The sequence below is a fragment of the Pantherophis guttatus genome, chromosome 4 (genome assembly GCF_059756535.1).
Source record: "Pantherophis guttatus breed Tessera chromosome 4, ASM5975653v1, whole genome shotgun sequence".
Lineage (NCBI taxonomy): Eukaryota > Metazoa > Chordata > Lepidosauria > Squamata > Colubridae > Pantherophis > Pantherophis guttatus.
In genome coordinates, this window is record NC_142066.1 from 39,785,231 (window position 1) to 39,857,319 (window position 72,089).

The 72,089-nt window shown below is 42.7% G+C and overlaps 1 protein-coding gene and 1 pseudogene across 1 annotated transcript; both read right to left on the minus strand.

Moving 5' to 3' along the window:
• Positions 1-15,714: 15,714 nt before the first annotated feature.
• LOC117669033 (epididymal sperm-binding protein 1-like) lies at positions 15,715-31,220 on the minus strand. The gene is made up of 8 exons (XM_034423125.3): positions 30,996-31,220; positions 30,635-30,778; positions 27,741-27,905; positions 26,297-26,458; positions 24,377-24,523; positions 21,326-21,490; positions 20,261-20,307; positions 15,715-16,722 (listed from the first exon to the last, which is right to left on the minus strand). The coding sequence occupies exons 1-7, from the start codon at positions 31,054-31,056 to the stop codon at positions 20,300-20,302; spliced, it is 852 nt and encodes a 283-aa protein (XP_034279016.1). The 5' UTR covers positions 31,057-31,220; the 3' UTR covers positions 15,715-16,722; positions 20,261-20,299.
• LOC148114051 (uncharacterized) lies at positions 28,293-29,502 on the minus strand (annotated as a pseudogene).
• Positions 31,221-72,089: the final 40,869 nt, after the last annotated feature.

The window sequence follows — 72,089 nt, forward strand, 5'->3', positions numbered from 1 at the left end:
CCTTCCCTTGTCCTTGACTTGCGACGCCTCGCCATATGGCTTAGGCGTGGTTTTAAGCCATATTCTCCCATCGGGTGTCGAAGCCCCGGTCGCTTTCTATTCTAGAACATTGTCTGCCCCAGAGAGAAATTATAGTCAATTGGACCACGAGGCCCTGGCGATGGTCGCCGGGGTCAAGCGGTTTCACGACTATCTCTATGGCCAGCCCTTCACCCTGGTCACCGACCATAAACCCCTGTTAGGTCTTCTCTCTGGGGACAGACAAACACCTATCATCCTCTCGCCCCGCATGTCACGCTGGGCTGAGTTCCTGGCTGCTTACACTTACCACCTTGTACACCGGACTGGCTCGGCCATCGGACATGCCGATGGCCTCAGCCGTTGCCCAATACCAGTCTCCGACACTGACCCAGCTCCCACAATGTCAGTCCTCCTCATTGAGGACTTCGACTTTCCGATTACTGCTTCAGACATTAGTGCAGGGTCAGCTAAGGACCCTACCATTTCCCTGGTATTAGATTGGGTCTGTCGGGGGTGGCCTAAGGGACCTGTACCGGCCGAACTTATTCCCTACCTTCGCAGACAACACGAACTCTCCACCCTTAAGGGCTGTCTCCTGTGGGGCAACAGGGTCGTTATTCCTCCGGATTTACGCCGCACCGTTCTAGCCCACCTCCATAACTCACACACGGGCATTGTCCGAATGAAGGGCCTGGGCCGCAGCTATGTGTGGTGGCCCGGCCTGGACGGCGAGCTCGAACAGTGGGTAGCCACTTGCCCCCAATGCCAACTATCCAGGCCAGCTCCTCCGGCGGCCCCAGTTCGGGAATGGGAGGCTCCCCGGGCCCCTTGGGCACACATCCACATGGATTTTGCTGGTCCATTCCAGGGACACACATTCCTAGTGGTCGTAGATGCCCACTCTAAGTGGGTGGAGTTGGCCAGCATGACAACAACAACAATTGAGGCAGTCATCAGGGTTTTAGAGGGCTTGTTCGCAACGCACGGCCTGCCCGATACCATAGTCACCGATAACGGGCCCCAATTCACATTGGCACCTTTCAAGCAGTTTGTGGCCAAGCTGGGCATTCGCCACACCACCACGGCCCCGTTCCACCCGGCCGCGAATGGACAGGCGGAACGGGCCGTGAGATCTGCCAAGGAGGCCTTGAGCCACCTGGGTCCTATCAATTGACACCAAAAAATCAATCAATATCTCCTGGCTCAACATACTACTCCCTGCCCAGTTACCAAGGCCAGTCCGGCGGAAATGCTCATGGGACAGCGGCTCAGGACAGTGTTGGACCGATTGCACCCTGCGTACGCACCAGATGTCCCAAAAGAGCCTTCCTCCCACTGTTGGTCTTTTGCTGTAGGGGACCCAGTCTACGCTCAAAACTTTGGAACTAGTATTAAGTGGGTTCCGGGCCATATCAGCCAACTAACCAGGCCCTACTCTTATAGGGTCCAGCTCACCGATGGACGAGTGTGGCGGCGGCATGTGAACCAACTCCGGAGGAGGGTCCTCCCAGGGATCAGTTTTCCCTGTGAACAGGCAATACCAGCCAACGAGTACATTCAGCCGCACGAACCGAAATCCAACCCATCAACACACACTCCGCCTATCGCCACTACTCAACCCGAGGCATTCTCGTCGGCAAACTCACCTGTCCGTTCGAGTTCTCCCGCGACGACAGTTGTTCCGCCTACGTCGCAGCCTCGGCCTACCAGCTTGGTGGAGGACAGCAGGTCGTCTCCGCCTCCATCGGAGACCGGCCCTGAACTGAGAAGGTCTGGGCGGAGCCGACATAGGCCGACGTACTTGGAGGACTACGCATGCGCCATCCAGGTGGGGAGGAGTGTTAAGTCCTCACCGCTATGACGCAGGCAGAGTCTGCCTTGTTACTGCCCTGCCGTGATTGGTTAAAGCGCACTGGGCTAGAAGCGGGAAAAGCGGAGCTGCGTGATTGGCTGTTCTCTAGACTGGTTGTTATTTAAGGAGCTGTCAAATCTTTTTGCTCTGGTTCTGAGGCACCAGTTGTGCCGTTCTTGTAATTAATAAAGAGTTTGTTGCCTAGCCTTTTGACTCCACGCCTAGTTCTTCAAATAGAACAATTTATATCCAGTTTATTGTAATTACAGTACTGGACAAGGGCCCTCAAGGCTCTTTTAAGGCCTACTGTTGTCCTGGAGAAAATCAGAGCATCATCTGCTTAGAGCAGCAGGGCAATGCTTCAATCACCTATTTTGGGGGGATGGTAATTTGATTTGTGTAGCCATTTTACCATATCATTTATATAGAAGTTGAAAAGGAGGTGGGCCAAATGCACCCCTCTTTAACTCCCTTTTGAGTTTTAACTGACTTCAAGAGGGACCCTTGCATATTACACCTCACCTTGAGAGATATTTTAGTATGTAGGGCACGTAATAGATGAAGAAGCCTGTGGTCTATTGTTTCCAACTTCTCCCATAGCTTAGTCCTGGTAACCTTATCAAAGGCTGTCTTGAGATCTATAAAACTGGCATATAATGATACAGGTCTATTTGATATGTATTTTTCAGATGATGAAGAACTAACTGTGGTGCTTCTCCTCTCTCTAAACCTGGCTTGCTCTTCAGCGATCAACTTCAAGATTCAGCCACTCCTTTAATTTATCTTGGAGGTGTTTGGTCTGTAATTGGCAGGGTCATCTCTCTTTCCCTTTTAAAAAATTGGGACAATTGCCAAGTCCCAATCTTCTGGGACATAGCCGGCAGAGTCGATATAAGTGAATAGCACCGCCAAAACTGGTATCCACCACTCCAAATTATTCTTTAATAATTCAGCAGAAATGAAGATGCCAGAACAGAGAAGAGTTCTTTTGCTTTGCTGCCGCAATCAGCTGTTCCCAGGAGGACCTTGTGTCGTGTCTTTTCTTAAGAGCAATCAGTTGCTTAGATTGTTTTTTTGAGAGTAATAAGATGTTTAAGACTTGTTTTATTACCATTCCCAGTCTTGCTTTTGTACATCTTATAAGGCAAGGTGAGAGCTTTCTTGGCTTCTACACAATCCTTGTAAAACCCTGGTTTGGAGGTGATACAGGGCCTCTTAGCTGAAAAGTTCCGGTCATCTACTAGTATTGGTTATAGCTTATGAACTATGTTTTAATATAGGTCTAGTAAATCTTGGGAAGGGTTGGCTATAATAAAGGCTGACCAGAGTTTTTGAAGATTGTCCTTTGATAGGGCTCTCTTCACCTTCTGGTCAAGTTCTTGGGATCATTTGACTCTACACCTTGCTAGGGCTGCTGTAGAAATTGCAGGAATAAATTGGTACCCAAAGGGTATCTGCCAGATGAAGGGCATCATGTATTTACACAAAGGTAGATTATCGCATTCCAGGTAAGGTAGGATTTCAAAAATTTCTACATAATGTAGTAAGTCCATAGAAGTTAGGATATAGTCATTGGTGCTGGTTTTGGACCCTGCCATAAATGTGATCTCACCAGGATAGTTGCCAGCTCAAGAGCCATTGGATATAAAAAGATTGAGTTTATTTGCCATCTTTAAAAGACATCGCTTCTCAGCCTTTTGGTTAAGATCAAGGGTAATGTAGTATAAACTAATAATTGAAATGAGCACTAAGTAACATTGCTCTTTGCCAAACCTTGAAGCAATGACTCAGCTTCAGAAATCTATCTATGGCAATTTGGTGGGCAGGAATTTTATCTTTGTTAATAAAGTGCTTTGATCCATTTTCTGCCACTGCCAATAGTGAAATATTTAAAGTTTCCAAACATGGGACCCTGGTTCAGAATTCTAATAGATTGGAAGGGTATTCATATGGCAGAAAACCAAAATTAATGACCATAAAAAACAGACAGAAACTAACGCAGACAGAAGCAGACATAGGGATACAGGCAGACATTTCAGCAGAAATTCATGTAAGGCAGGAAAATATATAGGTAACCTTATTTTAGACGAATTTAAGAGTCAGATTCAGTTATTTCAGTGCTAGATGACAGGCTATTCTTGCAATCAAGAGAGCAAATTAGAACAGGAAGTGAGGCTATACATAGCTCAGTCATTATGGGGAGCAGAGATTATACCAACTGTCTATACATTTACTTTTTAATTTTTCAATATTAATTACAATGCTTTTTTCAACATTAAGTGCTGCATACTTTTAAGGATTATACTTGGTGAAAAGAATTGAATCTCCACATGGCAATTATGGCCTTAATAGTTGCAGCCTTATTTTAACTCATATTTCTGCAATGATAGTGAAAGAAAATATAAGTAACAATCTGAGAAAAAACAGGAACTGAAGAAGGCTCCACTTCATAGAAAGATGTCTCCAAGATTAAGTAGAATTTAATCAGGACAGAAGTAAGGAGGGGAGAAAACTTCCTTAATCTGATACAGGTTGGGCAAGGCGCTTGGATCGGTACCAATACCAACTGCAAATTTCTGTGTATAAATTTATTCAACATTAAATACTGCATATTTTTAATCTATGAAATGAACTAAATGTAATCTGTAAAAGCAAAATGGTTTTTGCCCAACGTAAGCCCTGTATATAATTGAATCATCATTAATAAAATATATACAAATTTCTATGAAATTTAGGATTCTGATTGAACTGAAAATCATTTACGAAACATTTGTGTTACACTAATCAACAAGTGAAGGTTTTATTTGCACTAACTACAAAGCTGCAAGGAAAAACTTTGTTTATACTAATCACAAAGCAAAACTATGAAATTCTACTTCAGACTAGCTAACAAGGAAACCAAAAGACTTAATATTTAAAAATTGGATGTTTTAAAATTTCTGGATTTTTAAAAATTTTTTTGAAGGTTTTTAATTTTATTTTTAATTTTTTTAATAAGTACAAGACACTGTATTTATTAAAAAGAAAGTTCTCAATATTTATTTTTCTGTTTCCCTATTAGACTACATACTGTATCCTGTAACCCAAAGGCTACATCTTTGGATTGCAAACTATATCTACAGTAGAGGGCAACTTCATTTGAATTTAAGTTCCACTTCAACTCTAGCCACAAGGAGGACCAAAGGACTACATTTCAGAATTGAATTTTTTATAATATTTTTTAAAATATTTTTTAAGCTTTGGAAATTTTTGAAATTTGTATATGTGAAATGAACTTTTGGATTTTTAAATTTCTTTTAGCAATTGCTAGAAGAAAAACATAGTCTTAAAGATATAGCAATGGTAAAAGAGACTGAAACGTCTGTGGCTTGCAAAATTTGTTCCATACATACATTCATCCAAATGAATATAAACTAACATAAACTAAATGAATTCCTTGAAGAAGAAGAAAATAAAGGCTACAGAGATACATTTAGCCACTCTGACACTCAACCAAGCAAATGAGAAATTCCCACCAAAGGAAGAAGATGTATCCAAACCAAACACAGTAAGGAATAAAGAACAAAAGAAAAAGCAAGCAGTTTAGAGACAAGTCTAGCCAGTCTGGAACTCAAAAAACAAAATGAGAAACCCCAGTCAGGAAGAAGACTGAACTGAATACAGTAAGGAATGATAAACTAACATAGAAAATGAACCTTTAGAGATAGACCAATGGCAACATGTCACTCCTGGAAGGAGGAAAAATCAAACCCAGTCCAGTCTAGTCTAATCCCACTGGAGCTAAACTATCAATTTCATAATCTTCCTTTGGAAGAAAGCAAGCAAACACCTGGAGAAGATATCTCATCAAATATATCAATTACGGGGGGCGGGGAGTAGACCAGACTTCCTTAACAGAAAGAAAGAAATTGATTTGCTGATAGGAATCTCACTGCCCAGAGGAAATGAACCAGCAATTTGTAGACCACACAAGCATATCCAGGGAGGTTTACTGTAACAAAGACCAGAGATGTGGCTGAGATTCAAATAATTAAGTCTACAGATTATTATTTCTTTGTCCTCTTTCATATGGGGATGAATGATGCAACAAAGAACTGAAAACAATATCAAGAGACTAGCAGATAGGCATGAAAGCCAAAAAGATTGGGGCACAGGTGGTGTTTTTTTCTATGCCCCCCCCCAAAGGAAGGTGAATATCCAATGGGGGAATTCAGAACTTTTATAATAAACCACTGGCTTAAGAAATAGTGCCATCTAGAGAACTTTGGATTGGGGAGGTTAAAGCCCTAAATCAGACCAGTTGATTTCGAAAAGCATGATCCTGATTCTTGTGAGATGTAGCCCATTCCTTGCCAGAAGCTGCGTGGGGAGCTTCTAGTAAGGAATGGGCTACACCTCACAAGAATCAGAAATAATGTTTTTCGAAATCAATTGGTTTGCCTTAGGGCTTTAAACTAAAACTGAAGGAAGAAGGAAATGAACTTTCAGAACTAATTCTAAGCATAAATGTCAGGGCAACCAATTAACCAAGTGATAAGAAAGAAGGGGAGCTCAGATACAGAACAGAAGTTGTAGGAAGCAAATACAGGGTCAGTGAGAAAGACTCGCTGCCTATTACTAACCATCAAAGTATGAGGAACAAACAGGATGAACTTGAAATCCTAGTACATGAGTGCAAATAGAACATTGTTGCCGTTACCGAAACTCGATGAGATGAAACACATGTTTGGAATGTACACCCAGAGGGATTTAAATTGTTCAAAAGAAATATCAGAATATCAGAAATAGTCTCAACTCTACAGAAATGCGAAACAAATTATGATGAAATTCTTCTTGAATGCATTTGGATTATTATAGAAAAAGGGAATGAAATGCCATATATGTATACTACATATACATATGTAGTTTCCTCAAACAGAGGAAATAGATGAACTTTTTGCTAAGCAATTAGCTAAGATGCCCAAGAAGCACATCACAATAGTAATGGAGGACATTAACTATCCTGACATCAACTGAGAGACATACTTTGCATCTAGTGGGAGATAAAGACATTCCTGATGAATCTAGCAGACAATGTCATCTCCTAAAATACAGAGAAGGGAACTAAAGGATAAACTATACTGGAATAAATTCTTATTAACAGAGATGAAATAATAAAAGAAGTTGTAGTTATGGGAAATTTGGGGAAAAGTCACTATTGTCATGCCTGGAAGTCATATTACCTGTGTGCATTGAGGATCCAGGCCTGCCACAATCATACTGTGGGGAGGGGGGATTGCATGAGTGAAGTAGAGCTAGCCATAGCAAACTTCTCTATGAGAGGTTCAAGGCCATGGTATCCTGCAGCTGTGCAAAGAAAAAATTGAAGAATGTCTGAAAAGTCAAGGAAATAATCAATTGAGTAATAGAAGAAGATGGAAAGGAGGAGATGGACAGTAGGAAGAAAGTAGAACTGCTTAATTAATTCTTTGTATCGGGAAAGGAAAAAATAGTCCAACCTACCAAAAACAGTATCATAAAAGACAAATAAGGAATACAAGTCAAAACAGGCAATAAAATGGAAATATAACATCTATTCATTCTAGATTACTTCAAATCACCAGAACCAGATGAATTACAACACAGTTTTGAAGGACCTGGTAGACATGATCTCAGAACCACAGATGTATGTCTTTCAAAGATCCTGGAGTACTAGGGAACTACCAGAGGCCTGGAAGAGAGATGATGTGGTTCTCATCTTCAAAAAGGGGGTAATCGATCAGGAAACCAGAGACCAATCAGCCTGACATCAATATCTGGAAAGATCCTTGAAATCAAGCAATATATCTGTGAACACTTGGAAGTGTGTAAAGCTATTACAGGAAGTCAACATGAGTTTGTCAAAAACAGAAGATGCCAGACAAACTTTACTGCATTCTTTGATAAAGTTAGCAGACCAGTGAAATGCTGTGGACAGAGTATACTTGGATGTCAGTAAGGCATTTGACAAAGTAGAACAATATGAAACAAGCAGTACCAAATATCAGGGTTCCAAGTAACACCCCCAATGAAAGAAAATTTCCTCAAAGTTAGTTTTTATTAGAGATGTCATATTGGCACACATGGGAAAACCCGAATCTGAAAGTTTCCAGGTTTTCCCCACCCAAGTGAAAGTGCAAGTCCCTGCCCAGCACCGTCATGTCCATCACATGGTCCAATCATCCACCATCCAATAGCACTTAGCAATAGCACTTAGACTTATATACCACTTCATACTGCTTTATAGACCTCTCTAAGCAGTTTACAGAGTCAGCATATTGCCCCCAACAATCTGGGTCCTCATTTTACCAACCTCGGAAGGATGGAAGGCTGAGTCAACCTTGAGCCTGGTGAGATTTGATCTGCCAAACTGCTGGCAGCTGATGATCAGTAGCCTGCAGTACTGCACTCTAACCACTGTGCCATCATGGCTCATCATTTTCACTCCAAACTGAAGACACCTCCCAGTCATCTGATTCCAGATGCCAGGGCAATGCATCCTTGACTCTCTGAGAAAGGAATGTTGTCATCTACACTCTATGCAGTCCCCCCTCCCAATTTCCCACAGAAGAAGATGTGGCAGGCTTGAAGGCCCAAATGTAAAAGATGGCTTCCAGGTCTGACGCCACCACCAGATGGTGTAACTGGCTGATTAACTGCATTCAGCAGGTAGTCCTCAATGGAATTACATCTACATTGAGGGAATCATTCAGTGGGGTACATCAAGTTTCTGTCTTAACCCAGTACTCTTCAATATCTTCATAAATGATCTATATGAGGGAGAACACATCAAATTGATCAGTGGAATGGCTTGACTGTGGGTGCTCCATCAATAGAGGTTGTTAAAATGAGATTGGACAGCCATTTGTCCAGTGCTATATGGTCTCCTGCCTAAGCAGTGGGTTGGACTAGAAGAACTCCCTGGTCCCTTACAGCTCTATTCTCCCTTGAGGGTGGAGACAGCAGCCAGACATGGGTTGTGCTCATTGGTCAGAGGTTGGACTGAGCCTGAAATGTTCTTAAATCTGCCCCTGTTGCTAGGGCACTCCGCTTTTTTGCTCAGTCGTCAGACTGGACAGTTGTGTGGAAAGTGTGCTCTAATTGCTACTGCTTTAGAGTGATATTCCCCTTCTAAGACTTCGGCTTTGACTTTGGTTCTTGTTACTGACTACTCTCTTGCCTTCTGGATTGGAATTGGGTAATATTTCTCCTCAGCTGTTCCCTAGAACTGCTGGGACTGTTTTTTTGTTTTCTTTCCTCTTTCTACCCCTGTCAACCTTGTGTGATCTGTTTGAAATTCACACACTTGTGGAGCCTTTCGCTCCCTTTGGTGGGTGGGAGGTTACCGTATTTTAAGTTTATTCAGTTTAAAATTTCCTGGGTTAATTACGGTGGAGTCTTGCACTCCTGCTTGTTCTGTTCAACCATTTTGTGGATTCAAACTCCCTGGGCTCAAAGAGAGACTTTTCGTCTCCCTGCGCTGGCCGCTTGTCGGCTCTTTGCAATTAAGGGGTTGTGAGACTGCATTTCGACCCCTCTTGCCATTGTTCGCCGTCTCAGCTGACTAGCGCTGATTGACGGCTCGCCCTCCTTCCGCGGCTCGGCGCCTTGCCTTTAGAGCGGAGCTGCGGCGATTTCTTATCTCCTGGCCTCAGCTGCTCGGCGCAAGGATTTGAAGCGGAGCGGAACGCTCCCTGCCCTTGCCGCTTGTCGGCTTTTAGCTTAGAGGTCGGGTGGTTCCTATCCTGGTGTTGTTGGACTCTGGGAGCGTAGTTTCTAACTCCTATGCTCTGCGTTTGGCGCCAAAGCTCTGGGCCCTGATTAAAGTTTCGCGCTCGCTTGGCAGTGACCCGGGCGCCATTTTGAAGCAGTCTCTGTGCCGCCTGACTATCACTCGAGCCTCCAGCCCTTTAGGCTGGGCTTGCATACAGGTGCTGTTCCTCCTCCCTTCCCAGTAGTTGGGAACACTGAGTATAAGGCCAGGTTAGCTGGTAAACATTTTGCCACACATTGCTGACTAGATCTGGGCAATTTTCCTTGGCATTGTCTTACTCCATCCTTGAGTGGATTTACGCATATATTGCCAGTCTTGTTCTTATACATTTGGCCTTCCTGGTCTGGGGGCTATTCTCCCCGCCATGCCTAAAGCTCAGACCAAGACTAAATATGGCCGGAAGGCCACTGTCCGGGCCCAATCAAGGGCTTCCATCCAGGAAACACAAACCCAGGCAGCAGGCAAAGAGGTGCTTCCTCCTGTCATTTCCTCTAAGCGCCACTCACCCGGTACCTCTGTATCTAAAGTTCAGGCAAATTCTGCAAACGTGGGCTCTAATAAACTAATTGGCACTGTGCGAGAGATTTCGCTAATTCCTGATCAAAGGTCCTTACAGGATTGTCCTATAGCAATCACTTCATCTGAAATTTGGGGTTCTAATCCCTTAGTGGGAGCTCGTTCGACTGGGGAGTCTAGCGCTCCCGGACTCGGGGTGGACCTTCCACCCACTTCTTCTGTTCCGGGCCAAGCCTCTACGGAAGCCGTCCCGGCTCCAGGTCTATCGCAGGTTAATTGGCAACCAGAGCACATTCAACGAATGATTGCCGTAGCGGTACATCAATCGTTGTCTAATCATTTCCATCCTGCCCAGGGGCCAGCCCCCTCTCGGTCAGTCATTTCCGAACCGGCTGAATCTCTGACCAGGTTCGAGATGGATGATGCCATTTCCCTGGCAGGTTCGGATTCCCCATCCGTCTCTGGGGTCAGTGTTCACTCCAAGGAAGTGGACATGGAACCCCAGGAACCAGACCTTTCAGAGGATGAGGGGTTGCCCCCAGACCAGCCGCCCTTCACGGGTCTGTTTCCCCAAGCCCTCTTTAAATCACTTCTTTTTAAAGCGGTTAACACTGCTCAACTAGGGCCTGCTACTCTGCCGGAGCCGTTACCTACTGCTGGCTCCTTGAATCCTTTATTTGCTGAACAGCCTAAGGCAATAACGACCATTCCTACTCCCCCACTTTTCCTAGAGGTCATTCAGAAACAGTGGTCGGCTCCTTCTTCTGTTCCAGTACCATCTTCCACTGATAAAAGAAACTTCATTGTCTTCTCGGACCTGGAGTCCCTGCTTCAGGTGCCCTCTATTGACTCCCCTGTGGCGGCATTGCTCTCTTCGTCTTCCATTCCGGGAGAACCTGAGGAAGGTCTTCATCCTCAGGAGCGCAGGTCGGAACAAGTCCTTCAGAGAGCTCACATAGCGGCGGCATGGGCCATTAAAGCAGCAACCACCGCTTCCTTTTTTAATCGGACAACGCTCCTGTGGCTCAAACAATTGCAGGAAAAGATGTCCTCAGAGAACTCTAGGCTGAGACAGGACTTGAATAAGATTGTGGCAGCAGTTCAGTTTTCTGCAGACGCCACTCTACATGCCACGCTGTTTGCTGCTAAGTCCTTGGCCTCTTCCATCATGGCCCGCCGCCTGATGTGGCTCCGACATTGGCAAGCCGATGCCAGGCATAAGTGGCGTCTGGCGTCTGTGCCCTTTTCTGGCTCTAAGCTGTTTGGCGATCCTTTGGATAAGTTCCTTGTCAAGACCAAGGATAAACAGAAGGTCCTGCCGGCTATGTTCCGCAGAGGGGAACCTCGGGTTTTCCCTTATCCACCTCGCCCTCATCTTCATCCAACGGAAGGGGGGATGGGCCCTTCCCGCTATACGGGTAATTTCTACCCAGGGGTTTTCAATCCTAGGCAGAGGAATTTTCAGGAACGACCAGCCAGGGGTAGGGGTTTTGGTCCCCGGCGGCCCTTTCGAGGGGGAGGGGGTCATTCCATCCGTCGCCGTCGTTAGTGGTACCAGAGTATCTCCCATTGGCGGAAGATTGGGCCTCTTCGCCAAGACTTGGGAGGGTACTACTTCAGATTGCTGGGTCCTGGCCTCCATTTCAGCTGGGCTGGCCATTGAATTTGTTTCCACCCCCCCTTTGTCTTTTATCCGTTGTCCCCTGTCCCCAATAGCAGAACGTCGGTTCCTCATGGAGTCGGCTGTCAACCATCTGCTAGCCATTAAGGCTATTCAACGGGTACCTCGTGATGAGGTAGGACAGGGCTTCTATTCTAGGGTCTTCTTAGTCCCTAAGTCATCGGGTGGGTGGAGACCTATTCTGGACCTTAAAAGATTGAACCAATTTGTTATCTATAGAAGGTTCAAAATGCAATCCTTACGTTCGATCTTAGACGGCATACGGAGGGGCGATCTCCTCTGCTCAATAGATCTCACGGAGGCTTACCTCCACATCCCCATTCGCCCTTCTCATAGGAAGTTCCTTCGTTTTTGTTTTGCTGGGGTCCACTACCAATATAGGGCCTTACCCTTTGGCCTTTCCTCTGCTCCCCGTAGTTTCACCAAGATTTTGGCTACCTTAGCAGCTTACCTCCGGCTTCAAGCCGTTCGTCTCCAGTGCTATCTGGATGACATCCTTATTATGTCATCTTCTCATCAACAGGCCATGTCTGATCTCCGCCTTACGATTCAGACATTAGCGGCGCACGGCTTCTCTGTTAATGTGGAGAAAAGCCATCTAGTACCCTCGACTAGGATCCTGCATTTGGGGGCTATCATTGATTCAGTACAAGGAAAGGTCTTCCTCTCCCCGGAGCGTCAGGCCGGGTTGAGGTCCATGGTAGCTAAAGTCATGCGGGACAAGAGAGTTTCCCCCTTATTTCTCTCAAAATTGTTAGGCAAGATGGTTTCTGCCATCTCTATTGTTCCTTGGGCCAGGTTACACCTTAGAGACCTCCAATGGTTTCTCTTGCCGTTACAGAGGACGGGCAAGGGATCCTCTCAGAGCAAGGTAGCAGTCCCACGGGAGGTGCTCACGTCCCTTCGCTGGTGGCGATCTCCTGCAATCTCCAAGGGCTGTCTGTTTCTGGAACCCCGGTGGGTGACTGTGACCACCGACGCCAGCAAGTTCGGCTGGGGAGCTCACTGCGGGGCTCGGGTCACTCAGGGCACTTGGTCGTCCATGGAATCCACCCGCAGCATCAATTGGCTGGAGCTGCAGGCCATTCATCTGGCGCTTCGGGCCTTTCAGCGGCAGGTGGACGGCGAACATGTGTTGGTGCTCACCGACAACACTTCTGCCAAAGCCCATGTCAACCGTCAGGGCGGTACCAGGTCCACATCGTTGATGCGGGAGGCAAAGAGATTAGGCCTTTGGGCAGAGAGGCATCTGGCCTCCTTGAAGGCAGACCATATATCGGGGGTCTCGAACGTGATGGCGGACTGGCTGAGCCACCAACATTTAGACCACGGAGAATGGAGTCTTCACCCGCTCTTATTCCAGAGGATAGCAGCTCATTTCGGAAGTCCGAAAGTAGACCTGTTTGCTTCTACTCAGAACAACACGTTGCCTCGCTTCTTCTCCCGCTTCCCTTCCCATCAGGCGGAAGCTGCGGATGCTCTGCGCTCCCCTTGGCCACAAGACCTGCTGTATGCCTTTCCTCCGATTCCCCTCCTTCTGAGGGTGATTCGGAAATTATTACAGGAACAGGCGGAAATAATTCTAGTGGCACTACATTGGCCGAGGAGATCATGGTTCACGGACCTCATGCATCTGTCAGTGTCTCCTCCTTGGCGGATCCCGTGCACCCCGGGTTGCCTCAGCCAAGGGACAATGGTACATCCGGAGCCTCAGTGGCTTCAGCTGACCGCTTGGCGGTTGAGTGGGAAGCCCTGCAGCAGGACCACGTCCCTTCTGATGTGATCCATACCATCCTAGCCTCCCGGCGAGCATCAACGGAACGTATCTATTCAGCTACTTGGCGGTCATTTTCCTCGTGGTGTGCGTCACAAGGAGTCTCTCCACTTCGAGCTTCAATCTTGCAAGTCCTTCGGTTCCTACAGTCCGGTCTGGACAAAGGGCTGTCTCCTAACACCCTCAGGAGACAAGTCGCAGCAATTTCTTCCATACTGATGTATAACTCTATACATTCTTTGTCTCAGCAACCTCTGATTCGGCGGTTTCTCCGAGGTGCAACTAATATCTGCCCGCCTGTTCTGCATCGGTATCCCTCTTGGGACCTTCCCCTCATGCTGGACTCTCTTATGGGGTCACCGTACGAGCCGCTTGATTCGGTCAGCTTGCGTCTGCTGTCTGGCAAGGTGGCCTTCCTGGTTGTGACCACATCAGCGCGTCGAATTTCTGAGTTAGCAGCATTATCCATTAGGGATGATTTATGTGTGTTTCATGGAGACCGGGTGGTCCTCAGATTGGACCCTACATTCGTGACCAAAATTAACTCTCCATTTCATCGTTTACAGGAACTGGTGCTACCAGATTTCTACCCCTGTCCTTCCAATCCTTTGGAGAGCCGTTTACACACGCTGGATGTCCGCCGGGCGCTTAAACTCTACATTCAGAGAACTGCTGCTATTCGGCGTACGGAATCACTGTTTGTCTCCTTTTTGCCATCTTCCTTAGGACAAAAGGTGACCTCTTCCACGGTGGGGCGTTGGATCCGATCAACGATTACAACTGCATACGAACTTCGGTCGTTACCTCCGCCCTCTACAGTCATGGCTCATTCTACCAGGAGCGCTGCTACCACGGCTGCTTGGGCTTCGAAAGCTTCCTTGGTCGACATCTGCAGGGCAGCGACTTGGACATCTCCTTCCCCCTTTATTAGACACTATAAGTTAGATAAATTCGCCTCTGCGGAGGCTGACTTTGGGAGGAGAGTGTTACAGGGTGTTGTTACCCGGGAGGGGTCTTCTGCCCAGACTGTTCCCGCCCGTGATATGGGACAGTGATTTTTGGTATGTCCCACGTCTGGCTGCTGTCTCCACCCTCAAGGGAGAAGGGGCATTGGTCCTACCTGATACGCCCCTTCTCGTTGAGTGGAGACAGCAGCCAGCCCCACCCTGCTCGTCAGTCTGGGCTTTACTGTTTTTGGGTATCTAATTGTTGTTTTCTGCTTTTTTCTTTCCACACACCGAGTCTGTTCCTCCTTCGACAAAGCGGAGTGCCCTAGCAACAGGGGCAGATTTAAGAACATTTCAGGCTCAGTCCAACCTCTGACCAATGAGCACAACCCACGTCTGGCTGCTGTCTCCACTCAACGAGAAGGGGCGTATCAGGTAGGACCAATGCCCCTTTTCTGTATTTTGTTCTGTGTTCTTAGTACTTCCAAATAAGAGGAAGCAAAGATCAGGAGGGCAAGCAGCATATCAGACTTGTTTGTATGTGCTATGGATGACTAACGCAAACTGATCATCAAAGCAAATCTGCATCTAGCTTGCTGACTTTTAAGATTTTACCCATTTGTTTAATAAGAAGCTACTTAACTATAATCGCTCTGCCATTAGTTACTCTTGCATACATATTATGCATTGGACCATGCAAATCAACCATTCCATGAGAAAGTTAACCTCTTTAGTGTGCTATTAGCAGTTCAGCCTACCTAGTTGGTTTGCAATAACATGAGCTCATGTTGTGTTTCAAGCAGATGAGAACTCAGTACTTTCTGTTTTGCACTGATAAGTTCCTACATTTAACATTATGGTGTAAAACTGCAGGAGCTGAAATTTGGAGGTCAGTTTCACAAGCAATTTGATCAAATCCCCCAACTGAATTGACTTTACAAATCAGAATGATGGTTCAGATTGAATAGCTAAATAGAAACATGTACTTCCAAATCTTCCAGATTAATTCAAAATGTAAAAGGACAGTGATCAACTAGCAGTATCAGACATGAATCAAGTAATCCATTTGTGGAAGTTCATCTGCTGAGGATATGTAAACCAATCTAGGCAATGCAAAATAATACACTCCAATTTGCTGCTAAATATATTTATTACAAAGAATCAGACATTTAGAAATTATCAGGAGCCATCCAGCAAATCAAAAAGAAGATATCACAATCGTTTATATTTCTATAAAAGTGGGCAAAAGCCAGTGTATATTCCTAGGGCCAGTATGCTTTTTTTTCTGCTATATCTTACAGTATTGAATACCATAATGAACAAAGCAATGTAAGAAATATATTTTATCAGGTTTTTAAACATTAAACATTACAAGGAAACTCAATTAAAATTATTTTTTAAGCCTACAATATTCTAAAGATAAGAATTTTAAAGTAGACTTAAAATGATGGGAAATTACTGTATTTTTCGCTGACCATAAGATGCACTTAGGTTTAGAGGAGGAAAACAAGAAAAAAAATCTGCTTCTGCCTCCCAGCATCCATCTGGCTAAAGTCCTTGCAGCAAACAGCAAACAGCCTGGTTAGCTGCCTCTTCCATGTCTGTTGCCTCCGCCAGGGAACACTGGAGCTTCGCAGCCAAGCAGCTGATCGGTGGTTGGATTGGCCTCCTGGAATACCGCCAATCAACTGTTCCACTGGGGATAGCTGCCACCTTTTGCCACTGCTGCCTGTCACCCATATTCATTCCATAAGATGCAGAGACGTTACCACCCACTTTTGGGGGGGGAATGCATCTTATGTAGTGAAAAATACAGTAACCGGTTCCTTACAAATTCTGGTGGCACAAATGAAGGTGCCCTGGAAACTACTAAAAAATGGGACAGCAAGCAACTGGAAACTGACCATATCTAGCATTAAAATAATTTCTTAGGTGATTCTTTTATACACAATTATGAATAAAGATGGGTCACAGTAAAGTAATGCAGAGTGTGATAGCTTCTAGCAAGCCTAGATATCTCTTTTCTGCAGTGATAAGTTTGCAAAGGTAAAGTGATAGATGGCATATAGTCATAACTTCCATTCAAAAATTATTATCCCTGGAATCACAAACATCCAATATTTTCTTGATTTTGGTAATCTGGAGAGAAAGGGAAAACAATGCAGTTATAATGTTCAAGAGAGTTCAATATTTCCACCTACAAAGGTCAGGAAGTTATTGCAACTTAAAATAAATTTAAAATCTATTTGTGTTCTATTTTTTTTATAGACACCAAAATTATAATTGTAATATATTGATGAGTGAATATGAAATGCTTGCATTTACCTCTATTCGTCTTTTGGCTGTATTGTTTAAACCAAAATTATAGATAATTCACTCAGAAATGGTGAATATGCTATATAGGTTGCATTTAGAAAAAAAGGAATAAACTATGAGCATCAAGTATTATTCAAATAAATCTTCAACATCACATATAATTTAGGGAGAAAAACATCTTTATCTATTCTGATCTTGGCAGAAAGAAATAACAAAGAGCACTGAAACTTAAGAAACCAAAATATGTTCTTTGAATATTATTCAAAGATTAAAAGATTGAAAATAAAGATTTCAGAGTGTTTTAGATTAAAGCATAAATCTATGCTTTTTTCTCTCTCTGTCCTCTCCTACTTTGGCATTTTTCTGATTTAATTTTTTTAATGTATTAGTTTATCAAAATATAAAATACAAAGAAAATTAAAATAATGGGAAACTAGGAGAGGAGAAAAGAGAAAAGGAGAAAGCATGAGGTAGAAGGGCAAAAAAAAAAAAAAATCCTATGAAGATGGCAATCTTATCAGAAGGCCAAGGAGACTTATCTCTTTTTCAGCTTACTAACAGAAGGAATAGAAATTCCTTTAGTTTGTATTATTCCTCTGGGATATGGAGCAGTGGTGGGTTGCCCCCAGTTCGCACTGGTTCTACAGAACCAGTAGTAAAACTGGCAGGAGGCTCTGCCCACTGACCCCGATGTCATCAAAATGCTTCTGCACATGTGCAGAAGCTTCTGTGCTTGTGCAGAAGAGAGCGCGAGTGAAGCGAGCGCACACATGTAGCCCCGCTGCGAACCGGTAGTAAAAGTAAGTAGAACCCACCCCTAATATGGAGAATCCTAGAATCACTCCACAAGATTCTCCATGCAGCAGCGATCTTCAGGAATCCTCAGGAGCTGTGCTTTGGATAAGCTGACAAGCCAGTCAGCTAGGGCAGGGGTGTCAAACTCAAGACCCAGGGGCCAGATCCAGCCCATGGGGTGCTTAGATCTGGCTCACTGGACTGCCCTGAAAACAGCAAAGGACCAGCCTGCAGTGCCTCTGCCAGTGAAAACAGAGTTTAGGAGGGCTGCCCGTGTTTTTGCTAGCAGAGGGTTGCACCAGGCCGTCACAGCCAAAAAAATGTAATTCAGAAGGGACACGGGTGGCCCTCCCAAGTGTCATTTTCATTGGCAGAGGGTTGCAGGGTGCCGTTGCAGCTGAAAACAGAGCTCACTGGCCCGTTTTCACTATCAGAGTGCTCGGGCCGCCACAAATGCCCCGACATGGGTGATGTCGAGCTAGCTGCGCCTATCCTATCCACACCCATCCTGGCCCCCCAAGGTCAAATACAATCCTGATGCGGCCCTCAATGAAATCAAGTTTGACACCCCTGAGCTACGGGGTGTGGCTGCAATCATTTCATTGTTGAAAAAGCCACCATTTTGGAATTTATTTTTCAAAGGGACAATCAATCATGACTTTCACTTCTTAATCATTTATCTTCATTAGCTAAAAGAGGCTCTTTTAGTCACAGCTAGTTACTCATTTTTGAAGATTTGTGCCATTTTTTAGACTTTTTTATTGTTAAATGACAAGGAAGATAATTGCTGGAGGCAAGCTAAAATTAAAAAAGCCTGGAGCACATTTTTTTTTTAACTTTGATGCAGTAATGTGGTTTTATTTTACTATTTTAAGTAATCTGTAGTTCTGGATTGCTTTGTTAAGGGTGGCTGAAACAATTTTTATGAATTCTGATTGGACAGGAACTATTACTTGATTTATTTAAAAATCTATTCTTTGACCACAAGAGGCAGCTAAGAAGATGGCAAAACATAAATTTGAGCATATTTTTAGATCGGTATTAGAAAAATATTTACAGAAAACCATTCACTTTTAGATCAATTATGTTTTAAAGATGGAAGAAAGATGAGCAGTTTAGAGATGAAGTAATGTGTAGAAAGTTATCAAACAACTGAGGCAATTTCAGAAATATCTGACAAAGGACTTAACTGTAATTTTGGAGTATAAATCTGACATCAATGTCGATGATGATGGTTTAAATACAACCTTCCCAGTGCAACTGAAAGAAGAGCTCCAAGCAAATCTACAATTCTCAAAGGGACAAGTTTGGGATTTTTAATTCATAAATACTAAGAGGGTTGAGAATTATTTGAGAAAAAGAGACTTCAGAGATATTCCAGAGAAGATTTATTCTGTCAAAATAAACTGGAGGGAGTGGCTTACATTTAATCAGTTAATTGAAGTTAGAGATGATTTCTACATATCTGATATATGTATTTGAAACAAAGCTTGGATGTAATTTTCTGTTTATAAAAGTGAGTTTGAATTTTTTTTCATATACAATGATTATTTCTAAAGCTTGTAAAATATTATTGAAAATGAATCTGAATATATTAATTTTAAAAGAAAATAAAAAAGATATATTAGAATTTAGAATTCACTGATTTTAGAAATATTTTCAAAGAAAGGTTTAGAGTTTTAAAATGAATTTTTAAAAAATGTTTTTCCCCTTTAAGATTAAAGAATCTAAGAGAGTTTAGTAAATTATCTTAACATCAATGATGATAGTCTATAACTATGATGGCGAACCTATGGCATGCATGACACAGGTGGCACGCAGATCCATATCTGTGGGCACGTGAGCAATGCCCTAATTCAGCTTCAGCATACATGTGTGCACTGGCCACGTGATTTTTGGGCCTTCTGGGAAAAAGGCTGTTTCTGACCTCTGGAGAGCCTCCTCGGGGGTGGGAGAGAACATTTTCGCCCTTCCCAGGCTCCAAGAAAGTCTCTGGAACCTGGGGAGAGCGAGAAACAGGCCTACCCGGCCCACTATGCCATCATGTGCTAAAAGTGGGAGGAGTGTGGGGGGAGCCGTGCACGCATGTGTGGTGGGGGCGGGGCACATTGAATTATGGGTGTGGGCACACGTGCACGCAACCCCCCCTCACGTGACCCCCACTTTTGCCACACAACAGCAAAAAGGTTAGCCATCACTGGTCTATAATGATTAATAAGTGTAAACAGAAATATATATTATTTTCCACAGCAATAAAAAAGTGGAGTGATTAAATTGATTCTGTTATTCACATATAGAACATATTTAATTGTGCTCCCATTTGGAAACTGCTTCTGGATTTTGTGCTTGTGATGGGAAAAAAATGAAACTTTGGTTTGGTTTTGCTGATTAGATATGTATGTTATTATGGAAATGGCTAGGATGTGTTATTGTGCAAAAGTAAAAAGCTGAGGTTGTAATGTTATTTTCTACTGTGCTAAAATGACTTCCATAGCCATTGGATCCTTTCCCCACCTAACCTTAACATCTCAAGCATTTTCTCATCCCTTTTCCATTTTTGTCCTACCTGAGGAATCACACATATTGTCCAACAGGCCTTCCTGATCTATAGTCCTAGAAGGAATGGTAGAAGGTCAGTTCTGTAATATATATACATACAGTTCAGCTGTTTTCAAAATAAAACAGAAAGAAAATTTCTTCTTTTTAAAAGGGTTTTCAAATGGCTTATAGCCTGAATACCTACAGGATCACATCCTTCTCCTGCAACTTCTGTCCAGCCATTAAAATTTGATAAAGTTGGCAAACTCCAATTCCCAGATGTAGAACAGTGTCATCTTGCAGGACCTAGGAGATGGCCCTCTCCTGTAGCTGCACCCACACTGCGAAATACCATTCTTCCTGAATTCTATACATCATTGACTCTGCTGCTTGTTCATATATCTTTAAGGACCTGGCTCTTCCAATAGGACTTAGGTGAGATTCAGCTGATTCTATCTGGATTGTGCGATCCGGTAAGCCCAGCAGAGGGAGGCTCCGCCCACCCACCCGGACATCATCACGTCCCATTTTTGACCTTCTGTGAATGTGCAGAAAGCTCTGTACATGCATGGAGGAGGCATGCACAAGCACATTTGCAAACCAGTAGCAAAGGTAAGTGAATATCACCCCTGACTTAGAACAGAGTGTTTCATAATCTGCTCTGTAGTATTGGATTTCTATTACATGATGAGTAACCAGATTCTTCATTTTTGTTTTTCTTTGATGTGCCATTGGTATCATTAATTATTCTTTATATTATTAAATTGTTGATTTTAAATCTAATATGTAAGATGCCTAAAGTTGCCTAGAGGTGGCATACAAGTTGACTAAGCAAATAAAGAGCTACCCTAGATTTCTAACCAAATAGGATAATGATATCAATAAATTAAATATTGACTTCCATCCAATTCAGAGATACCTTTTTTTTCTCTTTTAGTTTGCAATAATCACTTTGGCACCTTTATTTTCCTACGTTATATAGACATTATTCCTAACTTTGGTATGTCAATTAAAAATTTGTACCCAGGTATTTTAAGGGACTTCCACATTCTGATTTCTGATTCTTAATATAGCAACTTCTGATTTATCTTACTTGTATCAGCACAGTAGCTCCATAGCCGTTCTTGGTCATAATTCCTTGTGACAGAACACCAAAATCTTCCATCCTCTGAATTTTCATTGGTGCAAAAATTGAATGTTTTCCCACGGTAGATGAATGGAAAAACACAGCGCTTGCCTTTAGAATTACCTTCGTATTCTGTAGATATTGGAAACACAAAATAAAGAAAGGGGAAGTCTTTGTATTGAAATGAACTTTAATCTTATCCAGTAAACATTCCAAACATTTCAATTCCCTGGAAATCCTACTCTTTGTCCTATCAAGTACTGAAGGCCTAGGACCCTAAACTCCATTTTCCAAACTATATCTTTAACCTCTTTTCTTACAAAATAGGGTTTTTCATTCTCCCTCTCTCCCCCGTCCCTCTCTCTCTCTCTCTCTTGCTCTCTCTCTCTCTCTCTCTCTCTCTCTCTCTCTCTCTCTCTCCCTCCCTCCCTCTCTCTCTCTCCTTCAATACATTTCATACCCACCAGCATTGGAAAAGGAAATTGCCAAGATGCTTTGCTAAGAACAAAGCAAGATCTGGATGCTTGATTAGGCTAAAAGTAGACATTACCAAGAAAACATAGTTGTGAAAGATGCAGTTAGAGAAGAGCCTAGAAGCTTGTTGCAAGAAGACCTGTTACTGGAAAAGTAAGACAACATGATATTTAGCTTGCGCTGTGGGGCAAACAGGGTTTTAAGGGTATAGATCATGCTAAGAACACTTGAACAGCACTATCTGTACACATGCTATTCCAAGTTGAATAGCATTACTTATATATGTGGCATATGGATGATAAAAAATTTGTAACCAATAATTGTACTGTTGTTTATAATTTCCTGTATCCTGAGGTATAAAAATAGAATGTTAGTTTTACTAATGGCTCCTCTCAGCTCCACTACAACCAGTGTAGCTCCTGCAACAGATTTGTTTCACGGGCTACCCTAAAGGCTCCTAAATTTCTGTCGCACTTTCTGCCAGTTCTAGCTTCCAAATGATTTTCAAAAGTAGTCTCATGTAAAGCACTGTGAAATAGTCCAAGTACGAGATGAACAAGGCATGAGTGACTGAGACAAGGCCTTACAATCCAGGAAAGGTCATAATTAGTATACAATATAAAATTTTTCAAAGGGCCTTCTGTTATCTAATCTTTGAGCAAGATTCTAGAAGAATTCTTTAGTTGCATACCAGATCTGTCTAGGGAAGTGCAACCCCATGCAGAAGTAAAGATCTTAAACTGGGGCTCCACATACTTACAGCCACTCAGTCTTGCTGTGGGAGTTCAGCTGAATCCTGTTGTACCCCTATATGCCCTCACATTGAGAAAGGGCATTGTCAGCAATATTTATGTCACTTGGGATGTATAAAGTGGGTATCATCAGTGTACTGATGATACCTCATCCCGTACTGTGGAATGATCACCATGAATGAAGTATTACCATCAAGCCAGTATCACCTGTCTTTTCCTATTATGCAGAACCTTATATTTTTCACCAGTGAACAGTATTTTGCTTTATAGAGCCCAGTGTTCAAAAGTTTCTTTAAAATTTTGAGTTTGATATCCCTGCCAAATTGAGTACATAACTCCTTTGTGGCAATAGCCACTGCAGACTTAAGCTATGTTTTTTTTTTAAACCAGAGTTTGAAAAGACTAGGTCTCTATGAATTAACAAATGATAATTGAAGGTGTTCGTAACATACTTGTGTGCATCAGCCCATTCTCTGGGGAGATGGGGGGAGTCAGCATTTATCTTTAATCACTGAGGAATACTGTAAAGGCTAAAGCTGGTAAAGAGCCGTAGACCATAAGATAAGCATGGTATATGTCCCCTCCCCATTCCAGTTCTCCATTAAACTCTTACCTAACTATGGTGAGTCCTTGAAGGTTCTACAAATAGTCCTCAATTTACAACTATTCATGTAATAACTGTTTGAAATCACAATGGCACTGAAAAATAATGATTTACAACCAGTCCATGTATTTATAAATATCACATCATCCCTAAGGTAACATGATCAAAATGTGGCCACTTTGCAACCAGCATATAATTATGATAGCAGCATCCTGGATTGTGTGATCAGCATTTACAAATTTCTGACAAGGAAAATCAGTAAATCAAAACTCACAATCACATAATTTCATGCTTAACAATCATGAGTGATTGATAGCCAACTAGGAAGATCACAAACCCACAAACCCACAAACCCATTTGATCCTGATTCAGGCACTTCACAACCAGTATGCATTTATAATTATTACAGCATCCCACAGATATATGATTGCCAATTGTGGTTCCCAGCTGGCTTCCAACAAGCAGAATCAATAAAGAAACTGGCAGTAAGTAGGAAATCACAGCCTCATGAGGTCATGTATAACAATCACAAGTAATTCATTTAACAACCAAACTGACATAAGTCCAGGATGATCATGTGATCTTTCAATAACCATGTCATTTAGCAACAGAATTGTTGGAGGAATTCCTGTGGTAGAAATAGTTGAAGGCAAGTTGGGAATATGCCTGGCTGCTTTATCCTTCATCATGTGACCCAGTTTGGATCACACATAGCCACCTTCTGTTTCCTAAATTCATACAGGCACAGAAATGTGTGGCTACTGCAGTAAAAGAATTGGAAAGAATTCCACAAGCCATTCTCTGCATCCTCTCTATCCTGCTTTACCATTCACAATACTTGTTGTCTACTCCACTTCAGCTAATCTTATTGTTGTCCCTCACCTAGAATCCATTCTTCCACTCCAGTTCATTCATTTTTCCTATTATTCTTCTTTTCATTTCTACTTTCACATCCATCCACTTTGAATATTTCATTGGACTCACACTGACTTGCTTTCCCATTCTTAATCTGGACTTCATTTTTATCTGTAATTGAATATCTTAATATGCACATCCCATGTTGCATGGAAACTACCCTCTGACAGGACATTTGTTCCATTGAAATATCATTGCAGCCATTCAGAGTCACTGAATTTTGAGGGGGGGGAGAAAAAAGAGGTGTCTATACCACAGTATAGTTTCTCCTACCTTCAGTGGCACATGCCCTCCATTTACTGTTCTTGTCATAGTTTGCAGTTGTGGCACACCACAATTGGTTATCATATGCACCATCTCTTGTACAACGAAAGTAGAATTTGTTGTTGAATTGGAAGGGAAACTTGCAAGGACGTAATTCTGGAAAGGAAAAATAATGGGGGGAAGAAATTAAGCACCAAAAGAAGAAATCTTAAAAACAGATAGAATTGGATGAACCATGGGATGATTAAGATTCCAGGTGGAATAGAGTTTATTAAGATATTGTGTACGTCATGCATAACTGTTGAAAAATGGATTTATCCAATTAAAAAATAGACATGCTTAAATGGTTACATACATACATACATACTGTATCTTCCTGCTGAAATTGATTGATTTCTGTGAGGGTAATCTGGTACTCCAATCAGGAAGCATGACCAAATGGATTAATTCTACTTTATGCAAGGTTACATTAGCAGAATTTTGCAAGTCTGAAAGTTCATTTCTCTTATCACCTTTACATTCCAAGAAATTGAGGAGGATCTCTTCTGAGACTTGCCACAATCCTGTTCTGTGGACCAAGCTGATTTTTATTCAATTGTTTCCATACACCTCACCCCCACCCTATCTTCCAAGGTTCTTATACTTCTTCCTAATTCCTCTACCAAAGGAATAGCTTGATACCTGATGATTAATTCCTACAGTCCTAAAAGGTTACCAGATAGCCACCAGGGCATTTTGAGGAAAACACTTTGTTTTCCTTGATGAACTTGTGGCCAAGATGGCTCCACAGTTTCTGAGTATCTGCTCACTCACTATCCATATAGTGATGGATAGGGCTTAGATCAAAAGCCAAAAAGATGTTTTAGAGCAGGCCTAGGTATGCAAACTGCATATGGCTGTACCTCTTTAACCTTAGACATGCATTTCCTAGAATCCCAGGGAAATCTGCAGCTTCTTACTACTTCCAAAGTACACTATCAACTCTGGATCCATAGCACTACACTTCCTTATGTCCTGATACCTTTGTGAGTTTCACATTACTAAATACACAATCAGATTGTCACAATTTGATTTTAATTTTAAATATTTAAAACTATTTTTTTCCTCAATTCAGTTGGTTATTTGCCCAGTGACTCCTACTGATCCTGCTCTATGTAAAGGTCAACTGAGAAATGTATAAACATGTAATAAAAATGCAAACTAAGATACTATCTAATCACAATATTTTCTGTACAGTAACACCTCTTTTAATTTTTCCTTCCATAGGAATTAATGGATCAACATTCTGTTATCCCACCTTCAGTTGTCCTTTTGCTTTCACTCTCAACTACAACTCTCAACTATTGGGGTTCTTCTTTCTGCTTGAAAGAGCCCAAAGAAATTGTTTACTTAGTGGCTTTTTTCAATGCACTTCTACCACCACTTATTATTAGATGAGTATTAATCAGAACAGATAGCAGTACTTGACCAACCATGAGAAACTAAGCAGGTCACTTCTGGCTATCAGTAGTGATGGAGGATACTAAGAAATATCATTGTTATAGAGAAAACATATCAACATATCAACAACAAAACATATAGAGAAAACAATGGCAAATCAGTTCTTGTGTGTTGCCAAAAAACAACATGGATATGTTCTTATAGTCCTCAAGAATCAATTTCTAAGGCAAAAATGACTTATTTACTCCTGTATTATCTTACTTCTGATATATGATATCTTTCTATGCTCTGTTCTTCAATGTTATCCCCAGGACATTCTTCAGAGGTAAATTGGATTGACAAATAGTAACTGGTGGAAAGTGATCCAAAGAGTTTTTGCAACTTAGCGTGGATTTGTGTCTGATTCTCCCCGTCCCAGTTTAATAATTAGCAGAGCTAGTTAGCAGGATTGTCCAAATGTTTCCTTCTATCATCTAAGTTATTCCATACCTGAGGGTGTACAGTAAGTCCATTTTGGTTCTCTATCATAGTTGCTGCTCAAAGAGCACCAGAGCTTTCCATCAGAAGACCCAGCTTTTGTGCAAGCTGAGTAGGATTGTCCCTTGTAGATAAAAGGAAACACACAAGGCCCCTGTGAATTTGCAGCTAGTCCTGAACAGTGATGAAAAAATGAATAAGAAAGTTAGTAATAACTGATTATTGGGTTCAGCATTTGAGTTAAAGTATTGTTGGCATAATTGCAGTATATCAGAAATTATACTAAAAACACATCTTTATTCCTGAAAAGGTGAACCATAGTACTTAATCTCATATGACTATTCAAGTTGGAGATACTAATATAATAAACTAGAATTAGGCATTTTATGGCCTCCAACCATATTCAGCTCTTTGGCTGTCCCTTTGGGCATATGTGAGGTCAATTAAAAATTAGAAATCAAATCTAAATGCAGGTAATGTAATTGATTTATGACCAATATTGAGCCCAAAATTTTGTTAAGTGAAACATTTGTTAAGTGAGTTTTGCCCCATCTTACGACCTTTTTTGCCACAGTTATTAAATGAATCACTGCAGTTAATAAGTTAGTAACATGGTTGTTGAGTGAATCTGGTTTCAGCATTGACTTGGTCAGAAGGTTGCAAAAGATGATCACGTGAACTTGAGCCACAGCAGTGGTCATAAGTACAGTACGAACCAATTGCCAAGCATCTGAATTTTGATCACATCATAGGGATGCTACACAGCTTGTTACTATGAAAAATGGTCATAAGTCACTTTTTTCAGTGCCATTGTAACTTTGAACAGTCACTAAATGAACTGTTGTAAATTGAGGATACCTGTAAGTGTTCTCCAGGGGATGGGGAAAGAAGCCCAGGTTAGGCTCTGCGCAATCACCATTTACGGCCATAGGAATGCAAGGAGAGAAAGCATTTTTCTGCATAGTGGTCACTCCTCGCCTGGAGCAGCCTGAAGAGGAGCCATGGTCATCATATGAGCCAGCCTGAACTCAGCCACCCACTGCCATATCCTCAAAGCACTGCCTTACAGGCAAATGGGTGGTGTACAGTCAGAAGTTATTGGTTTGGCCTTCTACAACAGCCCCAGTTCCTCATGTGGCCTTTTGGGAAAATTAATTGCCCACCCCTAATTAAACAATTATTTGTGTTTTATATTGAACATTATCAGTTCTCATGACTTTTTAATCTATTTCTCAAGATGTAAGGAACTGGCTTTAGAGACCTTGGTTAAATGCCCTGCCTCTAAACTACACAGTATCATTCCTCCCTTCTTCCAAAATGTATTCATTTCTGCATCACTCTCAACTTTATTTATCCATTTTTTATCAATTAAAAAGTCTCTTTACTTTCCTTTGTGTACATGTAATTTAGCTATGCTTATTACACCAAATAAGCTAACATCACACAGTTATCTTACTGGTATCAGCACAGTAGCTCCATTGTTCCTCTTTATCATAACTCCCAGTTGTTGCACACCAGAATCTTCCTATTTCTGCATCTTCATTCGTGCAACTATAATATGTTCGTTTCTTGTATGTAAAAGGGAATGCACATGGTTTTCCACCAGAATTACCACCATATTCTAAGGAAAAGCAAAGCAATAAAAGATAGATAAATATTATTTTAGCAATGTTCCATACTATATTATTTCAGATTTTACGTTCATATTATTATTTTTATTTATTTATTTATTTATTTATTTATTTATTTATTTATTTATTTATTTATTTATTATTACATTTCTATACCGCCCTTCTCCCGAAGGACTCAGGGTGGTATACAGCCATGATAAAAATAATACCAACACAAAAATTAAAAACAATTTAAAATAATTTAAAGCATTGGCCATATTTAAAACCCCTAACTAAAACCCCTTTAAAACCATTAAAACCCACTTAAATTAATATATTTGGTCAGGCCGGCTTGCTGAAACAATAAAGTCTTCAGCGCACGATGGAAGATGCGGAGGTCAGGAATCCTCCTTATGTCCAGGGGCAGCTCATTCCATAGGGCAGGAGCCCCCACAGAGGCTCTCCCCCTGGAGGTTGCTACCCGACATTGTTTGGCCGACGGCACCCTGAGGAGGCCCTCTCTGTGGGAGCGAATCGGGCAGTGGGAGGCATGCAGTGTCAGAAGGCAGTCCTGTAAGTATCCCTAAGCCATGGAGTGCTTTGAAGATGGTGACTAGCACCTTGAAATACACCTGGAAGACCACTGGGAGCCAGTGCAGCTTGCGCAAGAGAGGTGTTACATGGGAGCGACAGGTCGCCCCCATAACCACTCACATGGTCGCGTTCCGGACCAGTTGGAGCTTCCGGGTACTCCTCAAGGGGAGCCCCATGTAGAGACTGTTACAGTAGTCCAGACGGGAAGTGACAAGGGCGTGAGTGACCGTGCGTAAGGCCTCCCAATCCAGAAAGGGACGCAACTGGGAAATCAGGCGAACCTGATAAAAATCCCCCCTGGCCAAGGCCGTCATATGATCATCTAAAGACAGCCTTGTATCCAGGAGGACGCCCAAGTTGTAAGCCCTCTCTGAGGGGGATAAGATCTCATCCCCAATAGCCAGCGATGGTATCAGCTGGCTATATCGGGGCACTGGAAACCACAGCCACTCAGTCTTGGAGGGGTTGAGCCTGAGCCTGTTCCTCCCCATCCAGATCCGCACGGCCTCCAGGCATCGGGACATCACGTCAAGGGCATCATTGGGGTGATCCAGGATAGAAATGTACAACTGTGTGTCACCAGCATACAGTTGACATTTCACCCCAAAACCACAGATGATCTCACCCAGCGGCTTCACATAAATGTTGAACAGGAGGGGCGAGAGGACCAACCCTTGTGGCACCCCACAAGTAAGGTGCCTCGAGGTCGACCTCTGCCCCCCCGTCAACACAGACTGTGTACATTCGGAGAGAAAGGAGGAGAACCACCGCAATACGGTGCCTCCCACTTCCAGTCCCCCCAATCAACGCAGCATGATACTATGATTGATGGTATCAAAGGCCACTGAGAGATCTAGGAGAACCAGGACTGAGGAGCATCCCCTGTCCCAAGCCCTCCAGAGATCATCAACCAATGCGATCAATGCCGTTTCTGTGCTGTAACCTGTACTGAAGCCCGACTGGATCTAGATAGACAGCTTCATCCAGGTATTAAAGAAGCTGTCGCACCACCATACTCTTAACAACCTTCACCGCAAAGCGGAGGTTGGAGACCGGACTGTAGTTAGCTAATATAGCCGGGTCCAGGGAGGACTTCTTGAGGAGGGGCCTCACCACTGCTTCTTTCAAAGCAGTGGTATTGAGCCCCTTTATTATCTGTTTTTGAAGAGTCACACCAGAGGTGGGTTTCAGCAGGTTCTGACCAGTTCTGGAGAACCAGTAGCAGAAATTTTGAGAGAACAGGTAGTAAAAATTCAGAGAATAGGTAGTAAAAATTCTGACTGGCCCTGTCCCCATCTATTCTCTGTCTGCCAAGACCCAGCTGATCAGGAGGAAATGGGGATTTTGCAATAACCTTCCCCTGGATTAGGGAGGGAATGGAGATTTTACAGTATCCTTCCCCTGCCACACCCACCAAGCCACCCTCACCAAGCCATGCCAACCAAGCCATGCCCCCGGACCGGTAGTAAAAATATTTGAAATCCACCACTGAGTCATACATCATCTGACTAGGTGGCTCAGTGGCTAAGACACTGAGCTTGTTGATCAGAAAAATCAGCAGTCCCTAGTACAGATCTCCTGCATGAGCAGGGGGTTGGACTAGATGACCTCCAAAGTCCCTTCCAATTCTGTTACTGTTATTGTTATCTAATGAGCCTTAGTGGCACAGTGGTTACAATGCAGTATTGCAGGCTACTTCTGCTGACTACTAACTACCAGTAGTTCTGCAGTCCATTCTCACCAGTTCAAGGAGAAATTTCTCTGCCCACCCAACAAACCAATTTCCTTGGTTTCTACAAAGGATAAAAGAGACCATCATAAAACAGGATTTATAAAAGAATGGCATTGTTTAAATAAGAGATTCCCAAGGAGTGGGTTCACATATCATGTAAGTGGCTTGTCATCTAAATTACATCTTTTTAGTTTTGTATAATTAAACTGCACATTTATGGGCAGTTACATTGTTGTAATGGAGCTAGGTTAATCTTACTAAAGTGCAGACAAACACCCTACAATGCCTGTTTTAATTCTACACCAGATTAGGTCTAGAAATATTTTAAAAGGAATCAGTTGACTGTTTCAGGATAATTGTTATATTTTCTAATCCTACTGAGTAATATAGCCCAGAAATGTAAATATGTCAAACCTTTAGTTGCACAATACTTCCATTTTTTAGATTGATCATAGTTTGGGGTTGTGGCACACCATGGGCGGTTCTGGCTTGCATCTTCAGTGCAAGAATTGTAGGATTTTCCATTGTAAATAAATGGGAAGACACAAGGAGGAGGCACTAATATGGAAAAAAGACAATACCAGAATTCAAGAAACTCCCTGGTAAGTATTCATTCATTCCCTTGATTTAGACGTAGGAAACAAGTCATGCAACAAATCCAAACATTATATAAATTATCTAAATAAATACTCTCTTAAAATCAGTATCCTAAAGCAAAGATCTGTGATAAACTATCCAAGGAACATGAATCAACACATTGGTGTATTTTCCTTACCTGATGCAATAAGTGATTGAAGAAGAGTACTGAATAAAAAAAATGCTATGATTGTGGCCATTTTCTTTCTAAATGCACCTGGCACCCCTGGAGAGGGATGTCCCAGCCCTCACTGGTTCCTTCAAGACTGTGTGCTGAAACTAAACTGAACACACTAAAGATTGAAGCAATATTTCTTTATTCTGCATAGAAAGACACAGGGAGATTGCCCTCAAAGCCTGTGTAATATTGTTGAATACAGCCAACTCTTTTATACTCCCAAACCACAAAACTCACAATCCTGAATCTGTCATGTGTCATTCCCTTTGCCTTATATGGCTAAAAACTCCTGCAGCAATTACAAATATTGGTACATATGTACATAGGTTGACCAACAGCTTTCACAATGAAATTGTCCTTTCACAAGCCCTATAGTCTATATGTTTAGTTTAGAAATAATTCAGTAATATTTGCAATACTTGAAAACGAAGTGGTTTTCACTTCCTCCTGCACACCTTGTCTTAAAGTATATTTGGGAGTTACAAAAAAAAAACTTCAAGCCTCTGTAAAACCGTTATTTCAGCAAAGTTGGTCAATAATATGTTTTTATCTAGATGTTGATTTTTTTTTTCTAATTTATCCTATCATGAGTACCTGGTTTTATGTATTCCATAAGGCATCTCAGTGGTCATCAATTTCTGATACTTGCATGATCATCAAGAACAGAATAAATGCTTTAGCAACTATTCATTTCTTCCAACAACATCAGTTCCTCCCAAATGTATTCAAGGTGGTATGAGGCGCCCTTGGTGCTCTCTAAGCTTGGTTATTTTCTTGCAGACATTTCATTACCCAAACTAGGTAACATTATCAGTGCTAATCCTGATGATGTCTAGGATTGATGCTGTTACCTAGTTTGAAATAAATATCTGCAAAAAAACCAACCAAACTCAGAGAGCACAAAGGACTCCTCATTTGAACCCTGAGCTGCAAATATTCTCCTCTATTGGTATCATAGTGGTATGCTGTGCAGAAACCACTAAACTGGTACCTCTCCAGGTATGTTAGAGTATATTTCTACAGTTTAGCCTAAAATCTGTAAATTAAGTGTAATCCAGAAAGTTGCAGTATAATTCAGAAATTATTAAATCCCCTATAATCAATCAATCAGAATAGAGCTGGAAGGGACCTTGGATGTCTTCTAATCTAACTCTCTGGTCAAGCAGGAGACTCTATACCATTTCAGACAAATGGCTGTCCAATCTCTTCTTAAAAATAAATGTCCTATTACCAACACTCCCTTTTTTTTCTTGAGAAAGTCTGGATTACTTTTCTTCCTGTCATAGAAACACTTGATGATGTCCCTTCTCCAGGTATCTGCATGCCTTCTTCCAGGAGCAGGATATGAAATCAATTGTTCAGCTCTAGTGAGGCTGCCCTGGACTGAGCCACACTAGACACCAGGGACAATACTCTTAGTTGTTGTTTTCTTCTATGAGTGACATAGGTCTATGCCTAAAGGTTCACATATATGAAAGTTTCTGGTAGTTGTTTGTTCACTTATGTTCAGTTTGGATACAGTCTTCTTCCTTTGGTTGGCATTTCTGATTTATTTTTTATTTAGCTTACATTTGGTACATGTGTAATTTGGGTCCTCTAGGGGCTTGAATACATAGAGGGACTATATTTGGTAAATGACTACTGTGTCAGACTCTTTTTCCATGACTGTTTCTTTTCACAACTACTTCATTTAAAAATTAAAAATGTCAAAAGTTTTCAAAATGCTAAAAAATATAAAAGATTTTTCCAAAAATGAATAAATTCTAAATAAAAAAATTTTAAATTCTAAAAGATCATTTAAACATTTAAAAATTTTCAATTTTATAAAAAAAAATATTTATTAATTTAAAGGGATTGTTTCAAAAAAATTAAAAATTTAAGAAGTTCATATAAAAATTAAAATTTCTAAACATTTTCAAATTCTCCAAAAATTTAGAAGAAATTTTAAAAATATATACCAAAAATGTTAGTCTTTTGGTCCCTCCTGCAGCTAATTGAAGAGAAGCCTGCAACTGCGCATGCCCAAGATGGCGGCTCCTCTCTGAGTTTGCGATCTTGGGGGGTGATGTTTTGGCCCTGGGAGGGCTTCGGGGGGGGCGGACTGAATACCTATGGCCCCTGCCCGGATAAAAGGAGTTCCTGCCAGCCATTTGGAGAGTTTTTCGCTCTCTGGGACATCTTGGCTGGGAAGAGGTCGGTGCTTGTTGGGGACGATGCAGATGGCAGGATTGGCCTGAAAGCCGGCTGTGATGGACCCTGCATCTGCCAGCGGCTGCTGGAACGGCGGCGGCGGTGTGCGGTGGCGGCGGTGCTGCAGCACCCTCATCTGGACTCTCGTTGTGATCCTGGAGGCCTCAGGAACTGTTGGTAGGGGCTAGGGGAGGATGAGGTTGAGGACGATGACGAGGCTGGTGGCAACAGCGGTGGCAGCAGCAGTGGTTGCAATGGCGGCCACTGGGACGGAGGCTGGAGGCTGGGGCAGCAGCCTGAAGGCCCAGAGCGAGATGGCGGGGGATACGCTCGGCAGTGTGTTTGCCATCTGGAATGGTCTGGATGATCAAAGGGTGTCTGGCCCACCTTGGAGGGCTGGCCCCCAGATGGACCCAGAGTCCTCCGTAACAAACTAGAAGAGGCAGAATTGGTGACATTATGGACTCTTAGAAGATCTGAGGGTAGGCTGGGGGTCGGGGGGGCGGAAAATGACTATGAGGTTCTTTTGCCCCTAACACTTTGTTGCTAGCCCCCCCCCCCATCCCCCCATTCCCTTTTTTGGCCTGGTTCAGGCCTTATTATGCTCATTGTCACCCCTGCCTATTCCCGGCCTGCTGAACAGTACCTCCCTTTGTTTGGTGTCATCGTGGCCTCTCTGGACAATGCCGCTACACAGTTCTCATAGACTGACCCCTTGTTTTCCGAGCATGAGGTCTGGTTAATTCTATCTTTCTCCTTAATCTGCATGGAGAGTTGTGACCTGGGATACAAGCTCTGAGGGAGTCGGTGTATGGCTGTCTTTTCACTACCGGATTCACCAACATTTTGGACTATTCCTGTTGGCCAGCCATCGTGAGAGGGTGATTTGGTCAACCATTCCTGGGTGTTGAAAGGCGCATATCTCCTCCCACTGCTGTAAGAGGGCAGTGGAGTCTGGTTTACTTGTACCTAAAACTAGCATTGTCTCTCCTTTGGACTTTAAATCACCGAAGTGGTCCCCCTGACCATAGACTATTTTTCACCCCCCCCCCCAGCGACCGGATGTATTCGGCGACTGAGCTCCTGGTACTGTGAGACTCCCCCCTCTCACAGGTCTGGCCCTTTACTCTATCAAGGGCCTACCTTGATGACAGATTTTGGAACCCTGAGAGGTGGCATGTGGCAAAGAGGAGGCTGCGGGGTTTTTTGGCTAAATCATTAGTGAATATTTTAAGGGGTCCTGGGAGGGGGTGGTTGGTTATATGGATGGATCTGGGGGGGGTCCATAAAGCTACAGAGCAGCATAGTCTGTCTGAGGGCCATGGCGGGATGGACGGGGATGGGAGCCTGGATAGGATGCAGGAGGATGAGGGTGAGGGCTGTTTAATTAGTACTGTGGGTGGAAGGGGCAGATATGGCGGTAGCAGGGGGCAATATTATGTTTTGGGAGTGCACACTCGCTGTTTGCAAGCGATTGCGTACTCTGGTCCCCAATGCATTTCTCATTCCCCGGGTTGCATAGATCCTCAGGGCCTGGGCGTCGACTGATGTTGTGCCATGATAAATAAAGCCCCCCTCATTTACAATCTTGTTCAGGAGGGGGATGCTGACCTGGCAGGTATTACGGAGACCTGGCTGGGCTTGGAGGGGGGGTTCCCATTGTTGAAATGTGCCCACTAGGCTTCTGCACATTCCATCATCCGAGGGCTCAGGGTAGGGGCAGGGGATTGTGGCTATTATAAAGGAAAGTCTTTGTCCGAGGGAGGCCACTGTACCTCAGATAGCCGGATGTGAGTCCCTCCTTGTGAAGTGGGGTCATGGGGTGTAGATGGGCTTGCTGATTGTGTACTTGGCTCCCTGCCACGTAGCAGCAGCCCTGCCCGAGCTGCTCAACGTAATAGCCGGGGTGGTGGTGGATACCCCTAGACTTATGGTCATGGGGGATTTCAACCTGCCATCTGTCAGTGAAATGTCAGAGGCAGCCCAGGAATTCATGGCTTCCATGGCAGCCATGGACCTGACCCAGTTAGTTCAAGGCCCTACTCACACGGGGGGCACACTCTGGATCTAATTTTTGTCTCTGGTCAGTGGTCGAATGATCTAGAAATAGGGGATATAATCATCAAGCCCTTGTCATGGTCAGATCATTCACTCCTTTGACTAGATTTTTAAGCTGCTACTCTCCGCCGCAGGGAGACGGAACTGAATAGGTGGTTCCATCCCAGGTACCTGATGGATCCGGATAGGTTCCAGACGGAGCTTGGGCCATTCCCTGAGGCTTTGGCTCACGACTCAACAGAAGAACTGGTGGCCGCCTGGGATAGGGCGGCCAGTGGAGCTTTTGACCATGTCGTGCCTTTGCAGCTCTGATCCGGTGCCGATCTCAATTGGCTCCCTGGTTCTCTGAGGAGCTGAGGGAGATGAAGCGCTGGAAAAGATGCCTGGAGAGCGATTGGAGGGCCAGCCACTCCAAATCTGACCGAACACTGGTGAGGTATCATATTAAGATCTACCTAGTGGCGATAAGAGTGGAGAAATTTAATTATTTTTCTGCCCTTATGGCTTCTGCAGAGAACCGCCCAGCTGCCCTGTTTAGAGGGACCCGCTCCCTTCTTCATTTGGGAGCGAGGGAAGGGTAGGGCTGAGGATTTTGTGTAATACCTGCATGACAAAATCGCTCAGATTTGGAAAGGCCTGGACTCCGACTGGGTAGGTTCAGATGGGATGATGGAGGTGGGTCTTGTATGTGTTACCTGGGAGGAGTTTGACCTTGTGACTCCTGAGGACATGAACAGGATACTGGGTAGGCTTAGCGCTGCCACATGTTTATTGGACCCATGTCCCTCCTGGTTGGTGCTGGCCTCTCGGGAGGTCACACATGGCTGGCTCCAGGTGATTACTAATGCTTCTTTGAGTGAGGATTTCTTCCCTCCCACCTTGAAAGAGGCAGTGGTGAGGCCCCTCCTCAAAAAGCCTTCCCTGGACCGGCTGTATTAGCGAACTATCGTCCAGTCTCCAACCTCCGCTTTGTGGCAAAGGTTATTGAGAGTGTGGTGGCGCGACAACTTCCCCAGTACCTGGATGAAGCTGTCTATCTAGATCCATACCAGTCGAGCTTCAGGCCAGGGTACAGCATGGAAACGGCATTGGTCGCATTGGTTGATGATCTCTGGAGGGCTCAGGACAGGAGTTACTCCTCTGTCCTGGTCCTATTAGACCTCTCAGTGGCTTTTGATACCATCAACCATGGTATCATGCTGCGTTGGTTGGAGGGGTTAGGAGTGCGGGGCACTGTGTTGCGGTGGTTCTCCTCCTTCCTCTTTGACCGTATGCAGTCTGTGTTGGCAGGGGGACAGAGGTCGACCTTGAGGTACCTTGCTTGTAGGGTGCCACAAGGGTCGGTCCTCTCGCCCCTCCTGTTCAACATTTATGTGAAGCCGCTGGGTGAGATCTTCTGTGGTTTCGGGGTGAAGTTCCATCAGTATGCTGATGATACTCAGCTGTACATCTCCACCCCAGACCACCCCAATGATATCCTTGATGTGATGTCCTGGTGCCTGGAGGCCATGCGGATCTGGATGGGGAGAAACAAGCTCAGACTCAACCCCTCCAAGACCGAGTGGCTGTGGCTTCTGGCGTCCCGATATAGCCAGCTGGCTCCATCGCTGACTATTGGGGGTGAGATCTTGGCCCCCTCAGAGAGGGCTCGCAACTTGGGCGTTCTCCTAGATACGCAGCTGTCTTTAGATGATCATATGACGGCCATGGCCAGAGGGGCTTTTTATCAGGTTCGCCTGATTTCCCAGTTGCGTCCCTTTCTGGATCGGGATGCCTTACGCACGGTCACTCATGCCCTCGTCACTTCCCATCTGGACTACTGTAATGCTCTCTACATGGGGCTCTCCTTGAAGAGCACTCGGAGGCTCCAACTGGTCCAGAATGTGGCCGCGCGGGTGATTATGGGAGCGAATGTGGCCATGCAGGTGATTATGGGAGCGACTCGGTGCACCCATGTAACACCTCTCCTGCGCGAGCTGTACTGAGGAGGGTTAAAATATATAATTCCTGTGGAAATTACCCTCAATCCTGTAAATATTAAACAATATTCTATATTCCAAGAAGGGCTGAAACCAATAATTAACCATTTCTTAGAATATAATCTTATCAAGAAGGAAAAATCACCTTCAGCATCCAATTTTTGCCAGTTAGAAAACATGATGGATCTTTTCATTTAGTCTTACATCTTCCCATCATAAATTCTCTTACAATAACCATTCATCTCACTGTGCCTAACCTCTATATTTTGATGTCTTTGTTTTCATCTACTTTTGCGTGATTTACTGTGTTGGATTTTTTAAAAAAGTTTTTTTTTTCTGTATTCCCCTTCAATGCTATAGTCACAAGTTATTTGGTTTTCAATAGGCAGAATGGCTTGCTAAAGATCTACAAAAAGAAAAGAGACTGACTTTGACAGCAAAATATATCTTTTAATCACAGGTGTGGATATTGGTCATGTATCTAAAACAGAACTAATTTCAGCAAAACCTGTCTGTACCCTCTAATTATACAAGAACTTCCAGTTCTTGGAAGTCTGGCATAGCATAGTTCTCACTTATTATGCTAGGCCAACTCACTGCATGGTAATTGACTGAATCATTTTTTTCCTTCTTCTGTCAGATGTGGATAATATATGGCTGAAACCCAGTCTCTAGAAATGCAGGGTGACTTATCAAAGTAAGGGGAAGTTGAAACCATCACTAGATTTTAACACTTAGAGTCTGTTTGTATCAATTCAGACCTGGGGCAATTCCAGCATTTAATTGCCCAATTTGTTTGTGTATTTCAACAATTGAAACTAGAATCTGTTTCAACAGTTGCTTTTCCCCAAACTTTCATTATCTTTAGTCTATATAAAGCTTGAAAATTTCCAAGATTGTTGGTGAGATATCACACTCCAGGGCAAAGGGGAGAATTCTCAGTCTCCTGGAATTAAATACAAAAATGTAGTAGCCTTTTCTGCCCATGTTTCATATACCAACACAACACCCTTTTTTTCTGTAACAACTAAGATCCTTCTTAAGGAAAATATTTGAATATAGAAGATATAATGAACTTGGCTATAATCCTTCAAAAATGTCACTGGTTCTTTGTTATTTTCTGGCCCTCTTTATCAAAGTAATGTTTTAACAAATGTTGATTACTTTGTGCTTCTTTAGTTTGAGGACTGGATCAAGAACTTGTCATGTTTAAGTGTACTTTCATTGTGTGGATATGAATATCTCAGGTTATGTCTGTTTTACAGGACCAGAGTTCAAAAGCTCTTCAAAGGCCAAGCTCACCCTGGCTATGTGGCTTGAGTGTAGAGCTGCCTCTGGTTCCATTATGCAAGACACATCTACTAGCTCTATCTTTTAAACCAAAGAAGGGATAGATGAGTTCTGTCTGGAGCACCAACTGCCACAAAGTATTTCAGATATTTAAAAGTCTCGAGAGAGCAATAAGAAGACTTTACTCCTCACCCCATACCTGACTCCAGTTTTGATCTTGACTGGGATCACCATAGGAACAAAGAAAAGACTTCCCATTGACATGCCCCCAGCTTGCCATGGTAGAAGTGTGTCAAGGGGTGTCATTCAATCCAGAATTGGATCACAGTCAGTAATGAAAAGCTATCCCATCCTAGAATCTTAATTTGGATTAAAGATACTATGCCTAGAATTTCTTTTGGTGGGGGGCATCAAATGTAGCAAATTTATCTTTTTGAACAGTTGATCCCTCCAGCCATTGCTATTTCTCTTGTTCAAATTCCTAATCCCTTATTTCCTACAATGTCTCCCTTTTTGCATGCATTACTTTTCTTCTTTATCCACCTAGATACAGCTTCAAGTCTTGCAACACATCCATAGCAGCTTTTCTGTTGGCTTCTAGTCTATTTATGGAGTTCATTTAAGTCAGTGGTTCTCAACCTTCCTAATGCCACGACCCTTTAATACAGTTCCTCATGTTGTGGTGACCCCCAACCAGGGGTGGGTTCTAATTTTTTTTACTACCGGTTCTGTGGGCGTGGCTTATTTTGTGGGCGTGGCTTAGAGGTCATGTGACTGGGTGGGTGTGGCTAGCTGGTCATGTGACCGGGTGGCCATGGCTATGTGTATAGGGACTACTCAGAGGGCTGAAAAAAAGTCATTTCTGACAAGTCCTCGCACTTTTGACTGGTCCTCACACTTATGACCATCCTCACATTTATGCCCGTGCACCATTCTTAACAACCATGTCACTCATTTCACAATTGCTTCTCTTCACCATGGTGACAAGATAGGGCAAAAACATAAAATGTGAGGACAGTCGTAAGTTCGAGGACTGGTCAAAAGTGCGAGGACCAGTCAAAAATAACTTTTTCAGCCCTCTGAGTAGTCCATATGCACAAAAGGACTACCCAGAGGGCTAAAAAAAGTGATTTCTGACAGGTCCTCGCACTTTTGACCGGCCTTCGCACTTATGACTGGTCATCATTTATGCCCATTGTAGCATTCTTAACAATGTGTCACTCATTTCACAACTGCTTCTCTTCACCATGGTGACAAAATAGGGCAAAAACATAAATTGTGAGGACAGTCATAAGTTCGAGGACTGGTCAAAAGTGCGAGGACCAGTCAAAAATAACTTTTTCAGCCCTCTGAGTAGTCCATATGCATAAAAGGATACAGCAATAGAGAGGGATGAAGGAAGGGAAGGGAAATTAGAGGAGGAGTGAAGGTAAGAGAGGGAGGAAGAGAGGAGGAGAAGGAGAAAGAGGAAGTAGGGAGAAGAAGAGGGGGGGGAAGAGAAAGTAAGTAAGTAAGAAAAGACAGAGGTGGTAGGTTTGAGGAGAAAGATTGCAGTACAATAAAAAAGATGAAAGGGAAGAAAGCCAACCCCGAACAAATATAAAGATATTAAGATAAAGAATGAATTGTTAAACTTTAAACAATAAAAGAGAACAAATATGAATAAATAACAATAATTAGAAACACACATACAAACATACAATGTATTTTCTTTGAACAGAGTATTTGGCCGGTTCATAAATTTAAACAGTGTTTAGTCATTTCAATTAAATTTACAATTTCTATATTTCCTTTTTGCCATATTTATTCCTCATCTATTTTTGTAAAAATCCAATATTACCCTTCATCCTCATCTCTAATCTTAATCAAATTCAATTTTTCCCTTCTATTCTATATTATACCCCTTCCCATTGTCATCTATTTTTATATCCATCTTCATATTGGTTAATTATGTAATATTACAGTTGTTTAATATGAATTCAACATTTTAATATAAATCAATTAGTTATATAACTACCTTTTTTGTATATTAATCAATATGAACATGAATATTCCAATTATTTCCATGCAATCCAATTTCTTACAAATCAATTAATTATATTTACCAATAATAATAAACCAAATAATTTCCCCCATATATTCCTCCAAACCACAACTTAACCATTTCTGCTTTCAACACAGTATACAAGTAATAGTATCTCAATTATTACAATTCCCTAGTTAAATAGAGCTTTTTTTCTTTTGTGTTTTAAAATCTCCTCTTTTTCCCTAAATTTCCCATTGTTTGCACCTACCTTTTTTGGTGAGGAAAAAGAAATCTGCCTGCCTAATTTTCCAACATGCAAAGCCAACAGCCTGCTTTACTTTCTCTTTCGTTTTTCAGTATAGGTAGGGGGAAAAAAATCTGCACTCTTTCCAAGCAAGCAGCAGAGCTCTGAGCAAAACAGTTGAGAGCAAATCAGCTGGGGGTCAGGAGCTGATCTTAGCAAGGGCTAATTAGCCTATGCTGAAGCTCCGTGGGCCAATAAAATTACAAAAAACCACCGAACCATTTCTTAAATTGCTGGCTCTCCCGCCCCTCGCCCACCACTATTTATTGGCAATAAATAGTGGTGCGGAGGGGCGGGGCAAGCCAGCAATTTAACAAACGGTTCGGCTGCACCACTGGCTATAGGGCGGCCCTTTGAAGCCCTGTGGCAAGAATTTAAACAGTTTTTTTTCCTCTAGCCATCGGAGGCAGCAATAGATTGGGAGTGGAGGGGGTAAACGAACGGCCGGCGATCCAACAGAGCAGAGAGTGAGGGTGAGTGAAGGCGTGGGGGGGGAGAGAGGGCTTTGGCGACCCCTGTGAAATGGCCGTTCGACCCCCAAAGGGGTCGCGACCCCCAGGTTGAGAACCGCTGATTTAAGTGTTTAAACCAGTCTAGGAAATATGCTCCAGTTTGCTGCTGAAAATATTTATTACAAAGAATCAGAAATGATTAGGAGGAGTCCAACATTTCAAAACAAAAATATGCCATAATCACATATATTTGAATAAGACATTCAGACTGATTGATGAATCAGTTGTTTAAACCTGGTCTATAAAATCTTCTGAAGGAGAGTGTGCTTTCTTTCTGCTATACCTTCCATTATTGAATGCCTCAATGAACAAAGGCACATAAAAAAAACATTTTAATCAGTTTTTTTAAACATTACATAGCAAATCAGTTTAAAAAATATAGTATTTTAAACCTTTAAACCTACATTATTCTGAAGATAAGAATTTTAAATTAACCATAAAATGGCAGAAAAATTATGGATTCTTTCCAAAGTTGATGCACAGGTTACTTGGAAGCTGATAAAATTGGTACAGCAAACATATGGAGTTTAGGAGCTTGCCACATCTGGCAATAACATCATTTCTTAGGTGTAAAGTAGCATAATGCAAGGTCTAATAACTTCTAGCAAGCCTAGACTTTTTTTGCAGTAATAAATTTACAAAGATAAGATTGCATATATCATAACTTTAATTGGAAAATTATCATCCCTGGAATCAAAGCATCCAAAATTTTCTTGATTTTGGAATCTGAGGGAAAAAAGACAACAATGCATATGATAAAGTTCAAAAAAGTTCAAGATTTTCATTTACAGAATCAGTTATAACTTAAAAGCTGTTTAAAGACTTTTTGCGATCTATTTTATTTGGCAGGAACAAAAATCATACCCAAGTCACTTAAAAAGGATAAGAATGCTACATAGGTTGCATTTAGTATAAAAAGCAAATAGTTATTTACATTATTACCTAACTATCATCTCAGAGGTGTTAAGCAGAGCCACCACAATTTAATGTACAAATTTATTATTTATTTATTGGTTCAATTTATATGCCGCCCTTCTCCGGAGACTCAGGGCAGCTTACAATGCGTTAAGCAATCACCTGCATACTTTTGTATATACCTGCTTAGCAGGGTATATATTCCCTATATATTTATACTGTACTATACTATATATACTGTATATTCCACATAATGAACCCATAGGAGGCCAGGATACCAATTGCTATTAATTTTTATTTTTTAAGGGCAAGTGTTGACACCTACATGTGGCTAGAAATTACTGTAATATTTAATAAATTTTAATATTCAAAAAAAAATAAAGTAATTTGGGGCGCTAAATGTAAATAATTTATTAAAAAGAGTTTTGAAGCACTACAAACAGAAGCACTCTACAGTATAGAAAAATTATTTTTTCCTTGTAGTCAATCCTATAAATTGCACCTTAGAGTCCATTTTGTACAAATGTCAAGTCAATGTTTCAGGCTATTTTGGGCTCAGACAGACGTCTTCACTATATTTGTGTTATTACATAGACTGTTCTGTAGAATAGAAATGGGAAAAGGAGAGGATATTTTTATTATGTTCCAGTACTAAGTTTCTTAAATGCTTAAACTACCATTCCAAGCTTTCATCAAGAATATTGCTGTCTGCAAAATGAGAGCTAGAAACTTGCATGAGACTAACTGAGCAGCAGTTGTCCATCTCACAAAAAAAAAAAAAAAGATTTGTAGGAGAACATTACAATTATTGTAATACATTATATCTAGTGATATGAAAGCAATGTATTAGTATTTGAGAAACTACTACAGCCAGATCCTTTCCCCACCTAACATCAGCATCTGAAGAATATACCTCTTCCTTTTCCTATTTATTTTTGTCCTACCTGAGTAATCACATGCATTATCCAACAAGCTTTCCTGGTTTAACCCCGTCCTAGAAGAAATGATACGTAGTTAGTTCTTTAATGTACATAGAGTTCAGCTGTTTTCAAACTAATTAAGAAATAGCATTTTTTTTTTCATTCAAGAGCATTTCTTATTACAAGTTCTTATATGCTCCTATCAGTTATGACCCATTTACAGAAAACATGCATTCTCTCTTGCTTTCTTAGGCTACAGAGCAGTAGAAATTGCTACATTGATACCAGATTATGTGTTAATTGATTTGAATATACACTAATTTTCCTAAAATGTCTCAATATATAGATTATTCTCATAGTTGTTGTTGAATATTCAAATACCGTCGGTCCCTAGTGGCCAAGTTAGTTACTACCTATGCTTTGATTGGTTGGAAGATGACAGCTCCAGGTATAAAAGGGAGCTGTCAAGCGCGGGAGTTGTTGTTGTTATGTATGCTTAAGTTAGTTGAATAAACATTACTGTTGCTGTTCCCCGTTCGCCTCAGAATCGTTCATCTTCGGCCAGAACATATTAGTGGCGACGAAGGTGGGATCTGTCGGCTGGAAGCGGTGAAAAGAGGAAGTGAGGCTTTCCGAGGTTTTGAAGCACCCGGCGGTAACATGGAGTCAAAGAGTTGGCACTCGAGTAAGGGGGTGGAGAATGGCGTCCTCACACAATTTTGCCCCATTCAACCCCGCGATGGAATCGTGGGAGGTGTTTGTAGCCAGATTTGACTGTTTCCTGATAGCAAATGATTACAGGGAGTTGTCTAGCGAGAGGAAACGAGCCTATTTTTTAAGCTTCTGTGGCTCAGAAATGTTTGAAACTGCTATGACCCTCATGGCTCCACAATCAATTCATGCGGGGACATGGGAAGAGTTTATGTCAAAATTAAAAAAACACTACGCTCCAGCTCCATCCCGCATCGCTCGCCGCCAACATTTCTACCATCGGGATCAGGCTGAGGGGGAGTCAATTAGCCACTATGTTGCGGCGCTACGAAAATTGGCCAGACACTGTCAGTTTGTGGACTTGGACGATTATTTGTTGGACAGATTAGTCAGTGGGGTGAGAGACGAGCACCTTAAAAGATGCCTCATTGCCAAGCCAGAGCTATCCTTTCAAGAAGCCCTTGATGAAGCGTGTGCCGCGGACCTAGCTGCCCTGTCCCTAGCTGATTTGCCCCGGGGACAACAGACCACCAAGCCTAAAGGCGAGCCCATTAACTACAATGCGGCTGAGGGGAGCGATGAATACGATTCCAGTGTGGAGCCCGAGGTGGACCAAGTTAGAGATACGCTGCGCCCTGCTGGGCAAGCCAGGCAGCCGCGGGGAAACTGCAGTTGTTGTGGGGGTAGTCACTCTAGTAATACGTGCCGGTTGAAAGATGTGGTCTGTCGTAGATGTGCTCGCCGGGGCCATATTGCGAGGGTGTGCAGAGCACCTAAACCTGCGGAGATGCCCCCCCCCAGGGCCAGTCGTCGCATTTCTGTCAGAAGAGCTGCCGATCCGGGTGGGTGTCCTTCCTGGAATCAAGAGCAAGGGGGAATTTACATGGTACATCCGGATCCACCTGAGGCTGCGTATCGCAAAATTAATGTGACAGTCTACATCGAGGGCCAGCCGTGCCTGATGGAGGTGGACACTGGCTCCGCCCATTCTATCGTGTCCTGGAGCACTGTCAAAAGACTGGTACCGCGGATGGCCAAGGCCTGTCTTTCCCCTTGTCACTTGCAGTTGAAAGATTTTCAAGGAAAACCAATAGCCGTCGTGGGGTGTGGCCGTTTCTGGGTTACTTTTAAGAACTTTTCTAGCCGCCTGCCTCTAATCGTCATGGAAGCTCCGTTGCCCAGTTTGCTGGGATTAAACTGGTTCCAGGCTCTGGGGCTCACTTTGCAAGGGGTGCATGCCATCCGCTCGTCTGAATTGGACATGCTAATCCAGGAATTTCCATCCGTATTTGATGGCAAGTTAGGATGTTATACTGGTGCCCCAGTGTCGTTTAGCCTTGACCCCAAGATTCCCCCTCGGAGATTGAAGCCTCGCAGAGTGCCCTTCGCATTGCAGGCAAGGGTGGATGCAGCATTAGATAAGTTGATCTCACAAGGGGTTTTATTATTATTATTATTATTATTATTATTATTTATTGAATTTCTATACCGCCCTATTCCCGAAGGACTCAGGGCGGTGTACAGCCATGAAATAAAACACATAGATATACAAAATTTAAAATCAAATAAAATGAATTAAATAAATTTGGCTGAATTAATACCCATAATTTAAAATACCCATAATTTTAAAATACATTAAAAATTTAAAATTTACACTTAAAAGGGAGAAGATTTAGGCGAGGCCCGCTTGATGAAATAAAAGTGTCTTCAACTCGCGGCGGAAGGTGCGCAGATCCGGGATCCTCCGTATCTCTGGGGGGAGCTCATTCCAGATCGTTGGTGCCCCCACAGAGAAGGCTCTCCCCCTAGGGGCCGACAGCTGACATTGTTTGGACAACGGCACCTGGAGGAGCCCTTCTCTGTGGGAGCGTACTGGTCGGTGGGAGGCTGTTGGTGGTAGTAGGCGGTCCCTACTACTGGTGGAATTTGCACGGTGGGAGACACCTATTGTGACGCCTATTAAAGCAGATGGCTCGATCCGCATATGCGCAGACTACCGGGCGACCTTAAATAAGGCTCTCTTGGGACACGCCTATCCTGTCCCCATTGTGCAGCATCTGCTGCACTCCTTGGGCCGGGGTTCAATTTTTGCCAAATTGGACCTGGCCCAAGCATATCAGCAATTACGGGTGGATGACCAGACTGCGGAGGCCCAGACAATCGTGACCCACTGGGGGGCGTTCCAATGTCGCTGTCTGCAATTTGGAGTTAGTGTGGCCCCGGGGATATTCCAGAGCATGATGGAGAGGTTATTGCACGGGATCCCTGGGGTCATGCCATATTTTGACAACGTTCTTATCTCGGCAAGCATCACATCTGAATTGAGGGATAGGCTTCGTTGGGTCCTTCGGAAATTTAGCGACGCCGGACTCAAAGTGAACAAAGCAAAGTGCCAAATTGCAGTGCGGCAGGTGGAGTTCCTGGGGTTTTTGATCGATGGCACCGGGATTCACCCGACGGCTGCCAAGACGTCTGCTATCCTGGATGCCCCAGCCCCTCATGGTAAAGCCGACATGCAAGCATTCCTGGGTTTGTTAAATTTCTATGCGGTTTTTCTGCCGCATAAGGCAATGGTCGCAGAGCCTCTACACCGCCTTTTGGATCGTGGGGCGGCTTGGCGGTGGGGAGCCAAGGAAGTTGCGGAGTTCCAGGCTGTAAAATGCCTCTTGACATCTAACGCCATCCTCACACAATTTTCGCCTCACCTCCCACTTACTCTGGCATGTGACACCTCCCCTTACGGGGTGGGGGCGGTTTTGAGCCATAAATTCCCCTCTGGCCAGGAACTGCCCATTGCCTATTTTTCCAGGACCTTGGCTCCTGCTGAGCGTAATTACTCGCAGTTAGATAAGGAAGCCTTGGCTCTTGTGGCAGGGGTCAAACGCTTCCACCATTACTTGTACGGTCGTTCCTTTGTATTATATACCGATCATAAGCCCCTTTTAGGAATTCTGGTGGGTGAACAGCAAGCTCCACAAATTATGTCACCCCGCATGACTCGCTACTCCGTGTTCCTGGCTGCATACACGTACCGTTTGGTTCACCGCCTGGCCGGGATATTGCTCACGCTGATGCTCTGAGCCGCTGCCCCATTCCAGCCCTGCTTGCTGACCCGGTTCCTGTCTCCTCGGTGTTCCTGATTGCTGATTCGTCGCTACCTGTCACAGCGTCGGACGTCGCTTGTCTCTCCACCAAAGACAGAGTCCTATCCCAGGTGCTGGACTGGATGGCTAGGGGTTGGCCACAAGGACCGCTCGCCCAGGAATTTCAGCCCTACTCGACGAGGAGGCTCGAGTTACCCACGCAAGCCAGATGCCTGTTGTGGGGTCATAGAGTCATGATTCCGCCCCCTCTAAGACAATCCTTGTTACAAGAATTACATCGGGGTCATCCGGGAGTGGTGCGCATGAAGGCATTGGGTCGGTGTTACATGTGGTGGCCACAGTTGGATAAGAATGTCACTGACTGGGTTTCAGCCTGCTCACAGTGCCAGGCGGCGTTACCTATGCTGGCCAAGGAGCTGCCTCGGGAGTGGGAGGATCCCGGGGCCCCGTGGTCTAGGTTACATATTGATCTAGCTGGCCCTATACAGGGACAGTCTTTTCTAGTGGTAGCAGATGCCTTTTCTAAGTGGGTGGAGGTGTTACCCATACGTTCCACCACATCGGAGACCATTATTCGGGCACTAGGCCGACTGTTTATCACCCATGGGTTACCGGATCTGATAGTGTCCGACAACGGTGCCCAATTTACATCTACTGAGTTCGAGGCATTCCTGGCGCACCGTGGGATACGGCATTGTTTAATTTCGCCGTTCCACCCAGCTAGTAATGGGTTTGCTGAACGCACCATGAGATCCGCTAAGGATGCACTTAAGAAGCTGGGTCACGGAAGTTGGAGTGAGCGGGTAGAAGAATATTTAATGGCTCAGCATACGACTCCCTGTCAACTTACCAACAAAAGCCCTGCCGAGCTCTTAATGGGCCGCAAATTACGCACCCTGTTAGATAGAATACACCCCTCCTATTACCCAAGCAAGCCTTTGGATTCACGTAGTAGGTACCAACCATTCCTAGTGGGAGACCCGGTTTATACCCGTAATTATGGTGGTCAGCCGTTATGGCTGGCTGGAACGGTTGTGGGAGTAGTGGGGCCGCGCTCCTACCAAATTGAGGTGGATAACGGGAGGATTTGGAAGCGTCATAAAGACCAACTGCGGGCTAGGAGGGTGTTAATTTCCCAGCAGGACAGTAGGGAGGACGTGAGCGCACGGCCTTCTGGGTTGGACACGGCCGGAGCAACAACCCCATTTCTGTCCGATACGCCAGCGGATGACGTACCTGTCGAGGGTGACCAACTGGGGGAGGCAGGTCCCGGGCAGTCCGGTAAAGCTAACGAGAGTGGCAACTCAAATCCACCGCCTGAACCAGATGAGAGGGTGGAGCTCAGGCGATCAGGGAGAGTCCGTAGGAGGCCAGCATATTTGAGTGATTACGCATGTGAGTGACGTCCCATGCGCAAGCTGGGTGAGAAGGAGTGTTGAATATTCAAATACCGTCAGTCCCTAGTGGCCAAGTTAGTTACTACCTATGCTTTGATTGGTTGGAAGATGACAGCTCCGGGTATAAAAGGGAGCTGTCAAGCGTGGGAGTTGTTGTTGTTATGTATGCTTAAGTTAGTTGAATAAACATTACTGTTGCCATTCCCCATTCGCCTCAGAATCATTCATCTTCGGCCAGAACGTATTAGTTGTTTTGTTCCATTGTCAAGTGACTTTGCTAATGTTCTCAAGTTGTTTTCTTTCATATCTATTGTGGCCAGAAGTATTTTGATCAATCCGTCGAGAACATGAGGATACAAATGTAGGTGATATCTTTCTCTCTTTTTTTGTCCCATTTAAGAACCTGTTCCTTCATCTCATATGACCATTCATATGACCATCAGTATCTAGTATAATAATGTAACTAACTCATTTAATTGGTCTTTTACATTGAACATCAGCTACCATAACTCTGTTGAACCTATTTCCCAAGGGATTAGATTTTGGTTATGTGCCCTGCCTCTAAACTATATCCTTCCTCTTTATTCCAAACTGTCCTTATTTTTGCATCTCACTAAACTTTTATTTCTACTTTTTCTTATGAATTAAAAAGTCTCCTTACTGTCCTTTGTGTACAAGTAGCCTAGCCATGCCAACAATAACAAATAAGCTAATATCACAAGATTATCTTACTGGTATCAGCGCAGAAGCTCCATTTTTTATCCTTACTAAAATTTGAGGTTGTGGCACACCAGAATCTTCCCTTTTTTCCCTTGAGACAAGTAGAAAATGTATGGTTCTTGACCTTAAAGGGGAATACACAAGGTTTTCCACCAGAATTTCCTCCATATTCTAAACACAAGAGAAAACATTAAAAGATATATATATATATTTGATCAATATTTTATGTCACATTACTTCAGATTTTATTTTCATATCATTAAATTTCCAATGTTATATTTTCAAGGGTGGGATTCAACTGGTTCAGGCCAGTTCGAGTGAACAGGATGTTAATTTTACATCTGATTTGGCAAACTGGTAGGTTTGACAAGTGGCTGGCCCTGCCCCACCCCACCCCACCCCTCCCAGAAATCCCCACGTGTCCAGTGGTGGGATTCAATTTTTTTAACAACCGGTTCTGTGGACGTGGCTTGGTTAGGGGTGTGGCTTGGTGGTCATGTGACCGGGTGGATGTGGCTATGTGCATAGGGACTACTCAGAGGACTGAAAAAAGTCATTTCTGACTGGTCCTCACATTTTTGACCGGTCCTTGCATTTATGATCTTCCTCACATTTATGCCCGTTGCAGCATTCTTAACAACTGTGTCAGTCATTTCACCACTACTTGTCTTCACCACGGTGACAAGATAGGGTGCAAAACGTAAAATGTGAGGACAGTCATAAGTTCGAGGAGTGATCAAAAGTGCGAGGACCAGTCAAAAATAACTTTTTCAGCCCTCTGAATAGTCCATATGCACAAAAGGACTACCCAGAGGGCTGAAAAAAGTCATTTCTGACAGGTCTTCGCACTTTTGACCAGTCCTCACCCTTATGACTGGTCATCATTTATGCCCATTGTAGCATTCTTAACAACCGTGTCACTCATTTCACAACTGCTTCTCTTCACCATGGTGACAAGATAGGGTGAAAAATGTAAAATGTGAGGACAGTCGTAAGTTTGAGGAGTGGTCAAAAGTGCGAGGACCAATCAAAAATAAATTTTTGAGGCCTCTGAGTAATCCATATGCACAAAAGGATACAGCAATAGAGAGAGATGAAGGAAGGAGAAGAGAGATGGAAGAAAGAAGGAGAGAGAGGGAAGGAAGAGAAGGGAGGAAGGAAGGGAAGGGAAATTAGAGTAGGAGTGAGGGTAAGAGAGTAAGGAAGAGAGGAGGAGAAGGAGAAAGGAAGAGGAAGTAGGGAGGAGAAGAAGCGTGGGGGAAAGAAAGTAAGAAGGAAAGAAAAGAGAGAGGTGGTAGGTTTGAGGAGAAAGATTGCTGTACAGTAAAAAAGATGAAATGGAAGAAAGGCAACCCCAAACAAATATAAAGATATTAAGATAAAAAATGAATTGTTAAACTTTAAAGAATAAAAGAGAACAAATATGAATAAATAGCAATAATTAGAAACACACATACAAATTTACAATTTATTTTCTTTGAACAGAGTATTTGGCCGGTTCACAAATTTAAACAGTGTTTAGTCATTTCAATTAAATTTACAATTTCTATATTTCCTTTTTGCCTTATTCCTTATCTATTTTTTTAAAAAACCAATATTACCCTTCATCCTCATCTCTAATCTTAATCAAATTCAATTTTTCTCTTCTATTCTATATTATACCCCTTCCCATTATCATCTATTTTTATATTCATCCTCACATTGGTTAATTATGTAATATTACAGTTGTTTAATATAAATTCAACATTTTAATATAAATCAATTAGTTATATAACTATCTTTTTTGTATATTAATCAATATGAACATGAATATTCCAATTATTTCCATGCAATCCAATTTCTTACAAATCAATTAATTATATTTACCAATAATAATAAACCAAATAATTTCGCCCATATATTCCTCCAAACCACAACTTAACCATTTCTGCTTTCAACACAATATACAATTAATAGTATCTCAATTATTACAATTCCTAGTTAAATAGAGCTTTTTTTCTTTTGTGTTTTAAAATCTTGAACTCTCCTCTTTTTCCCTAAATTTCCCATTGTTTCCACCTACCTTTTGGGTGAGGAAAAAGAAAAGAAATCTGCCTAATTTTCCAAAGTTGCAGCAACAGCAAAGCCAACAGCCTGCTTTACTTTCAGTTTCGTTTTTCAGCATAGCTAAGGGGGGAAAAATTGCTCCAGCACTCTTTGCAAGCAAGCAGCAGAGCCCTCCGCAAAACAGCTGAGAGCTAATCAGCTGAGTGGGGAGGCCGATCTAATCAATGGGCTAATTAGCCTATGCTGAAGCTCCATGGGCCAGTAAAATTACAAAAAAACACAGAATCATTTGTTAAATTGCTGGCTCACCCACCCCTCGCCCACCACTATTTATTGGCAATAAATAGTGGTGCGGAGGGGGGGGCAAGGGGCGGGGTGAGCCAGCAATTTAACAAATGGTTCGGCCGAACCACCTAGAACCAGCAGAATCCCGCCTCCTAATACCACATTTTGGGCCTAGGAGGCCTCCCTGAAGCCTCCTGGAGCAAAAATCCTAGGCCCAAAATGGGGCATGGGGGAGCAGCATGCCTTCCTGCAGCTCATTTTTGCTCCTAGGGGGATGCAGGAAGCCGTGTGCTACCAGTCACATACCCTGAACACACCCACCATTGCCACGCCCACCGAGCCGGTCATTAGGGCAGAGAACCAGTTGCTAAATTAGTTGAATCCCACCACTAGTCATACTCTTGCGTTTTTAGGACAAAAAAAAATTAAAAACAATTACAGAGTTCCCAAAATTGTTGGCTGGGGCAGGAAAACCTGAGTTTGAAAATCTAACATTGTTTTGAAACTAGCCTTATTCTGATATGGGTTAGATTTAGACATTCTTAAAATCATGGAAGAAATTTCCCAGTCCACTTATCAAAGATGGATAACTTTCCTTGCTTTCTAAAAAAAGTAAAAGATCAATCCATTCATTGAAGCCCCCATATATGTTGTTTTAAGACCTCTGACTGTCAGTTCTTTAGGAATATATCAAGAAAAAATAGTTTAATTAGCTTAACAGTAATCAGGTTAACAACAATTATAATGTATAATTTATTAGCTGCATTTAAGTGTGAGAAAACAGAATTTATACCAGAATGCCATTTTTAGAATTAGAGTTTCACAAGGGCTGAATTCACACATCATGATAAACCTCAAAACCAACTATAGTAGAACTTCTGGTTACGACCATAATTCATTCCATAACTTTGGTCACAACCTGATTTGGTCATATCCTGAACCTAAGTGGAAATTTGGCACTTACCAAAAGAAAAAATGGCATGGAAGGGGAAATCTGCTGCGGCTATGTTTGATTGCGATCAATTTTTTGGTTGGAACCCGATTTGGTTGTGGTCAGAGGCATTCATAACCAGAAGTTCTACTGTAATTACAATATGTTATAGCCAAATTACAGACAATAGCATGTAATACATAAATTCTTGAACAACAAGTATGGGCTTTGAGACACAAAACCCACTCTGGGAAATGGGGGGGGGATTGTGTGGCTTGTCATCCCAACTATATATTTTTTGTCTCATATAAATAAGGTACACATTGATGGGCCGTTAAATTGTGATAGTGACAGATGGTAAGGGTTACATCTTCTAATTATACTAATCAATGTAGCCCAGAAATGTAAATAGTCAAACCTTTAGTGGAACAATACTTCCATTGTTGATATGCATAGTTCTTAGTTGTGGCACACCACAGCTCCCTGCTATCAACCTTGGTGCAAGAATAATAAGTTTTTTCTTTGTAAATAAATGGGAAGACGCATTGAACATGATCTAAAATGGAAACAGAAGAAAGTATCAGAATTCAAGACACTTCCTATTAAGAAATTTGATTTGGAAGCAAGAAACAAGCCATCCAACAGATCCAAAACTATATAAATTATCTAAATAAATACTGTCTGAAAAATAGTTATGTAAATGTCATTGATATGCTATCCTGGCTGAAATGAACAAACATAAAATAATTTTTATATGTCCTTACCTTCTGCAAAGAGCAATTGCAAAAAAGTACAGAATAAAAGGAATGTTGTGATTGAAACCATTTTCTCTCTCAATGAATTGATAACACAGGAGAATATGCCATGTTTTTATATGCTCCACAAATCCTGATATCTATAACTAATCAGGAACAGAATATGCTCTTAGGCAATTATTATTTTTCTTCAAACAACAGCAGTTACTCCCAGATTTATTCAAGGTGGTTTGTAAACTTTCTCAAAAATAATAAAATTTCCTCTCCCCTCCCTCACCTCCCCACCTCACTCACTAGCCAGCAATGTTAAGAACAATGAAGTGCTCATCAAATGTTTCATTAAATTGAATCAGAATTCTGATATTGCTCTGAAAAGGCTGCTGCTGATTCAGGATATATACTTGCCTTGCTGTTTCATGAAAATTTTTAAACCAGAATCTCCTGAAACCTGGTACCCTCCAGATATTTTATCTTAAATTCAGATAGATCTGTAAGAAAAAGATAACTCAGAAAGTTGAAGTTTAATTGTAAATTAATTAGATATGCTTTAACCAAAGAGGGGTTTTCAGGAGAAACAAGAAAAATGTGAAGCTAAGCAACTGTTTGTATAAGGAGATAAGTTAGAAGAAGATGAAATAAGTTAGAAGAAGATGAAATAAGTTAGAAGAAGATGAAATAAGAGAAGGGTGGACATCAACATTGGTAAAATGACAGATAGATCATTTTGTTCGGCTACTTCTGAACATGCATATGTTATCAGCACATGTACAAAAAAGCCATGATTGTTGCACATATTTCTATCCACCCTCTTGCTTATTTTAACCCTCATTGTGGACAATGCTGTTCATAAGCAATTAGAAGAGGGGGGGCTTCTTGGTGGATTGTGGAGCCCACAGATAAATCAGATTTGAGGATCCCTAGAGTAGAAGGTTTCCCAAACAATAATTTCTTGACTGCCTCAGAACATTGCAAAATATTTTGTCAGTTTACCCAATACAAGTTTTCTATTAGCAACATCAAGGAACACTGTATTTTGTTGAACTTACAATGACCTTTAACAGAAGGTGCAAATAATTCAGATGGAGGGTATCTGCATCTATTTATATCCATAACAATTGTCAATATGTGAGGGTCACTTCCCCACTGCCTTGAAAGAGGCGGTGGTGAGGCCTCTCCTCAAGAAGCCGTCCCTGGATCCAGCAATATTGGCCAACTACCGTCCTGTCTCCAACCTTCGCTTTATGGCGAAGGCTGTTGAGAGTGTGGTCGCGCGACAGTTTCCACAATTCCTGGAGGAAACATCTTATCTAGATCCATTCCAGTTGGGTTTCAGGTCTGGGCACAGCACGGAAACGGCATTGGTCGTGTTGGTTGATGATCTCTGGAGGGCTCGGGACAGGGGTTGTTCCTCTGTTCTGGTCCTGTTAGATCTCTCAGCGGCTTTTGATACCATCGACCATGGTATCATGCTGCACCGGCTGGAAGAGTTGGGGGTGGGAGGCACCATGTTGCGGTGGTTCTCCTCCTTTCTCTCCGACCGGTCGCAGTTTGTGTTGGCAGGGGGGCAGAGGTCGACCTCGAGGCCTCTCATCTGTGGAGTGCCACAGGGATCGGTCCTCTCGCCCCTTCTATTCAACATTTATGTGAAGCCGCTGGGCGAGATCATCCGTGGCTTCGGGGTGAGATACCACCAGTACGCTGATGACACCCAGCTGTACATCTCCACCCCAGGTCACCCCAACAATGCCCTTGAAGTGATGTCCCAGTGCCTGGAGGCTGTGCGGATCTGGATGGGGAGGAACAGGCTCAAACTCAACCCTTCCAAGACAGAGTGGCTGTGGCTCCCGGCATCCCGATATAGTCAGTTGACTCCATCACTGACTATTGGGGGCGAGTCTTTGGCCCCCACTGAAAGGGCTCGCAATCTGGGAGTCCTCCTGGATATGCAGCTGTCCTTGGAGGAACATCTGATGGCTGTAACCAGGGGGACCTTTTGTCAGGTTCGCCTGATTCGCCAATTGCGGCCCTTTCTTGATCGGGATTTCTTGTGCACAGTCACTCACGCCCTCGTCACCTCTCGCCTTGACTACTGCAATGCTCTCTACATGGGGCTCCTCTTGAAGAGTACCTGGAGGCTCCAACTGGTCCAGAATGCAGCAGTGCGGGTAGTGATGGGAGCAACATGGCGCTCCCATGTAACACCGCTCCTGCGCGAGCTGCACTGGCTCCCGGTGGTCTTCCGGGTGCGCTTCAAGGTGTTGGTCATCACTTTTAAAGCACTCCATGGCATAGGGCCTAACTACCTTCGAGACCGCCTGCTGCTACCGACGACCTCCCATCAACCCGTGCGCTCCCACAGAGAGGGCCTCCTCAGGGTGCCATCAGCCAAACAATGTAGGCTGGTGGCCCCTAGGGGGAGGGCCTTCTCTGTGGGGGCTCCTACCCTCTGGAATCAGTTGCCCCCAGAGATAAGGAGAATCCATGACCTCAGTGCCCTCCATCATGCCCTTAAAACCCATCTTTTCCAGCAAGCCGGGCTGGCTTAAGAAGAAATTTTTTTTTAATTGTTTTAATCGGTTTGTGATTTCTTAATTTCTGGGCCAAATTTATATATATTTTTAACTGTTTTTAATATTTGTATTTGATGTTCTTATTTTGGCTGTACACCGCCCTGAGTCCTCAGGGAGAAGGACGGTATATAAATTGGAAATAAATTAAATTAAATTAAATAAATATTACAAGGGATGATAAAGTTAAAAAGTGAAATAAACCGTACTTTCAACTGAAAAGAAAGTACAAAGTACATGCCATTTGCTTCAGTAAAAATATGAAGGAAAGGAGTTTGACCCTTAGCATGCACATCCCATCTCCTTCTTGATGCTTTTCCTATTTTTGATTTTCTCCCTCAACTGAAAGCTGAGGTGGTAAATCAAATCTTAGGTCACTATGTGGGTGTTAATCTTGGTAGCAGCAACCCTCTATTGAGATAGACTATGAAAATAAAATGCAAGTGGCCAATGACAATTCAATCTGGTCTGTTTCTGGGAGGAGGACATTGAATTGGAGACATCGAATTGCTGGAGGATTTATAGCCAAAAGCATATCAACCGGGGCTCTTTTTGGTGTTTTTGCTCTGAACACAATGGGAGTCTTCTTGCTAGTGCCTAGTGCCATGACATCACTATGGGCACTTTGGAATGGGTGCTGGAACTCAACCCATTGATTGATACTGCTACAATGGGCAGTGACACGGTTTGAGTGACACGGTTGTTAAGAATGGTACAATGGGCATAAATGATGACCAGTCATAACTGCGAAGACTGGTCAAAAGTGCGAGGACTTGTCAGAAATCACATTTTTCAGCCCTCTGGGTAGTCCTTTTGTGCACAAGGACTACTCAGAGGGCTGAAAAAGTTATTTTTGACTGGTCCTCGCACTTTTGACCAGTCCTCGAATTTACGACTGTCCTCACATTTTACATTTTTTGCCCTATCTTATACCATGTTGAAGAGAAGCAGTTGTGAAATGAGTGACATAGTTGTTAAGAATGCTGCACAGGCATAAATGTGAGGATGGTCATAAGTGTGAGGACCAGTCAGAAATGACTTTTTTCAGCCCTCTGAGTAGTTCCTATACACATAGCCATGCCCACCCAGTCACATGATCTCCAAGCCACGCCCACAAAATAAGCCATACCCACAGAACCGGTAGCAAAAAAAATTAGAACCCACCCCTGGTTGTGGGTCACTACAACATGAGGAACTGTATTAAAGGGTTGCGGCATTAGGAAGATTGAGAATCACTGCTATAATGGCTTCCCACTGCCCCCCAGGAGGTTCCACTGAATCTCCATATTCTTTCATTTAAAATTTCAACGGAAGTAAAATTCATAATTGCTATAGGAAAAAAATGTGTGCTGTTGATCTGGCAAAGGGTGATATGAGTGAACTCTTTCATAAGGAGCATCCTGCAGGCAGGGTATTGCCATCCTGATGGTAACATTCCTCAAGAATGAGGGAGAAAAATTATGCCATGTAACAAGCATTGATTAATTGGTCCCAATTGTCTTTCTGTATTCTTCAGAAGCAATTGCCATTTTTACCCCCCCACACACACCACCTTTTTTTTTTTTTTTTTTGCATCGAGTGTTTTCACATGATTGTTGGACATATTCTCAGCAGGTTTGCTTGACTTACTTGTCCCTGTTTAGTTTTAAGGAATTAAGTAACATTAACTCCAGTGGAACATTTTTCTAATGAAACTCTGGACAATACTAATTTGATAGTGATATTAGTTTAATAGCAATAGTCTGTTTCATGTCAAGCACCATTCCAAGATAATAATGCCCAAGTAAATGTTTCCAATGCCCAGGTAGATCCCTTCTTCTAGGTAGCACCACTTATTTCCCTGGAGCCCTTTTGCTCTGAACAAATGAATATAATTTCAATAATACTGAACTGGTACATGTAGAATTAAAGTCTAAGAACAGTTTTGAAGACTTACTTCTTAGCAAACTCAAAGTTTATCTTTTTTTCAGTGATATCAATAAGGCAAAAAGATCAGCTTAGTGCAAATCACTATTCTGTATTCAGTACAATATGACCTGTTTACAGCCTTTGATCAGAATGATTAAAGCTTAAAATAAATGCACCTCTTCCAACAGAAGGCTTATTTTCTGAAGGGATGGGTGATAGATAAGACATTATAGCCTCAAGAAGAAGAAGGTGCTGATGGAAATATGCAAGAACCATTGCTTAGGGGGATGATTTTTTTAAAAAAAAAAAAAGATTAGAGTATGTTCCTGTGATGTTGTTTCAAGATCTGGTGTATCTACAAGAACTGACAAAAATCTTAATTTACAATATAATCCAATGGCCTAACAGTAATTAACTTATTTTGGATTCTTGCTGCAATCTAAAGTAGCTAGAAAAGAGAGCCAAATCTGTATAGTACATGGGGAGTATTTGGGGTGGAGACACAGCACTTAACCTGTGAATCTCTTTTTACACAAACTACATTATAACTGATACCTTGGATGGTGAAACTGGAGTTGATTCTGTCATGGTAATAATAGATAGCTGTGTCAGTGAAGGAACAGTGTCCATTCATTTTGTTGCAATATTTTCAGGATCAGACTCAATAAGATTAGCAAGAGTTAAAGATTTAACTATATATTCTTTTATTTACAATAGGCATTCTATATTCACTGAATATTCACAGATAGAAGCAAGGGAAAGGGTGTAGGTAGCTCCTTATATATACAATGGGTGGAGCTATATGTGGGAGTGGTGAATTATGAATACATTAAGAAGTGAAGAATAAGTTAACCCCTGATACCCTGTTTGTACACTATTTACACATTAGAGAATAAGGCATTTACATCTGACAAATCCCCCTCTAAATGCCGATTCGTTATACAACACCAGTTACACTCAGATTCAGGACAATACAAAACATACAACTTAGAGGTTAAATATTTGTGCTGCTTAGACGGTAAAAGCTTTGTCAATATATCAGCTAATTGTTCTGAAGTGTCGCAATGCACTGCTTTAATAAATCCATCCTGAGATAATTGTCTCACATGTTTAAATTTTATATCTATATGTCTGGACCTTTGTCCAATGGCATCAGATCTAGATATTTCAATGGCTGCTTTATTGTCTTCATGCATAACAAAAGGCAAAGCAGGTTTTTTCCAAACATCTGAAATTAAATCATTAAACCATACGAGGTTATTTGCGGCTTTGGATAAACAAACATATTCCGCTTCTGTCGTTGAAGTGGCCACTAGTTCTTGTTTACCAGTGTACCAGTAAACTGGACAGTCATTTAAGAGAAATACATAACCAGATGTACTTTTTCTGCATGAGATGTCTCCAGCCCAATCTGCATCTGCATAACACGTAAGCTTTGGTTCTTTATTATCATTAGGTTCTAACATTAAACAAAAGTCTAGTGTACTTTTTAGATATCTTAAAATTCTTTTAACAGCTTCCCAGTGATACATTGTTGGTTTGTTGACATGCCTGGATAATAAATTGAGTGGTAAAGCGATATCTGGTCTAGTCCAATTAGATATATAAAGGAGTGAACCTATGATTGATCTATAAAATGTGTTGTCCTTGAATTCGGGAGAAGATTCATCAGTATTTCTTAGAAAGTCAGTTTGCATAGGGGTATCACAAGGTTTGGCATTGTTTAAATTGCATTTATTTATAAGTTCTATGATCTTATCTCTCTGGGTAAGTTTGAATCCTCTTTTAGTCTTATTAATTTGGACACCAAGGTATTTGTTTACCTTGCCTAAAGATTTCAACGAGAAGTGCTCATTTAGTTTAGTTACAAAAGTTTCTCTTCTCTCTTTATGTTTTCCTATGTATAAAATGTCATCTACATAAATCAATACAAATTCAATGTAATCATCACCCCTCTTGACAAAGAAACAATTATCAGCAGTGGTAGCGTTGAAGTCCATGGTCTTAAGTACTTTTACTAAACAATCATACCACCGTTTACCAGATTGTTTTAGCCCGTATAAACTCTTGTTTAACAACCAAGTCTCATTTCTGTTTGTGTATTGACTGTGAGGTGCTCTTACGTATATTTCCTTATCTAGTTTTGCGTGTAGGTACGCAGTCTGTATGTCATATTGGAATACATCAAGATTGAGTGCTGATGCTACCACTAGAGCTGTTTTGACACTCTCTGTTCTTACAGTGGGGGAATACGTGTCGGTATAGTCCTCCGGATATTTCTGTGCATAACCTTGTGCAACTAATCTAGCTTTGTATAGAGTATTGCCTCCCTCTAAATTCTTAATTTTATATATCCACCTGGTACCAATAATTGTTTTATCTTTAGGTGCAATTGCAGGTGTAAATACATTTAATCCTTGTAAACTTTCCATCTCTTTCTTCATTACTAATTCCCATTTTTCTTTTTCTTCGCGAGGAAGTTTTAGCACTTCCTCATATGTATTAGGAGTTGTTGGTTCACCATCCATATGCATTACATAATCCTTGTATTTATTTGGCATTTGATTTCTGGTGTTTCTAATGATTTTTTCGGGTTTACTATCGTTATCATGCAAATATCTTGCTTCCTTTTTTGTTAGTGTGTCTGTCTTTATTTTGTGTTGACTATTTGTCCAAGTCTTGGTTTTGTTTTTATATTTGTTGATATTTTGCTTTTCTATAGTCCCTTTCTCATGAGGTTTTGTATCTTCATATTTATTTGGGAATATTTCATTAAGATGTAATTTAGACCAGTTGGCTTGTTCATGGAACACAGCTGTTCTGGAGACTATAAATTTGTTGTTACTATCAATGAATCTGTACCCTTTAGTACCAGTCTCATATCCCATAAATCTGAGTCTTCTGGACACATTTTCTCCCTTTCTTCTTAATTGTTTAGGTATGTGTACGTCTGCTGTGACTCCAAATATATGCATGTGTGCTAATTTTGGTTTTCTATTATACATCACTTCATATGGTGTCTTATTTACAATGCTGGACCATGTTCTATTTTGTGTGTAATTTGAATAATGTAAGGCTTCTGACCAGAATTGTTTGCTTAAGCCAGCATCTTCCAATGTGCATCTAATCATGGTTTGTAATGTGGAATTTTTTCTCTCTGCAATCCCGTTTTGGAACGCAGAAAATGGACTAGATGTGTAATGTAACATTCCTTTGTCTTTTAACCATTGGGAGAATTCTTTAGACATGAATTCGCATCCTCTGTCTGTCATAATTTGTTTTATTTTGATGTTGTGTTGTGTTTCTATGCGTTTGTAAAATTCTTTAAATTTTTGAAATGTTTCATCTTTGTGTTTTAATGTATAAACAAATCCATAGCGGCTATAATCGTCCACTATTGTCAGGAAGTAACGTTTTCTATAAGTGATTGATGGAGTTAATGGACCAACTAAGTCCATGTGTACTAAATCAAAAATTTTGTTAGTTGATCTAGTAGATTTTCTTGGCCTGGGACTAGTTTTTAGTTTTGTAGATTTACATACTGAGCATTCCAGATAATTTTCACAATTTTTTATTTTAACACCTTCTGCGTGTTCAGTCATTTTTTGTACTACAGGAAAACTGGCATGTCCTAACTTCCTATGTAAGATGTGAGCACACTCATCATGAATTGGTTTACCTATTTTTGGCTTCTTATCGTTGTGTGCATCTGTGTGATCATGAGATATTTTACATTCATCATTGTCACTGTTGTTAACATTCTCATCATCTATTTCAATACAATCTTCCATATTTGAATCAATGTTATGTAACCATTTTTCTTTTGTTATCAGATAAGGTAGGCCTCCTTTAATCACCACAGTGCCTATATTTATTTTATTCTTTTCCAAAGTTGCCTTTCCTTTTGAAAAGACAATGTTAATGTCAGAATCTCTGCTTAGTTTTATGGCACTTAATATGTTATGAGGTATTTCAGGTATTAGTAATACCCCCTCTATTTTTCCTAGACCAGGCAAGGTTACATTTCCTCTACCTAATACTTGAACCTTTTCTTGGTTAGCTACCTTAATTACAAATTTATCTTCTGCAAATGAAGATAATATACTTTTGTTATTAGTGGTGTGATTAGTTGCTCCAGAATCAATAAGCCAATTATTGTTCTCACTTTGCTGTGTGTTAGTGTTGTCTTGTTTATTTAATCCATTCAGTGAACCAGATTTTCTATCCTTTGAATTGTCTCTGCCCCCTCTATTCTCTCTGTGATTTGGTGGGCTCCTATATCTATGCCTTTCTATGGAAGGCTGTCTATAATCGTATTTGTTTCTGTATTCTGATCTATATCTTTCTTTTAAAAATTTTGGGCAATCTCTTCTATTGTGTTCCCTGGATCCACAATTATGACATTTAAATGTTCCACTATATTTTTCTTGGAAAGCTACTTTCCTATATGGTTTGTGTTCTGTGTGATTGTTAGAACGATTCCTTCTTGAATTATCTTCTGTTATCAATTTGTTGGATAGACTTTCTATGGATAAATATCCTAGATTGATTGTGTCTAAATGTGACATAAAATTGTCCCATGATGGATCAAGTGAGTTGATAATAACACTTTTCATTGTTTGGTCTGAAATCACCTCCCCCCTCAAATGCAGTTCAGCTCTTATTTTGTTCAAAGATATTAAATGTTCACTTATGGAAACCCCTGGTTTTACCCTAGACGAAAAGAAATCTTTAGATATCCTTGTGGTGGTAGCTACACTGTCACTGTGAAACAAATTAAACATGCATTGAATAATTTCTGAAACAGTCAAATTTGGCTTAATGCTGTGATACATTGCAGGAGACACACTAGATATTATTAAGAAAAAAGCTCTATGGTGTAAACAATCTATTTTTAGAGTCCAAGGTCTTTTTGGGGGACTAGTGATAAAAAACAGTAAGTTTTCCTTCATAAAGACAACCTGGAGCTGTTGATACCATTCTTGTAAATTAATGCCATCAACCCTTAGTTTTGGGAAGTCACTGGGTAAATTTCCGACATTATTGGGTCCATTACTTACAACCTGAGGTAGTCCGTGGTCTCGTAAATGCAGAAAATTGCAAAACGGCGTGGGGATGCTCGCTACGAGTCTGCATGGTCTTCTCTCCAGTTCATGTCTTCCCGGACCGTCAGCGTAGTTTCGCGCATGCGCATTGTTCATTTCTTCTTCGGCGTCGTCGTGGAAGGTTCTCCCCATTGCGGCTTGCTCGCTCTGCTCCTCTTCAGACGAGTCGGTCTCTGGTTCGACTTTGGGAGTCCTGACGATGGTGGCTGCTCTTCCTCTTCTATTGAGGGCGTTGGTGCTTGCTTTGGTCTGCGGCGTAGGGCGGTATCGGCAGGGCTCTCTGGGTTCGGGCGTCAGCGCTCTTGTAGTCAGGATGGGAGCGGGCAGGTCTTGAGGCATTGGCTTGCTCGCTCGTTTCTTCGGCATCTTTTTAGTAATTTTCAGTTTTGGCCCAAATGCAGCAAAGAGCGTTTTCATTGCTGATTTTATTTGGTGTTTTGTTGAATCGTCCTCACTTTCTGGTTCTGATTCTTCTGAGGTGTTTGAATCTTCTTTTTCGTTTTCGTTGTCTGATAACTTTTTTCGCGCCAGAAATTTTGAATTGAGCTTGCTGATTGGCTCTGCTTCGCTCATCTTGGAGGCCTGTTGAAACCAAGATGGCTGCCATTCAAATTTTCGCGCGGGATCACCGTTTTTCTTCTTTGTAATGATTTTCTCCGCAATCATATCACTCACTACTTTTGGGTCTTTAGGCTTTTCATTAGTGATGTTTTTCTCTCTCGCTGCTCCGCTGTTCTTCAGCATATCTTGGAGGTTCGCGATGAGGCTTTCATCATTCTTCTGGCTTTTTAATAGTTTTAATATCTCTGACCTGAGTTCGTTATTCTCTATTTCGATTTCCTCCTGGTCATCAATTATTTCTTCGTCTTCAGTGGTGTATTCTTCGGACTCTCTCGAAATTGCGTTTGTGGATTCGTTGGTTATTTCTTGTTCCGTTTCCATTTCTTTGCTGTAGGCCCTGGTGTTGGGCCTATCTTTCTTAGACATTTTAAAGTTTTTTATTGAGTCAATTAACCATCCTCTGCTACCAGCTTGTTGCAATATTTTCAGGATCAGACTCAATAAGATTAGCAAGAGTTAAAGATTTAACTATATATTCTTTTATTTACAATAGGCATTCTATATTCACTGAATATTCACAGATAGAAGCAAGGGAAAGGGTGTAGGTAGCTCCTTATATATACAATGGGTGGAGCTATATGTGGGAGTGGTGAATTATGAATACATTAAGAAGTGAAGAATAAGTTAACCCCTGATACCCTGTTTGTACACTATTTACACATTAGAGAATAAGGCATTTACATCTGACACATTTTTATGCCATTGATTGCCAATTTATAGCTATGGTTGGGTGGAACTTCAATTCTTTCAGAATATAGGTGACCAATTAGATGCATTTATAACTATTATTCCAGTTGAAGGTTATTTCTGATCGAATGTACCACAATCCTCCAAGGTTGCCAGGTATCCCTTCCATACTATTAAAGCTTGTCTCCAAAGAGATGGACATGCTAACATTCCAGGAATGTTCAAAATTCACCATTCAGAATAAGAAGATGGTCTTTTTCATTGCCCTATACTCTTTGTTGCTGAGTTTGCTGGAGGCCCATGCCATATCTGATGCATTGTAGGATTCCTGGTTTAGCATCATTGTAGATATTCTGAGAGAGAGAGAGGGAGGGAGGGAGCGAGGGGGAGGGGGGAGAGAGAAAGAGAAAGAGAGAGACTTTATTAATGGTCAGAATATTATAGCTTAATTAATGGTCGGGGTACCATAGCTTTTAAAGAAGTGCATCTCAGCATTGTGACTGAGGAAGAAGGCTTGATTTTCATTGTTTAATTTAGTTTATTGTCATTGCACATCGTACAACAAAATTAAATTCTGTCTTCAGGATACATTATAAATATAAAAATAAAAACACAAACACACATCCTTCACATTCTATATAATTGAAATTGAAAACCCAATATTGCATTAATATTGCACTATACCATAGAATTCAATATAGTTACTGCCCTGGGATAGAAGCTTGTCCATGTTTTTCTTATCCTGTACCATCTGCCAGATGGTAATAGTTCAAAAAATAAGGGTGCCCATTTTGAGATGGATCTTTAAGGATGTTTTGAACTTTCTTAAGGCAGCAGGAGCTATAAAACTCTTCCAAAAAGGGGAGAGGGCAACCAATGATCCTCTGAGCAATGACATTAACCCTCTGGACTGCTGTCCTAACTGCCACTGTGCAATTGGTAAACTATGCACAGGTGCAGTAAGTTAAAATACTCTCTATGGTGCAGTGGTGGAAGGTCACCAGCAGTTTTTCATTCAGTTGTTGTTTCCTGAGAAGTCTCAGGTAGTATAATCTATTCTGGGCCCTTTTACCAATGCTGCAATGTGAGTGCCCCAAGTTAGGTCCTCTTTTATGATAACACCCAGAAACTTAAAACTGGCCACTTGCTCCACTCGGTCTCCATTGATAAGCAAGGGTTGGATGTCTGATCTATTCCTTCTATAATCCACTATAAACTCCTTGGTCTTATTTGTGTTGAGGACCAAGTTATGGTCTCCATACCATGAAAGCAACCATTCCACCTCATCTTGAAAGACAGACTCACCCCCCTGGAGATGAGTCCCACCACTGTTGTATCATCTGTAAATTTAGTAATAGTATTACTAGCGTGTGTATTACTAGTAGAAATGCAGGAAATAGTATTACTAGTGTATGTAGTATTAGTGGAAATGCAGTCATGCACATAAAGAGTATAGAGTAAGGGACTCAACACACAACCCTCTGGTGTACCAGTGTTAAGAATAAGGGCTGAAGAGATAAGATTACCTAATCTGACCCTCTAAGAGTGGCCAGACAGGAAATCCATAATCCAAAGGCAGATTGAATAAGAAAGCCCAAGATTCATGCGTTTAGACACTAGTCCAGTGATGGCTAACCTTTTTGCCATCGCGTACCAAAAGTGGTGGGAGCGTGGTGGGTCACATGCATGCGTGCCCACATCAATAATTCTATGTGCCCAACCCCCCCATGTTCCCCCCGCTTTTGACAAGTGATATCACTGTGGGCCCAGTAGGCCTGTTTTTTGCTCTCCCCAGGCTCCAGAGCCTTTCTAGGAGCCTGGGGAGGGCAAAAACGGCCTTCCCCACCCTGACTTCTTGTGGGCCCAGAAGGTCTGAAAATCAGCTGGCTGGCGCATGCATGCGTGCTGGAGCTGAACTCGCGTGCCCACCAATATGGCTCCACATGCCACCTGTGGCACCCATGCCATAGGTTTGCCATCCCGGCACTAGTCTGTGTGGAATCATTGTGTTTAATGCAGAGCTAAAATTTACAAAAAGCATTCTCACATAGCCCCTCCCCCCGTTCCAAATGAATCAGAGCAGTGTGAAGAGTGATGGCTATAGCATCCTCTGTAGATCTATTTCTTCTGTATGCAAACTGGTGTTTATCAAATGTATGCGGAAGACCAGAAATGATGTGCAAGCAGACCAATTTCTCAAATCACTTCATGATGATAGGAGTGAGTGCCACTGGTCTGTAATCATTGACGTTATTGATAGGGAACTTCTTTGGCAGAGGAACAACGGTAGAAGCCTTCAAACAAAATGGAATAGTGGACTCGGATAAAGACCGATGGAATATTCTGGAAAAGACTCCAGCCAACTGACCAGCACAGTCTTTAAGCGCTCAGCCAGAGATACCATCAGGACCAGCAGCCTTTCTAAGGTCCACAGCCTTCAGAATGCTCCTAACCTCTGTCAGATAATAATCTAAAATAGTGCCACTGAACTACACTATCTATACTGAAAGGATAGTTTTGTGTTTATACTTTCCCTCCATTTTTTAAGGGACAGAAAGGGGAGTGAATCTTAAATATTATTTAAATTATTTTTTAAATATTTTTAAATTTTTTTTAAAAAATTAAAAAATAATAATATTTAAATAAATAATATTTAAAAATATTTTAATTTTTTTAAAAATATTTTAAATATTATTAAATTATTTTTTAAGGGACAGAAAGGGGAATGAATATTAAATATCTGGATTCATATCAGAATTGGCTGAGGCGAGTGTAATATTCAACGCAACCTTTATTTCGATAATACACAATGACAACAACATTCCCGCATTTGACAGCTCCTTTTATACGGGCTGTCAAACCTCAGTAACCAATCAGAACAGTTTCAACTTTCCTGCCTGTCGCTAGGGGGAGAGGCTAGCGACTATGCTCAATATGTAACACCCCTTTCCACCAAGCTCGCGCATGCGTAGTCTTGTAAATACACAGGCCGACGCCTAATCCACCCTGATCATCGGGGCCCAGTTGGCGGTGCTATGTCCCCTAATGGGGGAGAGGGTGCCTCGTCTTCCCTGGCTGTGGGTGCCTCTATGCTATCTCCAACCCCCCCTGGCAGTACATCGGCCTCCCTTACGTCAGTTAAGTGTGTAGCTATATTTTTGTCGGGTGTGGGGATGGGGATTGGTTGGTCGGTACCTTCGTTGAGCTGTTCCATTTGAACTTCAGTTGTCTGGCCTGGGTTTGGGACCCTTGTGCACAGTTGGTCCTGATGGCGCCGCCAGATCTTACCCTGACCCATATCTAAGTGGTATGAGCAGGGCCCTGCAATGCCCCTGATTTTCCCTGGGAGCCACAATGGTTGTCCAGCATAATTACGGGCGTAAACGGGGTCATCTATTTGGAATGCCTTATGCCAACTCTTGGAGTCAATGGGCTTGGTAGGGTAATGTTGAGGGTGTATTCGGTCTAGCGCTGTGCGCAATCTCCGGCCCATTAACAACTCCGCCGGGGTCTTATTTGTAGTTTGGCATGGTGTGGTGTGTTGAGCAAACAGGTAGTTGTCCACTCACTCCTGCCATCCCCCAGGGCCCAACCGCTGCAATGCTTCCTTGGCCGATCTTAAGGCCCTTTCAGCACATCCGTTACTAGACAGATGGAATGGGGCTATTAAGCAGTGTCGGATGCCTTGTGTCACTAGGAATGTCTCGAATGGAGTGGCCGTAAATTGGGGCCCATTGTCCGACACCAATATGTCAGGCAACCCATGCGTGGCAAACACCCTCCAGAGAGCCTTAATAACTGATTCAGCTGTGGTGGAATGCACCAAGATCACTTCAACCCATTTAGAAAACACATCCACCACAATTAAGAAAGACTGCCCGTGGAGTGGACCCGCGAGATCAATGTGTAAACAGGACCAGGGGGCCCTCGGTTCTTCCCACTCTCTAGGGGGCTCCCTAGGTGGCATTGGGCGACTATCCTGGCACTGAGGGCACTTGGCAACCCACGCAGATATGTCCTTATCTAGATGTGGCCACCACATATAACACCGACCCAGCGCTTTCATATGGACAATGCCTGGGTGCCCCTGATGGAGTTGGGATAACAGTGTGCATCTTAAAGGGACCGGCACCACCACCCGATGCCCCCACAATAAACAGCCATTTTGGGTTGACAATTCCAGCTGCCTGTCCGCAAACGGTTTCAGCTCCTCGGAGTAGGGACCCGGCGGCCAGCCCCTTGCCATCCAGTCGAGGACATGGGAGAGCACAGCGTCCTTGGCAGATAAATGGGTGATGTCAAGTGCTGTAACGGGGAATGGTGCACTGTCAATCAAACAGATGGAGGAGGCAGGAACAGGATCATCCAGTAGATCAGGTAGGGGGCAACGGCTTAGAGCGTCTGCGTGAGCAAGATTTTTGCCCGGCCGATGCACCAGGGTATATGAGTAAGCAGAAAGGAAGGATGAATAACGAGTCATCTGGGGCGGCAATATTAACGGCGCTTGGCGGTCACCGGCAAGGATCCTGAGAAGTGGCTTGTGATCGGTGATCAATAGGAATGAGCAGCCATAGAGATAGTGGTGGAAACGCCAAACCCCTGCAACAAGAGCCAAAGCTTCCCTAGTTGTGAGTAGTTGCGTTCAGCAGGTCCGAGAGTACGGGAAAAGAAAGCAATGGGAACTTCTTGGCCATGTGGTAATTGGTGGTTTAAGACAGCACCCACCCCGAATGGGGAGGCATCGTAGGCCAGCACCAGAGGCAAACGGTCAGAGTACTGGGCTAACACAGAGTTAGACACTAGGAGGCGTTTGACGGCAGCGAAGGCCTCCCTCTTACCCCAAACCCAAGAGGCTCCGCAGTCCAAAAGGCGGTGCAATGGCTCGGCAACTTCCTTTTATGAGGAAGGAACATAGCATAAAAATTCAAAAGGCCGAGGAAAGCCTGGAGATCTGCTTTGCAGTGAGGGGGTGGGGCATCAAAGATGGCAGCCGTCTTTGCAGGAGTTGGGTGGAGGCCAGCACTGTCAACAAGGAATCCCAGGAACTCCACCTGTGGCACGGCAATTTGACATTTGGCACGGTTCACTTTGAGCCCCACAGAGTCAAATTGGCGGAGGACGCCACGGAGCCTTTCCATCAGCTCCGACGTATTGGTGGCCGACACCAAAATGTCATCAAAATATGGCACGACCCCGGGGATTCCCTGTAAGACCCTCTCCATCAAAATTTTGAAGAGCCCCGGGGCCACGCTAATGCCAAATTGCAGGCGATGACACCGGAAAGCGCCTCGGTACATAACAATCGTCTGGGCCCCAGCAGTCTCATCATCCACCAGCAACTGCTGGTAGGCTTGGGAGAGATCCAGCTTTGCGAAAACTGACCCCTTGCCCAAGGAGTGCAGGACATGCTGAACAACAGGGACAGGATATGCGTGTCCCAGGAGGGCCTTATTGATAGTCGCCCGGTAATCCGCGCAGATGCAGATCAATCCATCTGCCTTGATAGGCGTTACTATAGGTGTTTCCCAGCGGGCAAAATCAACAGGCTCCAAAATCCCTTGAGAAATGAGTCTATCTAATTCAGCATCAACCTTTGATTTGAGAGCAAAGGGCACCCGCCGAGGCTTGAGCTGGCGAGGTGGGCACTGGGGGTCCAAACTAAAAGACACCGGTGAGCCTTTATAGCACCCCAGCTTGCCATCAAAAACAGCGTGGAATTCCCTCACTAAGCTGTCCAGCTCATCAGACAGGATGGCATTAACCCCATGTATTGTCAACCCTAAAGCCTCAAACCAGTTAAGACCTAACAAGCTAGGCAATGGGGCTTCAACTATCACTAGAGGTAACTTGCCAGAGAATTTTTTGAACTTAATCCTGAAATACCCACAGCCCACAACAGGAATTGGTTTGCCCTGGTAATCCCTCAGGTGGATGTTACAGGGAGTGAGGCGGTTCTTTGCCAGGCGCGGCACCAGTCTCTTCACCGTGCTCCATGAAGCGAGGGACGTAGCAGAGCTGGAATCCACTTCCATCTGGCACGGTTTGCCCTCAATCGTCACTGATATGTGGATCTTTTGGCAGAGTGGCACAGGTGTTGCTGCAGATACCATGTTTACTGCTGCCAGATCACGGCCTCGGTTGGGGCGGTTGTACTGTGTGTTTGGCTTCCTCGCCGCACTTCTCCTATCCCAGCTGGGCAGCGCTGCAGGAGCTGTTAAAACTTGCAGCAATTGACAGACCCTAGCAATGTAGCCGCGATGCCCGCAACGGCGACAAATGGCCTCATTGAAACGGCAGGCGGATCGCGGGTGGGGACCTCCACATCCCCTACATTCCAAATTCAGTGTGGGGTGTAATCGGACTGGCTTGCGCTCATCCATAATGCTACTCACAGCCCCATCCGCCTCGTAATCGTCCTCACTATCATAGTTTGCCGTACTGCAATGGACGGGCTCCCCTTTAGGTTGGCTCCCACTTTGGCCCCGGGGAAGGTTGGCTAGGGATAGAGTGGCAAGCTCTGCAGCACAAGCTTCATCTAGCACCTCTTGGAAGGATAGCTCGGGCTTTGCTATAAGCCGCCTTTTTAAGTTCTGGTCCCTCACTCCGCTGACAAGCCTATCCAATAAATAGTCATCCAAATCAACAAACTGACAATGCCGAGCCGCCTTCCTCAGTGCAGCCATGTACTGGCTAATTGATTCCCCCTCAGCCTGGTCTCGGTGATAAAAATGCTGCCGGCGGGCAATTTGTGATGGTGCTGGGGCATAATGTTTTTTAAGTTTATTCATAAATTCGTCCCAAGTTCCCTCATGAATGGACTGGGGAGCCATTAATGTCATGGCGGTATCGAATATCTCAGGACCGCAGAAACACAGGAAATAAGCCCTCTTTCGTTCACTCGGCAGATTCCTATAATCATTAGTGATGAGGAAACACTCGAACCTGGCAACATATGCCTCCCACGATTCCGTTGTTGGATTGAATGGCGCAAACTGCTGCGGTGTAGCCATCATCCGTCCACTCACGGTCCCCTCAGATATTTTCCTCGTCCAATTCCATCACTGCTGACTGGCCCGACAGCGACTCTCGCTAGTGGTTGTCTCAGATAAGGGATATGGCCAATCCCATCCTTGTCGCCACTATTAAATATCTGGATTCATATCAGAATTGGCTGAGGCGAGTGTAACATTCAATGCAACCTTTATTTCGCTAATACACAATGACAACAACATTCCCGCGTTTGACAGCTCCTTTTATACAGGCTGTCAAACCTCGGTAACCAATCAGAACAGTTTCAACTTTCCTGCCTGTCACTAGGGAGAGACAGCTAGCGACTATGCTCAATATGTAACAGCTTAGCCACCCTATAAATATGACCCCTCTTTCCTCTCAGAAAACAGAACACACAAAGAGACACTGACCTGACAGACTTATCACAAACATTCAACAACAGACACTCACTCTGTCGAAATGGCTAGATAAGAAGGGAGTATGTTCTAGGCACATTCACCTAAGAAACAAAATAAAGACCAAGAGACAATGTTCTGTGATTTGAAATGTAAATAGTTTATTGACTTTAAATAAACAATTAAAGTTTTCTTGACAAAAGAAATCTGGCTTAATTGTAGCTGCTGGGACACTGAAAGATCTCATTGACCTCTACAATCTAACTAAAACAATTATTCTAACAACCTCCTCTTCCTCCACAATGAGGTGTGAGCTACAATGGACTGCTGGCTGTATTTTAGCTGTCTCTAATGTCTCCACTTCAAAGCGAGCAAAGAAATGATTCAGCTTTTCTGTCAATGAAGCATCCCCCTCAGGAGGGATGACATTGCTTAGTTGATGGTTGTCCACCATCCCTTTCTATTTTTCTATACGAACTACGATGTTATCATCCAAATTTTGAATATAGAGGATATAATTGATCTTGGCTATAGTTCCTATAATGGATCTGTAAATCTTTGTTGTTATTGTTGTTGTTGTTCTTTTCTGGCAATTCTTATAAACAAATGTTTTTACAC

Excerpts from the sequence above, each read along its gene's own strand:
- LOC117669033 (XM_034423125.3), bottom strand. The coding sequence starts at position 31,056 with ATGGCCACAATCATAGCATTTTTTTTATTCAGTACTCTTCTTCAATCA. Across the intron at positions 30,779-30,995 it reads TCAATCACTTATTGCATCAG|TGCCTCCTCCTTGTGTCTTC; the intron begins GTAAGGAAAATA and ends TTTCCATATTAG. Across the intron at positions 24,524-26,296 it reads GACTTACTGTACACCCTCAG|AATTACGTCCTTGCAAGTTT; the intron begins GTATGGAATAAC and ends TTTCCTTTCCAG.